Source organism: Enhydra lutris, unplaced genomic scaffold, assembly GCF_002288905.1.
Source record: "Enhydra lutris kenyoni isolate GAN:26980312 unplaced genomic scaffold, ASM228890v2 scaffoldscaffold9, whole genome shotgun sequence".
Taxonomy (NCBI): domain Eukaryota; kingdom Metazoa; phylum Chordata; class Mammalia; order Carnivora; family Mustelidae; genus Enhydra; species Enhydra lutris.
Genome location: NW_019154093.1, coordinates 74,841,765 through 74,913,853, shown reverse-complemented (window position 1 = coordinate 74,913,853; position 72,089 = coordinate 74,841,765). Strand labels below are relative to the sequence as shown.

The window sequence follows — 72,089 nt, the reverse complement described above, 5'->3', positions numbered from 1 at the left end:
GTGAAGAGTGATACTTACAAAGAGACTGAATTGATAGTGAAGGAAGAAAAGAAAAAACAGGTAATAGATTTTTGATGTCCTATGTAGTTACTCCACAGGTTCATGAATGTATTTTCCTAATTTGTTTTTTTAGTCTGTGCATTAATATACATGATAGTTACCAAATTTGCATATGTGTATATATTATATGAAGTCAGTGTTAAAGAGAACCATATATACAAAGGTAAAAATACATCTCCAGTTAAAGATGTTGTATTGTTTCTATTCACCTATTTATTTTTTCATCAAAAAATTATAAGAAAATTCCCATAACTTTTTAAACTAGTTATCTTACTTTGAAGACCCTATGTAAAATAAATAATCCAACATGATCCAGTAAGCACTGGATGTTAAACACAACTAATGAATAATTGAACAGCACATCAAAAACTAATGTACTATATGTTGGTTAATAGAACTTAATAAAAAAATTATAAATAATACAGATGTAGGGAAAATATAAGCATGTAGCTGTTCATTGCAGTATTACCCTTAATACAGACATTTTAAGAACTCTACTTGGTCAATAATGGTGAAAAGAAACATCTGTATAACTTTGCCTATTACTCTACTTAGAAGTATATCATTATACTGTTTAATATCCTCAACTTTAGATCAGAGACCAGTGAACCTTTCCCAATGAAAATCATCCATATGTGCTTACTGTGGAAAAGGAAACGAAAAATTAAGTCAATTATTTTTCTCAAGTACTTTACAAATAGCTGTTATAGTTTGGTGATAAATTGATACATCTAATACTTAAGTAGGAAAATGTGAATTAAGCAATTTCTTCTCTGTGAATATCAGTAGGACACTGCTGTTCATTTTAGTACTGTACAGTGGTAAACAACTTTTTGCTGTAGTTCTCAGTATATTTTGTTGAGTTTAATTTAATAAGTATCTGTTACCTGCAGATCCTGTTAAATTTGAGAGCACACTGTCTATATGGCAATAATTTGTTTTTCTTTTGGAATCTTACTCAACATAACAACAGGGTTTTGATAAGAAAAGAAAAGCAAAAACCGTTAAGAAGATGGATCACACAAAGAAGAGAAAAACTGAGAGCGTGTATAACACAGCTGCAAATGGAGGAACTAACGTCACCAATTCCCAACTCGTCAGCAGTATTTTACCAATTTCAGATGTATCATGTCATAACATTCTCACAAGCCGCAACAAAACCAGAGAAGAAAAGAGAACTGAGGTTGAACATTATACCCCTGAGAACCAGGAAAAAGGCACATTGAATTCAAATGCAGCTTTTGAACAGAGTCATTCCTTTAATAAAAATTACACTGAAGATATTTTCCCCATGACGCCACCAGAGTTAGAAGAAACCATTCGAGATGAAAAAATAAGAAGACTTAAACAGGTACTGAGAGAGAAAGAAGCAGCTCTTGAAGAAATGCGTAAGAAGATGCACCAAAAATAATAAAATATCGCTATACTTAAAGACTGCAGTGAAATAGCTGTGATTTTTTTCATATACTTTTGCATTAAGTTAATTATAGATGCATTCTGAAAGTGTCTTTAAATATGAAACTTGTTTTTTCATCAGTTAATGATTAAATTTTATTTAAGGACTACAAAAAAGTTTGATTCACACATGCCTCTTGTGAATAATCTACATGGGGTATCTGAATCTTCGCCTAGATACTTTTTTTTGGGGAAGGAAAATTTTTCTATTTTTCTGTTGATTAGAATTCCCAAAGTTTGAATATTTGTGCAAGGTTTTTTTTTTTTGTTTTTGTTTTTAATTGTCTACATCTTTAGCTGAACTGCACAGGTGTTACTCCAACAGTAGAGAATTTATTGTATACTGCTGAAATTACACAGTCCAAGGGAGGATATCAGCTCTAAACTTAGCCTTGCCAATGGGCTTATATATGTACTCAGTCTGTATCCATAAAATAATACCATTGTTGTAAATCTATTTTATTTCATGAAAGAAAATGTATTATATCAGTATTATTTAAAAATTCAAACATTTCTCAGAGTGAGGGACACTTGTTTTGTGGCTTTTACAAAGTAGTTTTATATAATTCAAAATGGGTTTTAGAATCCAGGCTATATAATGTAATGTTTGCTTAAAGTGATAAGTTATTATTCCTAGGTAAATGCTTTTTCTTCTTCTCCATCCTCTTCCTCCTCTTCTCCTCCTCCTTTTTTTTGGATTATGTACATATGTAACTATGTGAAAAGTAAATCTGAACAATGGCCACATTTAATACTTTTTAAAAATTGTAAAATATTCTTTTTCTTAATGGAGGCAAACATTTTTCTGTCTGATTATGTTTGATTTGGAGAGTTCAGGAGTTATATGGGGATAGGGATTAATGGGAAGAAAGAAAAGTTTACCCCTCCCCGCAAAAAAAAGATCTCTAGAAGTAAGGTCACAGAAAAGTTATACACACTGAGAAAAATGCAAACTGATCAACTAAATTCTTCTGCCTTTTTTTCTTATACCAGTTTTATTGAGATAATTCATTTACCATAAATTCACCTCTTAAAAGTATACAATTCAGTGGTTTTTATTATAGTCACAAAATTGTGCAATCATTAACATGACCTAATTTTAGGACATTCTCAGCATTCCTCAAAGAACCTCATACCCATTAGCATTCACTCCCCAGACCCTCTACCCCCTCAACTGTAGGCAACCACTAATATAGTTTATGTCTCTAGGGACTTGAGAAAATTCATAAGCATGGTAGGAATTACTCAGGATGTTTTCTTACGTGATTGGCTTCTTTCACTTAGCTTAATGTTTTCAAGGCTCATCAGTGCTGTGGCATGTATTGGTACTTAATTCTTTTAAAATTTGCTGAATAATATTCCATTATATGAATATATCATACTTTGTTTTCCATTCATTGGTTTATGGACATTTGGGTTGTTTACACTTTTGGCTTCTAGGCTATTACATTGCTGTGAATATTTGTGTATAAGTTTTTATGTGGACAAAGGAGTATATACCTAAGACTATAATTGCTGGGTCATACCCTAACTCTGTTTAACGTTTTGCAGAACTGCCAAACTATACATGGGTATTTCTTACCCTCCTCCACCAAAATGGATCTTGTCAAGGATACCAGTGACTTCTGTGTTGCTAGATATAGCAGTTATCTTAATTTATCTATCTGGGGAAATAACAATTTCACGAATCATTGCCTCCTTTGAAGAATTTTAAAATGTTTTATTTTTAAAGATTTTATTTATTTATTTGACAGAGATCGCAAGTAGGCAGAGAGGCAGGCAGAGAGAGAGGAAGGGAAGCAGGCTCCCTGCTGAGCAGAGAGTCCGATGTGGGGCTCGATCCCAGGACCCTGGAATCATGACCTGAGCTAAAGCCAGAGGCTTTAACCCACTGAGCCACCCAGGCACCCCAAGAATTTTAAAGTGTTTTATTAAACAAGCAGTACATGTGCATTGTAAAAAACTTAAAAATACAGCAAGCTGAAGTATTAAAAATTGAAGCTTCATCATCACACTTTAAAATATTAATGTTGGGACTTGGAGACACGTAATTACCTCTTTTATTAGGTTTATTCACAGGTATCTTATGGTTTTTGGTGTAGCTGTAAATGGGATTGATTCCTTAATTTCTCTTTCTTTTGCTTAATTATTGGTGTATAGAATTGTAGCACATTTCTGTATGTTAATCTTGTATCCTGTGACTTCACTGAATTTGTATATCAGTTCTAGTAATTTTCTGGTGAAGTCTTTAGGGTTTTATATTAAAGTATCATGTTATTTGCAAATAGTGAAAGTTTGACTTCTTGACAATTTGGAAGCCTTTCATTTCTTCTTCTTGTCTGATTGCTGTGGCTAGGACTTCCAGTACTGCATTAAATAACAGTGGTTAGAGTGGACATCTCTGTCTTGTTCCTGACCATAGAGGAAAAGCTCAGTTTTTCCCTGTTGAGGATGGTATTAGTTGTGGGTTTTTTGTATATGGCCTTTATTATGTTGAGGTATGTTCTCTCTAAATCTGCTTTATTGAGGGCTTATATTATGTGTGAATGTTGTACTTTATGAAATGCTTTTCTACATCTACTGAAATGATCATACATTTCTATGCTTTCTTTTATTAATGTGGTGTATCACATTGATTTGTGAATATTGAACCATCCTTGCAAACCAGGAATAAATCCCACTTTATCACAGAGAATGATTCTTTTAATGTACTGTTGGATTCTGTTATCTAGTATTTTTATAGAGAATTTTTATATCCATGTTCCTCAAGGATATTGTCCTATACTCTTTGTCATTGTTGTTGTTGTTGTGTATTTATCTGGTTTTGGTTTCAGGGTAATGTTGGCCTCATAGAATGAATTTGGAATTTTTCCTTTCTTATTTTTTGAAATAGTTTGAGAAGAATAGGTAGTACCTCTTCCTTAAATGTTTGGTAGAGATCTCCTTTGAAGCCATCTGGCCCTAGACTTCTGCGTTTTGGGAGATTTTTGATTACTGATTCAGTTTCTTTGCTGGTTATAGGTCTGTTGATGTTTTCTATTCCCATTTCAGTTTTCATAGTTTATATGTTTATTGGAATTTATCCATTTCTTCCAGGTTGGCCAATTTATTGACATATAATTTTTCATAATATTCTCATAATTTCTTGTATTTCTGTCATGTTAGTTATTTCTCTTCCTCACTTGTGATTTTTATTTGGGTCCTTTCTCTTCTTTTTGATAAATCTGGCTAGAGGCTTATCAATTTCACTTATTTTTTTTAATATTTTATTTTATTTATTTGACAGAGAGAGATCACAAGTAGGCAGAGAGGCAGACAGAGAGAGAGAGAGGAGAAAGCAGGCTCCCTGCCAAGCAGAGAGCCCGATGCGGGACTCGATCCCAGGACCCTGGATCATGACCTGAGCCGAAGGCAGAGGCTTATTAACCCACTGAGCCACCCAGGCGCCCCTCACTTATTTTTTTTTTAAAGAACCATCTCCTGGTTTTCACCGATGTGTTCTATTGTTTTTGTTTTTGTGGTATTTTGTTTGTTTTTTCTGTATCATTTATTTCTGCTCTATATTTCTTCTGGCTTTAGACTTCATTTGTTGTTCTTTTTCCAGCTTCTGTAGGTTGGAGATACATAATTAAAGGCTGTTAGTAAATAGATATTTGGAAGTCCTAGGTCTGAATAACATCACTTACGGAGATTGTATAAACAGAGGATAAATTTGTGGGCTATGTCTCAGTACATTTAAAGGTTGGGAAAAGGACAATCACGAATTTTGAGGATTAGAAGAAGTGAATGTTAAATGAATTGTATTTACAAATCCTTGAACAGTGTCTGACACATAGTAAACAATATATCAGTGTTTGTTAAATAAAATAAATTCTACTAAAATCACCCTGATATATTGCATTCATCTTCCATTTCATTTTCTTACCTGTTTTAGCCTACTTTCTCCTTTGATTTTTCTGCTTCTTAATTAAGGTTTTGTTGATCATGAAATCACCAAGCACCTACATTTCTTCTGATATCATATACCATTATGCTGAAATGAAATGCTTGAATCCTTTACTGTAAAATCCCCAAAGTTTGTTTATGCTGATGGTCTCAAAATCTTATTTTCTCATTCTGAAATTCACTCAAATTAGTATTTTATCTTTACCATGCCACTAAAACTTCTTTTAAGGTCTCCAACAACGTTAAATATTTGCTGTATCTAATGTCAATTCTTAGTCTCTATCTTACTTGACCTGTTGGTAGCATTTGACAATTTTTATCAGTCTGTCGGTGAAATGTGTTTTTCACTCGGCATCCAAAGCACCATATTCTTGTTTTCCTACTTCCTTATTGGCTGCTCCTTCTGTCTCTTTGGCTGGTTCCTTACCTTCTCCATGATTTCTTAAATGGCTCAGTGTGTGTATGTCTTTTATTTTACATCTGTACTTGTGTTGACCTCATCTAGTTCTTACACATCAGTGCTTCTGCATACTACTATTCCCTTTGAACTTCAGCACTATATATCCAATCATCTTCTTGACATTACCACTTAGAAATTTGATTGGCATCTCAAGTTTGACATGATTCAGACCCAGCTTGTGATTATCATCCACACCCCAAATTTGCCTCAACCATGATTTTCTCTAAATTAATGACAAATCTATTTCATTCTTTCAAGCAGAAACAAGAAACCATCTTGATCTCTCTTTTGCTCATAACCTATAGCGTGTCTGTTAGGAAAATTTTCTGATTTACATTGCCGTGATACCTGCAGTGTGACCATTGCTCACCACCTCTACTGCGACTACCTTCCTTTAATTCACCTGGATTATTGAAATAACCATCTCCCTGTTTCCAAAAGTATCCTCCTACAACCTGTACTTAGGACGATAGCTGAGTGATTTTGCTGAAGGTATATTACAGTAAGGAGGGGGAAGGGACTAAAAACCCGATAGAAAAATGGGAAAAATACATAAACAGACAACTCACCATAAAAGATTTTAAAACAAACTGAAACATATAAAAAAAAAACTCTCACATTGGACTCAAAAAACTCAAAATTGGACAAATGCAAATTAAAGCCATTCAAACCATTTTTCATTGGTGAGACTGGAAAAATTTTAAGAAAATGGCAACACATTCTGTTGGTAATGCTGTGAGGAAATAGACATGTTCATACATTGCTGATGGGACTACAGATTGTACAATTCTGAAGAGAAATTTGGCAATGTCAAACAAAATTTTCCTATGTATTGTTTCGACCAATGCAGCCAGCAATTCTAAGAATTCACCTTGAAGATATGCCTCCAACAGTATGAAAATACATATGCACAAGTTTTTAATTACAGCATTGTTTTTTTTTTTAATTCCCAAGTATAGGAGGGAGCCCAAATGCCCATTCATAGGAAAGGGTTGAAAAAAATCATAGTATGTCCACACCATGGAGTACTAAGTAGCTGTAAGGAATAAAAAAAGAATATAACTGATACGGAGTGTTTTCTAAGACATGCTGTAAAATGAAAAAAAAGTACCAAAGAATATATATAGCAACCACCTCTCATATAAGAAAAAAAGAGAAGAAAATAATAGACATCTGTTCATTTGTACAAAAGAAATTAAAGATAAACCAAAAACTAAATAAGAGGAAGAGAAAGAAGAGAAGGGGAATGGGTTAACAAGGATGAAGTACAATAACGTGTCTCTGATAATATCTTTTTGTATATAGCTCTTACTCTTAGAATCATAGAAGGGTTTTTGCATACCCTTTACATAACCCCAAATAAACAAATGATTAAAACCAAAAAGAAAATAGGGAACCTAAAAGGGAATGCAAATACTAACAAATGAAAGGGTATTTTGCAAAAGAATAGCATGAACACACTTAAAGGGATGGGAAAGAAAGCTAACCTAAGTGACTTAGGAAGCAGTATCTTCACCAGGCACTGGAAAAGCCAAAGGCTTAAATGCTGTAATCTACTTGATAAAAGTGTTTCACATAGGAGTATGAGTTTGCGATCCTGACACTACCTTTACTTGTATACTAGAACTGAACAAATACGTACATATATATTGTAGATAATGAGAGACCACTTTCTCACTGTTGGAAGATATTACAAGGAAAGGAGGAAGGCTAAAATAAACCCTGTGGTAATGGATTAGAATAAGAGGCATTAGTATAAACTCAGGTTTTTAAATATATATTCAGGCAGATAAATATACATATGGATGTATGTGTGAGTTATACATACATACATACACTCATATACTTCTTAACTTTGTTCATTGGGATGGCCTAGAAGCAGTGACACTCCAGAACCTTGAGCACACCTAACACCAAATCTTGGTTTCTAAACACATTCTTCAACATAAAGAACCAGGACTCCTTGCAGAAGTTGATTCCAGGACAGGCAAGAAAGATACAAAATGAGCCTAGAACATCCTGTGATGTCAGAAGGTAAGGAAATGCCCCCCAGATGATGGGGAAGAATTTGAAAACAGGAGCCAGTTTGAAGGAGTTCCTAATGGCCAAAACTGGAATACCTTGAACAATGGTATTTGACTTTAATCCCTAGAACAAAATATGCCCAGTGAATCTATACCATATATATATAAATCAAATACGTAAACGAGGGCAAAGGAACAACTCTTCCTTACAACTGAATTCCAATTACTAGATGTAGACAGAAAGAGGGAATACAGAATTCATCATTGCAATTGCCCTAATAACTTGCAAACAAGATTCACCAATGGATGCTAGAATGATTAGGCAAAAGTTGGGGAAGAAACAGGATTTGCAGTCTCAAAGTATCTTCCCAAAGATGTTTATTAACTGTAAATGTAGAGATAGTCTTTAGTGGAGAAACCTAGCAGACACCAACCCATGCAAATGATCAAGGTAAGTATCACCAGTAATAAGACATACCAATATCAGAAATCCATTATATGATGCATAAAGTCATGTGTGTGGTAGTCTCTCCAAAAATATAAAACCTTTCTGTTATGAATGTTTGTTTCCCTCTAAAACTCATACTTTGAAGCCCTAACCCCCCATTCTGGCTGTATTTGGAGATAGGGGCTCTAAGGAAGTAATTAAGATTACATGAGATGGTAAAGATAGGGCCCTAATCCAATAGGATTAGAGTCCTTTATAAGAGGAGACTTCAGAGTGCACTCCTCCTCTCTCCACACCCTCATCCAACACAAATGCACTAAGCCAGCATGCTGAAACTGGGGAAAGGTTATGTGACGACTGTAAGAATGATGCCATCTGCAAGCCAGGAAAAGGGCTCTCACCAGAAACTGAATTGAGTGGAACCTTGATCTTGAACTTCTAGAACTCTGAGAAATGATATTTTTGTTGCTTAAGCCACTTAGTCTGTGTTATTTTGCTATGGTAACCCTAGCAGACTAATATACTTTCCAAGCATGAGAAATTATCAGATAAATTCTATTTGTGGGGCATTCTACAAAGTTACTGATTATTATTCTTCCAAAGTGTCAAGATCAAAAGACAAGGAAAAGAGTGAAGAACTGTTGCACATGGAAGAAACTAAGGAGGAAAAAAAAAAAAAACAAAACAACTACATGCAATATGGGACCCAGGTTAGGATTGTGGAACAGAAAGATGATATAAGTGGAAAAAAATATGTGAAATGTAATAAGGCCTGTAGTTTAGCTAATAATAATGCACCAATATTAATTGCCTATTATTGTTGTAGGGTGAGATAAGGGATATAAGGGAACTTTTTGTACTATTTTTGCATATTTTCTGTAAGTCTCAAATTTGGTCAAAACAAAAGTGTAAAAACAAAAGAAAATCTTTTAAAATGTAAATCAGAACATTTCCTCCAGGTTCAAAATCCTCTAGTGGCTTTCTATCTCACTCAGAATAGATGCCACCCAGACACCCCTGCATATCTAAGTTTTGAATGATGTATGATATCAGCAAAAATATATCTCATACTGGAGAGCCCAGAAGATATACTTTTCATCTTTTCTTCTTGAATAAAACTACTTAAACACATACTTTTACAACTGCTCATTGTGTCGTCTTTTAGAAAAATATTCCTACCTTTGGTAGCTTCGTAGTATGTCAGTTTGGCTAGGCTGTACTACATTTCCCAGAATTCGATTTGGTGTGCATTTCCAGTTAGGGTTACAAAGAGATTCTTGTGGGAGAATTGGGGGGCAAAAGTGAAGCAACAGTCATCTTATAGCCCTCACACATTGTCTCTGATCTATAGGCTCATCTTGGCATGAGATAGTGGCCAGGTCCTAAACTACTTTATCTTCCCCTAGATCTTTCTTCAGCTTCTCTTACTCCAGGTGACTGTGTTTAGCTCTGTGAAAAAATCCCTGTCTTTTGGAGGACACGTGTACCATCAAGAGTAGAGACAAAATGACTGACACAGATTTCGGTCTGTTCTGGTGGCCTTCAGCTCGTGTCTGTGTGTTCCAGTTTGTTCTTACTCTCCCTCACACTACATTCATCTTTTCTTCCTGACTTTCTGCCCTGTGGAATTCAAGTTCCAGGATCAATGGGAAGACAGTATCTTCTCACAAAGAGGCAAGAAGATCAGACTCCTGGAATCTTTTTACACACATACCACATTGTAGTAGTTCTGCTTCTTTGAACTCTGACTGATACACTACTCTTGAATTTATAAAGAAATTCACCAATAATTTCTTCTAAGCATTTTAGAATTTTGCTTTCAAAGAACGGTCTTTACCTCATGTTGATTTTTGTGAATAGTGTGAATAAGAAGTGCAATTTCATTTTTTCCATATGTTTAACAAATTGCACCAGCATTTTTAATTGAAAAGTCATAATTTTTTTTGAATGACATTGAATAACAACTTTATATAGCAGGTGTCTATATGTGTGTGGACTTATTTTCCTTGTCTTTTTCTTAGGTTCCATTGGTATATCTATGTCTCAGTAATGTGTTTTGATTACAAAAGCTTTAATATAAATCTTTTTTTAAGATTTTATTTATTTATTTGACAGAGATCACATGTAGGCAGAGAGGCAGGCAGAGAGAGAGAGAGAGAGAGGAGGAAGCAGGCTCTCCACTGAGCAGAGAGCCTGATGCGGGCTCGATCCCAGGACCCTAAGATCATGACCTGAGCTGAAGGCAGAGGCTTTAACCCACTGAGCCACCCAGGTGCCCCAAGCTTTAATATAAATCTTAGCAAGTACTCTATTTTACCCCTCTTTATCAAAAGGATCTTTTAATTCTTGATTTTTTTCAATTTAATATATATTTTAGAATTATCTTACCAAATTCCATAATGCAATATATTGGGCAGGTATTGGGGTTGAATGTAATCAGTAGAATAATCTGAAGATAATTGACATATATACAATGTTGATAGATATAATCTACAAGCATGGTACATTTTTCCTTTATTAGGGTCTTCTGTAATGCCTTCCAATTGAGTTTTAAAATATTTCTAAGAAGGTGTTGCACAACTTTTTGAAGATTTATTACTAAATACTTGATATTTTTTATATATTAAAAATGGTAATTAAAATTTTTAGTGTGAAATATAACACTCTAAAGTGCTCAATGCACTCAATATTATATTTTAAAGATTCAATCATTAGTTCGTTCATTTTCATTGCCATGTGATATTTCATTGTATGTATATACCAAAACTTAACCATTCTTTGGTTGATAGACATAGGGCTTTCCCCAGTGTTTGGCTGTTACAGACAATGCTTCTATAAAACAAATTTTGTATTTTTGTCCTTGTGCATGTAAGTGTGTATTTTGGTAGGACTTATCTAATAATGGAATTACTACATCATAAAAAATGTCATGTTGTTGTAAAGGGGTTGAATTATATGAGTATATATTTATATACCCATCAACAGTTTATAAGAGTTCCCAATATTCCACATTCTGTCCAACACAGGAACTAGTTAGTTCATTTGTTTGTTCATTCAAAGTGATATATCTTTATATCTATATCTAAATCTAGGGGCACCTGGGTGGCTCAGTGAGTTAAAGCCTCTGCCTTCCGCTCAGGTCATGATCCCAGGGTCCTGGTATCGAGCCCTGCATCAGGCTCTCTGCTCAGTGGGAAGCCTGCTTCCTCCTCTCTCTCTGCCTGCTTCTCTTCCTACTTGTGATCTCTGTCAAATAAATAAATATAATCTCTCTCTCTCTCTCTCTCTCTCTCTATATATATATATATAGCTCTATCTTTATCATCTATCTATCTATATATAGTGATACATTTTTTCCTTGATTCCTAATGAGTTTGAGTAATTTATCATATGTTTAGTGGTCATTTGAATTTTCTTTTTTGTGAAGTGCCATTTCCAGTCTTTTGCCTATTTTCTATAGATAGATTTTATTGACTATATAGATTTTCTTTTTTTTTAAGGATTTTATTTATTTATTTGAAAGAGAGAGAGATCACAAGTAGGCAGAGAGGCAGGCAGAGAAAGAGGGGGAAGCAGGCTCCCCGATGAGCAGAGAGCCTGATGCAGGGCTCGATCCCAGGACCCTGGGATCATGACCTGAGCCGAAGGCAGAGGCTTAACCCACTGAGCCACCCAGGTGCCCCGATTATATAGATTTTCTATAGATTGTATTTTTCTTATCATTTATAGGTATTCTTTATATATTCTGAATATGAGATTTTTGTTCACTATATGTGAGGCAAATATTTTCTCTTCCTCTGTGGTTTGTGTATTCAGTATTTGGGGATTTTTTGGATAGGTAGAAAGTAATAAAAATAATCAGTCTTTTCCTTTTGCACTTGCTGAGTCATATTTTTGGAAAGTCCTTATCTCCTCCAAGATCATGAAGAAATTTTTCTATGCTATCTTCTAAAAACTTCATGGTTTTTCCTTTCACAGTTAGGTGTATATTTCACCTTATTATGAAGTGATCTTGATCTTTATTTATTTATTTATTTATTTTCAGATTGATACTCAAATGTCACAACACCATACTAAGACATCCATCCTTTCTCTGTGTTCTCTAGTACCATATCTGTTATATATAAAGTTTCCATATATGCATGAATGTTTCTGTATTTTGTCTCTGTTCCATTGGCCTATTCATCCCTATGCCACTACTGTGTTGTCTCCATTACCCTAACATAACAATGTCTTTTTTTTACTCATTGAGGTATAGTTGACACACAATGTTACAGTAGCTTCAAGTGGGCAGCATAGTGATTCAACTTTATATGTTATGCTATGCTCACCACAAATATAGGTATCATCTGTCATCATACAATGCTATTAATGCCACTGACTATATTCAATATGCTATATCTTTCATCCTCATAACTTTTTTTTAATATTTTATTTATTTATTTGACAGACAGAGATCACAAGTAGGCAGAAAGGCAGGCAGAGTGGGGGGAAGCAGGCTCCCCGCCAAGGAGAGAGCCGACGCAGGGCTTGATCCCAGGACCCTGGGATCATGATCTGAGCCGAAGGCAGAGGCTTTAACCCACTGAGCCACCCAGGTGCCCCACATAACTTATTTATTCCATAACTGGAAGCCTGTAACTCCCAGTCTCCTTCATCCATCTTGACCATCCTCCCTCCTCCCCAGCAAACACGAGGTTGTTCTTTGTATTTATGGACTTTTTTGTTTGTTCTGTTGTTTTTTTTAGACTCCTAGTATAAGTGAAATCTTATGGCATTTTTTTCTCTAACTTATTTCACTTAGTGTATACCTCTAGGTTCATCCATGTTGTTGCAAATGACAATAATCTCATTCTTCTTATGGCTGAATAATATTTCATTACATATGTGTGTGTGTGTTTGTGTGTGTGTATCACGATGTCTTTATTCATTCATCTTTTATGTTTTATTTAAATTCCAGTTAACATACAGTGTAATATTAGTTTCATGGGTGCAATATAGTGATTTAACACTTCCATACAACACCTTATGCTCAGCACAAGTGTACTTGTACTTAATCCCCATCACCTATTTAACCTATCTCCCTGACCACCTCCATTCTGATAACTATCACTTTTTTCTCTATAGTTGAGACTGTTTCTTGTTTTTTTCTCTCTCTCCTTTTTCCTTTTTGCTCATTTGTTTTGTTTCTTAAATTCCACATATGAGTGAAAGCATATGGTATTTGTCTTTCTCCCACTCACTTATCTTGTCTAGCATAATACTCTCTAGCTCTTTCCATGTCATTGCAAACAGAAAGACTTCATTCTATCTTATGGTCCATTATATATATATAGACCACATCTTCTTTATCCATTCATCTATTGATATACACTTGGGTTTCATCCATATCTTGGCTACTGTAAATAATGCTGCAATAAACATAAGGGTGCATATATCTTTTCAAATTAGTTTTAGTTTTCTTTGGGTAAATATGTAACAATAAAATTATTAGTTCATATAGCATTTTTATTTTTAATTTTTTAAGAGGACCTCCATACTATTTCCTGCAGTGGCTGCACCAATTTACACTTCCACCAATGGTGCACCAGTGTTCCTTTTACTCCACATCCTCATCAACATTGTTATTTCTTATCTTTTTGATTCTAGCTATTCTGACAGGTGTAAGGTAATATCTCATTGTGGTTTTGACTTAAAGTTCTCTGATGTTCGGTGATATTGAGCATCTTTTCATGTGTCTGTTGGCATTTGTATGCCTTCTTTTGAAAAATGGCTATTCGGTTCTGCTCATTTTTAATCAGATTATTTGGGGTTTTTTGGTGTTGAATTGTATAAATTATATGTTTTGGATATTAACCCATTACCAGATATATCATTTGCAAATATCTTCTCCATTCAGTAGTTGCCTTTTGTTTTATCAATGGTTTCCTTTGCTGTGAAAAGCCTTTTATTTGGATGAAGTCCTAATACTTTATTTTTGCTTTTGTTTTCCTTACCTGAGGAGGCATATCTAGAAAAATGTTGCTAAGGCCAATGTACAAGAGATTACTGCCTATGTTTTTTTTAAGGAGCTTTATTGTTTCCAATCTCACATTTAGGTCTTTATTTATTTATTTATTTGTTTTGTAAAGTTGACATTCTGTTTTTATTTATTTTTTTAAATTAATTTTATTTTTCAGTGTTCCAAGATTCATTGTTTATGCTTCACACCCAGTGCTCCATGCCATATGTGCCGTCTTTAATTAATAGATTTTTTATTTCAACTTGGTTAGATTTTAGTTCTTTTATTTCTCCAGAAAGGGATTCTCTAGTATCTTCCATGCTTTTTTCAAGCCCAGCTAACACCTTGGTAATCGTCATTCTGAACCCTAGTTCTGACATCTTACTAGTGTCTGTATTGATTAGATCCCTAGCCATCGGTACTGCCTCTTGTTCCCCCCCACCCAGGTGAGTTTTTCCGCCTTATCATTTTATCCAGATAAGAATAGATGAATGAGAACAAAATACTAAAAAGGTAGCAACGACCCCAGAAAAATATACACTAAACACATCAGAAGAGACCCAAAACTGGAGGGAGAATAAAGGAGGGGGAAAAAAAGTAAACAACAACAACAACAAAAACATATATATATATATACATACATTACATTGGTGAATAGAACAGAGCTACACACTTGATTTTGGGTGTATTTTGGTCTGTTAGAAGAGACTGCCTCCCAAAATTTTAAAGAAAGAAAAGCTTACATATATACAAAAATAAGAGTAAACACAATGAAGGGATGGAATATGACATTCTAAAAAAAGAATTGATAAGTTGATTGAAAAAAGAATGAAAAAAAGAGGAAAGAATGTGATTAGGCTGGAGACTAGAACAAAGCTATGTGCTAGATTAGGGTATATTTTGATCTGTTAGAAGAAACTATATCCCAAAATTTTAAAGAAAGAAAAACCCATATGTATACAAAAAAATAAGGTTAAAATAATGAAGGGATAGAATATGACTATAAAAATGAAAATTAAAAAAGATTTTTTTAAAAAGGCATTGATAAAATAGTTTAAAAAGGTTAAAATACAGATATAGTGAAAAGAAGGGCCATATGTACCCCAGTGTTCATAGCAGCAATGGCCACAACCATCAAACTGTGGAAAGAGCCAAGATGCCCTTCGACAGATGAATGGATAAAGAAGATATGGTCCATATATACAATGGAATATTATGCGGCCATCAGAAAGGATGAATACCCAAATTTCGTATCAACATGGATGGGACTGGAGGAGATAGATTATGCTGAGTGAAATAAGTCAAGCAGAGAAAGTCAATCATCATATGGTTTCACTTACTTGTGGAGCATAAGGAATAACATGGAGGACATTAGGAGAAGGAAAGGAAAAGTGAATTGGGGGAAATCAGAGGGGAAGATGAAGCATGAGAGACTGTGGGCTCTGAGAAACAAACTGAGGGTTTTGGAGGGGAGGTGGGTGGGGGAGTGGGTGAGCCTGGTTGTGGGTGTTAAGGAGGGCACATATTGCATGGAGCACTGGGTGTGGTGCATAAACAATGAATCTTGGAACACTGAAATAATAAAATAAAATTAAAATAAATTAAATTAAATTTAAAAATAAAGGTTAAAATAGGAAAAATTTTTTAAATAGAACAAGAAAAAAATAAAATTTAAAAAATTTAACTTTGAAAGTTGAAAGAATCTGGGGGGGGGCGGGAAGCCATGAATTCTGTGTGTTACATTCCCCTAATTCTGGAGTTCTGCAGTTCTCATTGATCGGTAAACGTGGTCTTGGCTGGATGTTCCTGCTAATCTTCTGGGGGAGGGGCCTGTTGCCATGATTCTTAAATGTCTTTGCCAGAGGTGGAATTGCACTGCCCTTGCTAGGGGCCAGGCCAAGTAATCTGCTCGCATTTGCTCTCAGGAGCTTTTGGTCCCTCAGCACTTTCTGTAGAGCTTTGGAGGAGGAGAATGAAGTTGGTGGCCTCCCAATCTCCAGCTGGTAGGAGCCAAGAGCTCGGTCCCCACTCCTCAGTGCAATCTCAGAGAAAAGCAGGCAACTATGCCTGTCTCCCTGGTCTCTGGCCACACTCCATGCTCACCCAGCCTGTGACCAAGCCTTTCTATCTCTGACATTTGGACCCTTTTGGAGTCTCCAAACCCAGCAGATTCCTGCAGCGTGCTCCTCTGCCACTCTTCCCAGAGAAGGAAGGTGAGCCCCCCCAGATCTGCTGCTTGTGCAGTCCCTGCCTGAAGAGTAGTGGTCCACCTGTGCCTCGGATCATGGTCTAAGGTAACCCGCCCTGGGAGCTCACTCCTTGGCTCCATCTCTGCAGCCAGCTTCCCCGCTCTAATACTTGGGAGCTCTGACACCAATGCCCCTGGTCTTTCTGTGACCCTGAGGGTCCTGAGACCACATTGTCCCTGTGAGGGTTCCACCACACCCCCACACTGCCCCCTGCCCCTGTTAGCCTCTGGAGCCACTATGCTCCTCAGTGGAGCAGACTTATAGAAGTTGTGATTCTGTGCTCTGCTGCTTACCAGGGGCCAGCCCCTCCCCCCACAGATTCTCTTCCTGTATATCTATCCCCTCAGATTCACTTCTCCGCACATCCTACCTTCCAGAAAGTGGTCACTTTTCTGTTCATAGAATTGCTGCTCTTCTCTTCAATCTCCTGTTGAGTTTGTAGGTGTTCAGAATGGTTGATAACTATCTAGCTGGGATAGTTATCCCAGTTATCCCTGGGACCCGCTGAAATTTAGGTCTCCCATTCCTCTGCCATCTTTCTCCTCCCTGCTTTATTTGCTTTTGCTGGTTCTCACTCATGTTGCCATGTTTATTGTGTCTATTTCTATCTTTGGCTAATAGTTGGCAATTAACCTTGTAAAATTAAATTTGAGATATCCTTAAGGTCTCAGGTAGAAGTTCCTTCCACTAGAAGTGCTTTATTACTTACTTTTTCCTGGTCCTTGTAGATACCATGACTCAGGAATGACCCCAAAATAACTCTACACATCTTGGACCTAAGCTGTGATTCACTCAGGTGTAAACCTGAATGAGAGCCCAACTGTGGACCCTACTTCTTATGCCCAGTTTTGTTTTTTCTAATTCTTATACTCTACTTTTGCCATAGAAGTTTAAGAAAGTACCTTTCTGTTATAGTTTTATTAGAAGTTTTTAAGTGTGTATTTTATTCTTTGGTGTTTGGTGGGGTTTTTTTTTGTTTTTTTTTTTTAATTGAAAGATTTTTTTATTGCAGCAAAATATATGCATAAGATAAAATTGACCATTTTAACCATTTTAAGTGTATAGTTCAGTAGTATTAATATTGTTGTGCAATTGTTAAACCTCTCATTTCATATAATAAGACAGTAAAACTCAAGAGGCCAACTTGTCCAATGTCACACAGGTGATTGGCCAGAAGAGCTCTACATTGTGCAGTCAGTGCTTTTCCTGCTTTTCCTCTTCATTCATTTTATGGATAAATAAATCGAGCCCAGAAAAGTAAAGTATCCTTGATCACATCAGGAGGAGGAGTAGTCACATCTACAGACCTCATAGTCCAATGTTCTGCTTTATCCACCTCACTACTTCAGAGTGCCAATATCCCTCACTATTTTCCTTTTCCAGTCTTTCCACAGAAATTCCAGGCCTCTGTGCACCAAAATGTGAGTTTCACACAGCCCGTTATCATCTAAAAGTGATTTTCTAAATTGGTGCTTGGCAAGTGTCAAATCCATTGGCTGCAATATGTCTTCACACCAGACTTCAGTATTTGTCAGTTATGGATTAAAGACACTGCTTGCCACCATTTCCTGCCACCACTAAAGTTTTTCATGCATTGTTTTTGGCTGCAAATCAAGTTTAAGGTATTGGGAGAGTAATTTAGATTATTTGTAATACATTATATACATTGGGATTAATTTGATTAAACATATGGTCATTTACATATAACAACTGATAAATTACTGGATGCCACATCTAAAACTAATGATATACTATAAGTTAGCTAATCGAATTTAAGTTTAAAAACTAAAAAAATAAAATGATACTCTCCTCCCCCCCCTCAAAAAAAAAAAGAAACTTCAGGAAATGGGACTTGTCTCATAATATGGTAGGTTTTCCCCAGTATGAGGGCAGAATAGTTACAGGATTCAAGCTGGTCAAAGAAAAGACACATGCCCACCAGGATTCCAAAGCAGGTCCATGATGATGGTCAAACAGGATTCAGTATCTCTGATTATGCTTTGCATTATACCTCTTATTTTGTTATCAGGAATCTATTACACTTTGTCTTAAATAAAATATCTCTATCAGTACCAACACAGATCATACAAATGTGTAAGCTAATATGAGCTAAAGGTTTGAACATGCTTACTTCCTATAGTCCCAGATGCCAATAGGCTTTTAAACAAATGGAAAGAAGTTAAAATTCACATGTAATGAAATCTGGAAATAGACCAAATACCTTTCAAGTGGGGAATGGATAAGCAAACTATGGTACAATACACAATGGTATACAACGAGCTACTTATATAATGCATTAATACAGAACTTCAAAAGTGTTATGCTAAATGAAATAAGTCAGACTGTAAAGGCTGCCTACTGTGTGATTCCATTTATGACATTCAACAAAAGCAAACCTAGAAGGACAGAAATCAGATGTGTGGTTGTAAGTGGACTGAGGAGGATAGAAGGGCCTGACTACAAAGGGGGTGGGGAAATTGTGGGGAAGTTGTGGTGGTTACATGATTGTAAACACTTGTTAAATCTCACAGAACTGCACACCTAAAAGGGTGAATCTTACTGCATGTATGTTATACCTTAATGTTTTAAATGGTTGAAAAATCAATGAATATATCTGCATTCACTTTTTCAGCCTATATTTACTGATCATCCACTATGTGCTGGATACTCTTAGGTGTTTTTTTTTTATGTGAATTGATGAATGTGTCAAGTATTTTGATCTTGGTAACCATTCCACAATGTATATGTATATCAAATCATCATATTTTATACCTCAGATATATACAATTATATTTTTAAACTATTCTCCTATAAAGCTAGGGGAAAAAAGGTGTCAGTAGGAATCTTACCAGTGGCAATTTAGACAATTTCATTGCCTAATTTTTATTAGGAGTATATTTTGAATTTTGTCAGATGTATTTTTTAAATATTGAAATAATTACATATTTTCTCCTTTAATATGACATAAATTACATTCATGGATTTTTAAGTGACATGCATTTATTTAATTCCTGAGATAAAATTATTTGAACACAAAATATCTTTTTTATATGTTGCTGTTATTAATTCTGCCAGTATTTTATTTAGAATTTTTGCATCTATGTTCATGAATAAGATTGTGCTCTAATTTTTCTCTCTTATATTGTTCTTGTCAAGTTTAAGTATCATAGTATTTTATTTTATTTTTTTATTGAAATTCAGTTAGCCAACATAGAGTACATCATTATTTTTGATGTGTTCAATGATTCATTAGTTGTGTATAACATTGCTCCTTAGGCAATCTAATTTTTTTCACAGTACATGTCACTTCATAACATACTACAGAATTTAATTGTACATTGCATTTATTTCTAATGTTTACCCCTTTCCAGGAAAATTTAAACAATTTGAAGGCAGAGATTTTTGTTGCATGCATATATCTCAAGCACCCAAGCTCTTAGCATATCACAGACTTTCAATAATATTTTATGTGGTAATAATTTCACAATATATACATATATCAAATAACTTCTTTGTATACCTCAAACTTATATAATATCATATGTCAATTATATCTCAATAAAACTGGAAAAATATCTTTAAATAAAAGAGTTGAAGACAGAGATAGTGACACAAATTACCTTATGGTCAATTTTCACAAATTGTTCCATGTTCCATGCCCACTTAAAATGTGTATTTATGAATCAGTTTGTTACAGGGATTTGACTTTACACAATCTGGTTAAATAATCTCTGAAAGGATGTTTTCTGCTCATCTGATGTTAGAGCTTGAAGTCTGCAGGGGAGGCATTTGGGAAGGAATGATGGAACTAAAGTGATAGAAAGCAGGAACAAACCTGGAAGTGAGCTGGAACTTACATGGACAGACAGGAATGTATGTCAGTTCTCAGGACTCCAGGCATAATACTGTAGTGTCCTGCAGGAGAAACTAATGCCCTTTGTCCCAAAGCTTAGCATGTACCCGACTCAAGAGTTTGAGAAGCTGAAGGGGGATCCAGTCGAAGGTGAGAGCTATTAGACTGGATTCTGTCCATACCACCAACAAGGTGAGCCAGCAGACCTGTATATCTGTTGACTCTGCTCATAACTTCTAAGTGGAAAAACAGTATGAGTATTTAGGTTGAATATAAGAAAGCGCTGAGGATTATAGGGGATGGGAGGGAAAACTGAATGGGACAAAATCAGAGAGGGAGACAAATCATGAGACTCTTGGCTCCAGGAAACAAACTGAAGGTTGTGTAAAAGGAAGGGGGAGGGGGGCACCTGGGTGGCTCAGTGGTTTAAGGCCTCTGCCTTCAGCTCAGGTCATGATCTCAGCGTCCTGGGATCGAGCCTCGCATCGGGCTCTCTGCTCAGCAGGGAGCCTGCTTCCTCCTCTCTCTCTCTCTCTCTGCCTGCCTCTCTGCCTACTTGTGATCTCTGTCTGTCAAATGAATAAATAAAATCTTTAAAAAAAAAAGGAAGGGGGAGGGATGGGGAAACTGGGTGATGGGCATTAAGGAGGGCATGTGATATGATGAGCACTGGGTGTTAGATGCAACTAATGAATCGCTTAGCACTATATCAAAACTTAATGATGCACCACACCCAGTGCTCCATGCAACATGTGCCCTCCATAACACCCACCACCTGGTTCCCCCAACCTCCCACCCCCCGCCCCTTCAAAACCCTCAGATTGTTTTTCAGAGTCCATGGTCTCTCATGGTTCATCTCCCCCTCCAATTTCCCTCAACTCCCTTCTCCTCTCCATCTTCCCATGTCCTCCATGTTATTTGTTATGCTCCACAAATAAATGAAACCATATGATAATTGACTCTCTCTGCTTGACTTACTTCACTCAGCATAATCTCCTCCAGTCCCATCCATGTTGCTACAAAAGTTGGGTATTCATCCTTTCTGATGGAGGCATAATACTCCATAGTGTATATGGACCACATCTTCCTTATCCATTCGTCTGTTGAAGGGCATCTTGGTTCTTTTCACAGTTTGGCGGCCATGACCATTGCTGCTATGAACATTGGGGTATAGATGGCCCTTCTTTTCACTACATCTGTATCTTTGGGGTAAATACCCAGTAGTGCAATTGCAGGGTCATAGGGAAGCTCTATTTTTAATTTCTTAAGGAATCTCCACACTGTTCTCCAAAGTGGCTGCACCAACTTGCATTCCCACCAACAGTGTAAGAGGGTTCCTCTTTCTCTACATCCTCTCCAACACACGTTGTTTCCGGTCTTGCTAATTTTCACCATTCTAACTGGTGTAAGGTATCTCAATGTGGTTTTAATTTGAATCTCCCTGATGGCTAGTGATGATGAACATTTTTTCATGTGTCTGATAGCCATTTGTATGTCTTCATTGGAGAAGTGTCTGTTCATGTCTTCTGCCCATTTTTGGACATGATTATCTGTTTTGTGTGTGTTGAATTTGAGAAGTTCTTTATAGATCCTGGATATCAACTGAAAAGAAATAAATTAAAAAAAATAAAGTGGAAAAAAAATTAATGATGTACTATATGTTGGCTAATTGAACTTAAATTTTAAAAAATAAAAAAAAACTATAATTGCTGCTTCCCTACCATCTTCCAAACTTCATGCAGAAATGTCTCTTGTGGGGGCTGCCTGGGTGGCTCAGTTGGTTAAGCAGCTGACTTAGGTTCAGTTCATGATCCCGGAGTCCCGGGATTGAGTCCCACATTGGGCTCCCAGCTCCATGGGGAGTCTGCTTCTCCCTTTGACCTTCTCCCCTCTCATTCTCTCTCTCACTCTCTCTCTCTCTCAAATAAATAAATAAAATCTTTAAAATAAAATGTCTCTTGTGGCCCATGCTAACCAGAAACACACAGGACCAGAAATTGTAGGATGTGTAGTTTAGCTTAGACAGTTTTGAACACAATCACAGCAGGATTATACAAATTTAAAGTTTATATTCATGTGTTGCAAGTTTTATCATTATAAAATGTCTTCATTTCTATAAATGCTATTTGCCTTAAGGTGTTTTTAACCAAGTTTGACCACCTTTCTCTTGATTAGTGCTTACCAGTTACAAGATCAAGAATGGAAGACTACTGCCATTCCAGGAGTCCCTGTGTATTCCTTCACATTCACAACTGGCTCCCTTCACACACAGGCATCCACTACCATGACTTTATAAGAGTAATTTCTTTCCTCTTGTTTTTCTCTTAAATCTTGTAATGTGTTAACTTTCATTGATTTTTTAAAAATTTTTTATAAACATATAATGTATTTTTATCCCCAAGGGTACAGGTCTATGAATCGCCAGGTTTACACACTTCACAGCACTCACCATAGCACATACCCTCCCCAATGTCCATAACCCCACCCCCCTCACCCAAGCCCCCTCCCCCCAGCAACCCTCAGTTTGTTTTGTGAGATTAAGAGTCACTTATGGTTTGTCTCCCTCTCAATCCCATCTTGTTTCATTCATTCTTCTTCTACCCCCTTAACCCCCATGTTGCATCTCCACTTCCTCATATCAGGGAGATCATATGATAGTTGTCTTTCTCCGATTGACTTATTTCACTAAGCATGATACCCTCTAGTTCCATCCACGTCGTCGCAAATGGCAAGATTTCATTTCTTTTAATTGCTGCATAGTATTCCATTGTGTATATATACCACATCTTCTTTATCCATTCATCTGTTGATGGACACCTAGGTTCTTTCCATAGTTTGGCTATTGTAGACATTGCTGCTATAAACATTCGGGTGCACATGACCCTTCGGATCACTACGTTTGTATCTTTAGGGTAAATACCCAGTAGTGCAATTGCTGGGTCGTAGGGTAGTTCTATTTTCAACATTTTGAGGAACCTCCAAGCTATTTTCCAAACTGGTTGCACCAGCTTGCATTCCCACCAACAGTGTAGGAGGGTTCCCCTTTCTCCGCATCCTCGCCAGCATCTGTCATTTCCTGACTTGTTAATTTTAGCCATTCTGACTGGTGTGAGGTGATATCTCATTGTGGTTTTGATTTGTATTTCCCTGATGCCGAGTGATGTGGAGCACTTTTTCATGTGTCTGTTGGCCATCTGGATGTCTTCTTTGCAGAAATGTCTGTTCATGTCTTCTGCCCATTTCTTGATTGGATTATTTGTTCTTTGGGTGTTGAGTTTGCTAAGTTCTTTATAGATTTTGGACACTAGCGCTTTATCTGATGTGTCGTTTGCAAATATCTTCTCCCATTCTGTCAGTTGTCTTTTGGTTTCGTTAACTGTTTCCTTTGCTGTGCAAAAGCTTTTGATCTTGATGAAATCCCAATAGTTCATTTTTGTCCTTGCTTCCCTTGCCTTTGGCGATGTTCCTAGGAAGATGTTGCTGCAGCTGAGGTCGAAGAGGTTGCTGCCTGTGTTCTCCTCAAGGATTTTGGTGGATTCCTTTCTCACATTGAGGTCCTTTATCCATTTTGAGTCTATTTTCATGTGTGGTGTAAGGAAATGGTCCAATTTCATTTTTCTGCATGTGGCTGTCCCATTTTCCCAACACCATTTATTGAAGAGGCTGTCTTTTTTCCATTGGACATTCTTTCCTGCTTTGTCAAAGATTAGTTGACCATAGAGTTGAGGGTCTATTTCTGGGCTCTCTATTCTGTTCCATTGATCTATTTGTCTGTTTTTGTGCCAGTACCATGCTGTCTTGATTATGACAGCTTTGTAATAGAGCTTGAAGTCCGGAATTGTGATGCCACCAACTTTGGCTTTCTTTTTCAATATTCCTTTGGCTATTCGAGGTCTTTTCTGGTTCTATATAAATTTTAGGGTTATTTGTTCCATTTCTTTGAAAAAAATGGATGGTATTTTGATAGGAATTGCATTAAATATGTAGATTGCTTTAGGTAGCGTAGACATTTTCACAATATTTGTTCTTCCAATCCAGGAGCATGGAACATTTTTCCATTTCTTTGTGTCTTCCTCAATTTCTTTCATGAGTACTTTATAGTTTTCTGAGTATAAATTCTTAGCCTCTTTGGTTAGGTTTATTCCTAGGTATCTTATAGTTTTGGGTGCAATTGTAAATGGGATTGACTCCTTAATTTCTCTTTCTTCTGTCTTGTTGTTGGTGTAGAGAAATGCAACTGATTTCTGTGCATTGATTTTATATCCTGACACTTTACTGAATTCCTGTATAAGTTCTAGCAGTTAACTTTCATTGATTTTTTTAATCTATTGAAAATTTTAAAATTTTTTCTTTTCTTGTAGTGACTACCCTAGAAATTATGTACACTTCCCCTTTCAAAGTATGGATTTAAAAAATATTTACCTCCCTCCTAGATAAACAATAAATACTGAAACTCCATTTATCCTCTTCTTGACTTGCTGTTGTCTAGTATTTTGTATCTACTTCTTGGTTTTACCCCAACAATGCATTATGATAATTGTTTTTTAGAATCAATGGTTGTTTACACATGCGTATGTATTTAACCATTTTTTTTCCTTCTTGATTTTTCTTGTATTTCTGATTTTTGTCTGAGATCACTTTATTTATACCTGGAATTTATCCTTTAGAATTTTTAGTGAGTGTGTGATGATTACAAATTATCTTGGCTATTTAGTCTTGGTTTTTCTCTAAGAACATTCTTTTTTTTTTTTTAAGGTTCCATTTATTTATTTGACAGAGAGAGAGAGAGAGAGAGAGAGAGCAGGAACACAAGCAGGAGGAGTGGGAGAGGGAAAGCAGGCTTCCCAACGAGCAGGGAGCCCGATGTGGGGCTTGATCCCAGCTGGGATCGATCATGACCTGAACCAAAGGCAGACACCCAACCGACTGAGCCACCCAAGCACCCTTCTAAGAAAATTCTTATTTCAACTTTAGCATTTTGAGGTCCACACTCTTCTAAGGAGAATTACTACTGATATGTCAATGGTTAATCTATCATTCTTCAAAGATAATCTTTCTTTTCCCTCTGACTGCTTTAAGGTTTTTGTCTCTGTTTTTCTTAAGTTTTCCTATGGCTGGAGAGGTGGATTTGTTTTTATTTAACCTTGAGATTGAGTGAACCTTTTGAATCTGTGCATTGGGTGTTTCATCAATTCTCACTCATATTCCCTTCAAATATTTTCTTTGGCCCATTTATTCTCTCCATTCATTCTAGGACTCTGATCAAATGGACTCAAACTGTATTTTCTACACCTCTCATCCCTTCTACATTTCCTATATTTTTACATATTTGTGCTGTGTTCTCAGTATTTTTTTCTGTTCTGTCTTCTAAGTCGCAAATTCTGCCTTTTGTTTGTATTCAATCTTTTACTGAATTAAAGTTTTTAACTTCAGTTTTTGCTTTTTTTCATCTCTAGACGTTATTTGGTTCTTTTTAAAGTTTGTGATTTTTTTCTTTTATGGTTTCTTATTCCTGGTAGAAACTTTAAAGTTTATGATTTACTTTTATATCATGGTAAGCATAGTTGATAGTTGATCTAAAACACATGTCTGAAAAGCCTTGTCTGGAACAGCTATTAGGCTTGTTGTCAATTTCTGTTGCTTAGAGAGTTCCAGGACCTTGTTCAATATTACAGAGAGATTTTGAGCTTGCTTCTCTCAGTTCTCTATAGTATGTTTAGTTGGGATGACTTCAAGCCAGTTTAAGTTCTGAGGGTCAGCTAGACCTTGTTTAGCTGGTGTGCAAAGACATGGGAGTTTTGCTCTGTTATCACAACAACATGAGGAGGTTTCCTTTTGCTTTTACTATTCATTTTCCTTTCCTAATTGGTTCAAAACCACAGCATTCCATTCTGTAGTTATCAGAGTTTAAAGTAACTACAGGGCATCAAGTTCTGGTTTGTTCTGACGGAGGGTGGGGTTCAATATAAAGATCTTCCACATGACTCCTCCCACCTATAATGGTGTGTCCTGACAAAGAATCAAAAGACAAGTATTTGTGATAGTAATTCATACTTTCTTAACATAGATAATGTTGGTGCTCTCATATTCCATTCTGTTTGCCTATTACTAGAACTACAACTTCTATTGCTGTTCTTAAATCTACACCCCCATTCACCCCATTCACCATGTTAAGTCTAGGTGTGATTCTCTTTTTTTTCCTTCATGAAAGTAGTTCATTTGACTTTTTATTTGTGGATTACATCTTTCATCAGTTCTGGAATATTCTCAACAATTATAACTTCAAGTATTGTGTCTACTATGCTTTGTATATCCTCTTTCCAGAACTCCAGTTATACTTATGTTAGACTATAACTCTGTCTTCATCATTTCTTAATCTTGCATTCATGTTTTTCACTCCTTCTATGTGCTACTGTATTACTATCCTAGAGCTGTTGGAATAAAGCACCACAATTTGGTGGCTTCAAACAAAAGAGAATCATTCTCTCATGATTTTGAAGGCTAGAAGTCCAAAATCAACGTGTCTCTGGGTGTTGGTTCCTTCTGGATGCCCTGAGGAAGAATTTGTCCCATGTTATTCTCCTACCTTCTGGTAGTTCTTGGCAATCCTGTGTTTCCTGGCTTTAGACACATTATTCCAATCTCTGCCTCTGTCTTCACATGGCCTTGCCCTATGGATCTTCTCTGTATCTGAGTTAAAAATATCAGGGGCGCCTGGGTGGCTCAGTGGGTTAAAGCCTCTGCCTTTGGCTCAGGTCATGGTCCCAGAGTCCTGGGATTGAGCCCTGCATCGGGCTCTCTGCTCTGCAGGGAGCCTCCTTCCCCCTCTCTCTCTGCCTGCCTCTTTGCCTACTTGTGATCTCTGTCTGTCAAATAAATAAATAAAATCTTTAAAAAAATATATCCCTCTCTTTTCTCTTATGAGAACATAAAACATTGGATTTAGGGCTCACCCTAAATATAGGATGATCTCATCTCAATATCACTAATTTAATCACATCCACAAGGACCCCATTTCTAAATAAAATTCTATTTACTAATACTAGGGATTAGAATTTGGACATAACCTTTTTGGGACTAAGTTCAACCCACTATAGCTACATTCTAATTAATTTATTCATATAAATCTTCTCATTTATTAATTTTGCTTTACTTGTATCAAATTTGCTTTCAAATTGTTCATTTACATTTTTTAATCATTTTTTAAAATTTATTTTCAGCATAACAGTATTCATTGTTTTTGTACCACACCCAGTGCTCCATGCAATCCGTGCCCTCTCTAATACCCACCACCTGGTTCCCCCAACCTCCCAACCCCTCACCTCTTCAAACCCTTCAGATTGTTTTTCAGAGTCCATAGTCTCTCATTGTTCACCTCCCCTTCCAAAAGCAGAGAGAGTCAATTATCATATGGTTTCACTTATTTGTTCATTTAAATTTAAAAAATTTCAACCACTATATTTTCCTCTTTCAAAATGATTACTCTTTCTTTCAGTTATTCTCTGCACATATTTTAAAGCTGTTCTTTATTTTCTTAAATATTAAAAAATGGCTATATATTTGTTTTAAGTAAGTATAATATCTGAAGTTTTATGGGTCCATTGCTATTGTTTGTTGTTTCCCTAGGCTCATAGTTCCTTGTTTTCTCATATTTTTAGTGAATTATAATTGTGAGTAGTTCAATTTATCTAAAAATTTGCTTTTTAAGATTCATGGAGACTAGGTATTATTATTACTATTATTATTATTATTAATTTTTCCAAGTTTTAATTTAAATTCCAGTTAGTTAACATACAGTGTAATATTAGTTTCAGGTGTAGAATTTAATCTTTTTTTAAAAATTTATTTATTTGTCAGAGAGAGAGCACACAGGCAGGCAGAGTGGCAGGCAGAGGCAGAGGGAGAAGCAGGCTCCCCGCCGAGCAAGGATCCCGATGCAGGACTCTATCCCAGGACATCGGGATCATGACCTGAGCTGAAGGCAGCTGCCTAACCAACTGAGCCACCCAGGCATCCCAGGTGTAGGATTTAATGATTCATCACTTACATACAATACCCAGTGCTTATCACAACAGACCTGATATTAACGTGGGCTCATTCAGAAAGTGTGTGCAGAGCCTGGGGTAACTTCTTATTTGGACTACTTTAAACTACATTTTAGTTTGAGATTTTGCAGATGAATCAGACACTTTAAGTTTTCACTTTGAGTCAATGTAATGGCCAGATTATGGATGCAACTTTTTAGGGATGTTGCTTTCCTTTGTTATATTGCCAAGTTGCAGACAGATTTTCATGCAATCTTTTGTGAAAATGAGCGGTATTTCAAGTTTACTCTTATACTAAGGTATAGCACTTTGGTGCCTCTGACTTAAAAGAGGAAAGGTCTCTGCTTAGACTCTCCATCTTAGACCCTGAAATTTGCCATGTACCCTATGTGCCATGAAAACTGAAATCCAAGTTCACCTAGTTTGACAAATGTCCTCAAATTTCTCTTACCCCTCTGGTTCCCATCATCACAAAGTTTCTGGCTCTAGTATTCCTTACTTTCATTCCAACTCAACAGTGCTTATAATAAACTGTTTTAAAGCTTTTATCTAGCACTTTAGTTGTCTATAGTGGAAGTTTAGTCTATCTTATCAGAAACAGAAATCTCCTTTTTCTATTTGAGTCAATTTGGATGGTTCCTATTATTTTAGAAAAAATCTTTATAGCAAGTACAGCTTCTTTTCAAAATGATTGGCCTAGATGTTTTTTATCATGTAGTTTTATGGGTTTTAAAATTTGAGCTGTAGGGGCACCTGGGTGGCTCAGTGGGTTAAAGCCTCTGCCTTCGGCTCAGGTTATGATCCCAGGGTCCTGGGATCGAACCCTGCATCTGGCTCTCTGCTCTGTGGGGAGCCTGCATCCTCCTCTCTCTCTCTGCCTACCTGCGATCTCTCTCTGTCAAATAAATAAATAAAATCTTTAAAAATTTTTTGAGCTGTATTGTGGTTATGGCACAATCTTTATTTTTTCTTTTCTCATTGTTTCCAACTTAGGCCAATAATTAATAGAGACAAATGAATAGCAATTAAAATAAAATGTAATAAGACCCATGAAGTTTCTATGTGTGCATTATGGAGGTATTCACAAAAGACATTTTGTCAAGATTTAAATGGGGAGATGTGTGGAAAGCTCTTAGCACACTATCTCATACTTGTAAAGACTGCAATAGATGCTAAACTTAATACCAGGGAAACCTTCCTTAGGGTAGAGGAATTATCCAGAGTGATAATTGTATGAATGGGAAAAATAAGTCTGTAAAAGTAAAGCTCAGAGCAACTAAATAAACTTCAATAGAATTAAAGTTGGAATAAAACAGCAAGAACTGGAGGGCTAAGGGTGGGACATATCATATAGGTCCTGGTAGACATGATAAGGAATCTGAATTTTATCCCAAGAGAAACATAGTATTGAAGGTTTCCCTAGAACTACCACTAAAATGAACAATTTTCCTTAAATGGAGGTGAAAGATCCCACATAAAACTTCAAGAACAAAACCCAATTCTTCTGTCCTTTTCTCTGCCTTCTCTACATTTGTTCTGTATTTAGATATGTTCTGATTTTATGCCTTATTACATATGGTTATTAGACAATTTAATTTAGCTTATAGAATCCAATTAAGCTTTTCCTGTCCAAAAGACATGTGGCTGGCAACCTCTAAAATGTCCCCCAATGATTTCTGCTCTCTGGTAACCTCCTGACCCTGAGTGTGGGCTGAAATTTTTGACTCACTTCTAAGGAATATAATATGGCAGGATTGATGTGATGGCACTTCTGAGTTAGATTGTAAAAGGATTGTGGCTTGTTTGGGGTGCTGTATTTCATTTTCTCTCTTGGATGTTTTGTAATGGGGGAAATCAACTGTGATGTCATAAGGCAACCCTGTGGAAGGTGGCATGTGGCAAAGAACTGAGGCCTACCAAGAGAAAGATCTTGAAAGTATATCATTTTCCAGTTGACCCTTCAGATGAATGTAGTCCTGGTTGACAGGGCTGATTGATTGATTGGTTGATTGTAGTCATGTGAGAGACTATGAACCAGAATCACTCAGCTAAGCTGCTCCCAGATTCATCACTCACAAAAAATGTAAGAAAATAAGTACATGTTCTCAGTCCCTAAGTTTTGGAATAACTTGTTATGTAACAATGGATAACTAATATATCCAGCTTGTAGGCAGGGCAATCAGTCTGAGTCACAGAAAACATTTGAGATATAGGAAAGAGAATGTAATGATTGAGATCATAAGCTGTTTTATTTATTGAAGAGATAAAATAGTACATTAACAAAACCTTATTTGATAGAAAAATAATACCAGAACTCTTACGAATGTGATTATTAGCTAAACCACTAGAGATACCGGTCCTGCTAAGTTCTTCCATAGTTATGTAACTCAAAGGCTAAGAGACTGGCTGAAGTCAGGATATGAATCACTGGGCAGTTACTTCTGGAGAGACAGAAAGAATCAATAAGGTCCTTTAATAAGGAAGTTGCAAAGTTTCTCTTTGGAGAAAGAGTACTCTGTCATTCCTATAGTGAAAGCCCAGGCCCAGCCAAAAGGAAACAGAGCATTGTGACAATGATCCAAAGAGTCTGGCCCCAGAGCTCCCTTCAGCTTCTCTTTTGTTTGGCTTTGGAGAGTGGACTGGGCATGATTTAGATGCTGGAGCCTTATTTGACAACAAGCAGATGCAAAAATTCAAGTCCCAAACCCATCCTTTGATCTTGAGCCATTAGTGCAGGTTCTCTTGGCTTCTCATGTCCAAAAAATGCTCAGGTATTAGTGTCACCATCTTGAGGGACATAGCTGCCCCATGAGTGGGTAAATCATTGTTCTGGTGCCTGAGATGGGAAATGTCTGGCTAATACCTTCTTTTCTGGTTTTATGATACAGGGACTAAAACAGGGAAAAGATGAGAAGGGGACAAAGACACCAGGCCAAGAGGTGACCATTTAAGGCTTCATGCTAATAACTGATTTTGGGTTTCCAAAGATGAAATAAGCCTCTCCAGCACAAGGCAGTATCATGTCACAGCCCTAGGGCCTGGCTGGTTTTATCAATCTGGCAGTTCAAGGTCAGCGCAAAGGACATCCCCAACACCTGAAAAAAGAGTTGAGAAAATGTGAAGACTTCATAGGAGGAGCCATCTCTCCCATACCCCCAGGATTAGCCCCAGAGAAAAAGAGTGCCCATCACACTGGAACCACCCTTCATGCCATTATTCCCCAATTCCTTCTCTATTCTCTCCTTTTGCTTTAGAATGGTAGTGGGGGTGATGGTGTCAGAACAGTAGAGGATAGAGTGTTGGGACATCTTCGTCTCCTTAAGAAGTCACTTGTATAGATAGTCAAGTACTGCACAAGTCAACACTTTGTGCAATGAGTCATCTCTCCCCGTGCCCTGAGATTCCTTAGTTTCCAAGCAGAGAAAAATTATTTCCCTCTGAGCTTCTTGATTACATCTTAGCTCTTCTGTGACATACCCAAAATACTTGGGTATAAAATTAGTAGAAATGTCACATAATAAAAAAGAACACAAAACTATCCCCAATTCACCCCTGACTTACCATGCTAAGCAGAGAAATTATGATTACGATTTTTATCATCAGCTCCTGCTTCGCATACAAGGCTATTCTATCACAAGCTTTTCCACACCAGCTCAGTGAATGACCAAAGTAGAGGTCTGCCTGATGATTTTTAATTTGGCTATGAAGCACTCATATCTCTTAGTGATAAATTGACCAGATAGATCTTGCAGCATATTTTCTGTATGCCTTAAATCGGTAATGACATCATTTGCTACCTGACTGGGGAAACTCACATTTACTGAGCATGTACTATGTATCTGGTACTGTTCTAAAACTTTACTTGACTTACCTAATTTAATCTTCACAATAGTCCCATGATTAAGTTCTTACCTGAATCACACATACACAGATAGTGATGATTCCAATGTGCAGGAAGTTGGAGTGAAACCACAGTTTTGCTTGTGCATAGCAACCCTAGAAAAAATTGCAAATACAAAGGATACCAGTCCATTATTTGACTTGATAAGGAACCTAATTTCAGAAGATAGTTCATATTTTGCCTTATGCCAAAAGACTTAGGCCATTTTTATTTTCTTTCTGTGTATGAAGAAACAGGCATAAAGCAGAGAATATTAAACTACAGACTTTTCTGGTCTTGTTATCATCATAGTAGCACCTAACACTGAAGTCCTAGATTTCTACATACAGAGTTAAACTGGTTCCTGAGAGGCATTTCAGTAATAGATGTCCTTATGTTCTTTAAACATCCCCTGCTGACTTGGGACAAATAAATGGGGAGATAGCCTATGCAATTCTAGGGTTGGTTGCATTTCAGCTTCTGCTGAAACCTGAATCTATCTTGGCCCTACCAAGCTCCAGGCCAGGGCTAGTTGGTGAGTATCTCCATCTTTCTTCATAGACCTAAAAATTTCTGGAGATTTACAAACAACCCTAAGGTGGATAACACCAGGTAACAGGAATTTAGGAACTTAATCTTGGAATATAATCTTGGCTTCTTCTCTCGCCCTAGTCTGGAGGTGTAACATAACACAATGAAAAAAAAAAAAAAGCGGGTAGGTTGTTTCAATAGTTCTACCAACTCTCTCTCCCCCAACTCCAGACTCTTTTACTAATGATTCATTTTACCAAGAGACTGGATGTTGCCATTTCCAAGGAAGAAAAGCAGAGAAACAGGAAAAGGGGGAGGTTTTCTACCTCAACTTTATAATTTTCATTTTCAACCAAAATACCTACTTCTTGCTCAAGAAAAATGTAGATATAATCCTCTGCCACTATCACATAAACTTTTCCCCTCTAATGTAATAGTTTAGGGTAGCAAGATTTGTGATGGCATCTCTAGTCTAATGAGATTTTTCCTTTCTTTTCTTTTGTCTAGTTGTCTGAACAACTTTTGTCTAATTTGTCTAGTAACCTGGGATTTCTCCCTGGCCTCTATTTTATCCAAGGTTCCTTGTTTCTGGTTGGGAGGACTAAGTCCTGTATGACTAGAGTTTCTAAGTTAATTGAAAGTTTAACCAAAGAGGCTAATAACAGAAAAGTTGCCAAAAAATTACCTGAACTTGTGGATTTGAGGGACAAGATGCTGGTGGGTGACCGCCCCAATCACTTGTGCCATTTACACCACAACATTGCAGCTAAAAGCCAACCCCCCAAAAAACATGATGGTTAGAAAGTTAACAGAAGGAAAACTGTAACTTGGAGAAAAGGTGGGCCCTTCAGATCTGACTGTAGTGGAAAATACAGAATTAGCTTAACTACTATGGCTCCTTAGAACAAAATATTTTCAGATCCATTATACCATTTCATTCACATAAATCTCCTTCAAGTAGAAAGGGCATGTTTAACTCATTCACATTTTACAGATGAAAAATTAAGTACACAGGGGATTCAGTCTGACATGTTTGGGTCTTCCTTAGATCTTAGTAGGGCTTAGACAGTGAGCCTACCTGAGAATGTGAAGGATAAGAGAATGTAGAGAACTTTGTACCAATCAGACAGATTTGTGTTTGTGACTACTAAACATTATTTTGGACCTAGGGGCTGCAGACCTTAGATTCTGGACCTTTCAAGAAAGGTAGTTCCTTTAGCCTCCAGGCACTGAGGTTGGAAAATTAAGTCTGGGCTAAGCTGAGGAGGATTCCATCTGTACTCACAAATGACTGGATGGAATCCCATGTTGCTCTGGTGCTGTTGTTCGTGTGGTATTGCTGGATGCTCTCAGTCAGGCTCGTAGACACATAATTATTCAACTGGGTGGGGCATATTCCAGCAGAGAAGACATTATAAAAAACAGGTGAGCTCAAGGAACAAAAAATTTCTAATAATGGCTGGTGGTTCCATTTGCTCCTCCCTTCCAAATGATCTCCTCAGAGCTAAGGAAGTGAGGAGTGGGAGTTTATATACAGGGAAAAGTGCTGAGACTGAAATAGCACTGCAGGAAGAAGTTCATAGTAGCCTCTTATCTTTCCAGAACTCTGGTTTTTCAGAGGAAGACAATCAAAGCATGGGCTCTCTTAGGCATGGAGACAGACATTTTCTACTGCCAGATACATAGAGGGAAGGAAGTAAGTGGAGGATAAACTTGTTTTTACTTTTCTTCCTATTCATCCTTCAAAGCATGATTCAATTGCAATCTTTCATGAAATTCCGCCCCCGCATTTACAGTTAATTTCTTTCTTCCATCCTTCCACTTTGCCTCTATCTCTATTACAGGACTTCTTCTCCCCCATCAGAAATACAACAATTTGTTCTTTATAGCTTACCTTCTGATCATACACGAAGAGCAGGATGGCCATGGTCACCTCAGCAAGGAGGATAATCAGCAGCAGGAAAAAGAACTGAGGCAAAGTAAAGACATGCTCATAGCACTGATCCTAGTTTTTCCCTCAATCCCACTGCACCCTGGGAGGATCCAGACGTGTCTCCACACGTGTACAGAAGTTCCTATTTCTGCTTGCTCAGGCCTTCATAAGGCCTTTTATTTTGTGAGGGATATGTGTCATTCTTGTGCAACTAGACTCCAAGTCTTTAGAGGGCAGATCAGCTGTCTTCTAACTTTATTCTCCTCTTCGCATGTGCCTATAAAGCTCCATGCACATAATGAGTATGCAATATTATTTGTTGAATCAGTGAAGCAATTTTGGCATCAGATTTTTGAAACAGTTGAGCAAAAGAGCAGTAAACTAAACTATATGTCTTTAGTTTGGGGCCTGGTCCCTTTTGCAAGATCAGGGCTAGTTTAGGGTTGGGATCAGGTGATGGTGGAAGTTGAGAGGAGCCCTGTACAGATGTGGAGAAGAGGTATTCTAATCACAGTCCTAATACTTGGTTATCTCTAGCTATAGATGCTTACTCCCTCTATGCTAATCACACACAGCAGAAAACACATTGTCACTTATCCTTCTTCACCTTTTTATCCCAACATTAATTTTGACTACTTAAACCTGTTTAATCTTTTCCCTATGTCTATCAGCTCCCATCTTTTGCCATTAATCTGGGAACTGAGAACAGGAACTTTTTATTCTATGCCTTGGTTCCAATTTAAGAGTTGACCCATAAGGGAAAGAAAATTAACCAAATAACCTAAGGAAGAACCAAGGTGACTGGGAACTCTTACTAAGGATGGAGTAGTACTGTTCAAGCACTGTTCTGGGTCCACTTAGAGATACAAGGAGCTCTTCTTTCATAGAGCTTACAGGTAAAACCTAAGCCTATATGTGCTCTTCAGGCGTCTTAACTGACAGTGAACAACAGAAAAGCTCTAGCATCTCTCATGTTAGATCACAATGGCTACCACCTAGGGCCTCACTTAAGTTGGATCATCACACCATCATGTATCCTGTGCAGATCTGAGATAGAGAAGGGTCTTCTGTCATTTTAGGAGGGCCACAGTACTCAGAAGAATCTAGAGACTAAATTTTCCATTAGTTAGTGACTCTGATTAAGATCCTAAAAATACATACTGATGTGAAAGCATTTAGGCAGATGGATAACACTTGATTTCAACCAGACATGAAGAAATAAAATGTCATAAAGGGAAATTATGACAAGCATAATTATTAACACTGTACAATGAATCCCAAGGAAGATAGCGATGTCCTCTTCCACATATCCCTGGGACCCCAGTCAGAAACAAAATACTATTGCTCTAGACAGATTTGGCCAGCTTAAAGTACCAATCCTATGTTCCTATGATTTCCCTGTGCCCATAGGTTAGCTACCAAGGAACATCTTGCCTGGGACTTAAGGTATCATGTCTCTCTACTTAGGGTACCACATCTGCTGCAAGATACTCACTGACATAAGCAGGCACTTGTTCTCCTTGATGGAGCCCATGCAGCCCAGGAAGGCAACCACCATGATAATGGAGCCCACGATGACAAACGCATTGCCCAGTGTGAGGGAGGGGAACAGGCTGAAATTGTTGTGGATCAGGAGATAGATCCCAAAGCCCAAAATGCAGCAGCCACAGAACTGAAAGAAAGAATCCCACAACATTCTTGAATATCTGCTCACGTTTTCACTTGAGATTAGGGTGGGGGGGTGGGGTAACCACGTGATGGGTATTAAGGAGGGCACATGTTGTTATGAGCACTGGGTCTTCTATGGAACTAATGACTTGTTGAACATTACATCAAAAACTTATGATGTACTATATGTTGGCTAATGAACATAATAAAAAATTTTTTTTAACTTTCCCACCAAAGAATCAAAAAAAAAAATCATGTCTTTCCATTGGCTCTATCAAGACTCTCATGAACAACCTCTTTACCCAGCTTTCCCCTGCACCTAGAAAAGAAGTGATCCTACTTTCCTCCTGTGATGTCATCTTACCCATATCAGATACCAGAGAAAGCTCACTGTGAGTAATATAGTATCTTCATGCTTCAGCTCTCCTACTCCTTGTTCCCACAACATCTTATACATGGTCTACCCTTTGGAAACCACAACAATGTAAAGGGGATGCCTGGTTGAGAACTTTATCTTGCTAGGCAGAAAACCAGAGAAGCCAAACTTTTAAGAATCTTCTCATAGACACATGAGTGCAAACTGATCCTATATTTGAAACTCAATTGCTAAATTTGGTGTGGTGAAACCTTCTCAGAAAATGTGACGTCCCTTTCAATCAGTTATTCTTCCAAGGGATTAAGGGAGGGAGGGGAGCAGGAAAGTTATTTATTCACAGAATAGAGACTCTCAGGTTTCTCACCCATAGATGTCAGCAGTGAGCAGTAATAGCCTAAAGTCCCCAGAGATAGGAAGAGCATGCCAAAAGATCTGCACTGGATAAAGATGTGGTACATATACACAATGGAATATTATTCAGCTGTCAGAAAGGATGAATACCCACCATTTGCATTGACATGGATGGAACTGGAGAGGATTATGTTAAGCGAAAAAAGTCAAGCAAAGACAATTATCATATGGTTTCACTCGTATGTGGAACATAAGGAATAGCATGGAAGACCATAGGGGAAGGGAAGGAAAACTGAAGTGGTGGGGGGAATCAGAGAGGGAGATGAACCCTGAGACTATGGACTCTGGGAAACAACCTGAAGTTTTCAGGGGCAGAGGTATGGGAGATGGGGAAGCTGGGTGATGGGTATTAAGGAGAGCATGGGTTCTGATGAGCACTGGGTGTTATATGCAACTATTGAATCATTGAACATTACACCAAAAACTAATTATGTACTATATGGTGGCTAACTGAACATAATTAAAAAAAGATAACTGCACTGGTACTTTTCAATTTTACAGGCTTATACAATGGCAAGATGGGAAGAGGGGAAATTATTACTCCCTTGTTTTAAGCTGGGTATGCCATTCAGACATGCATGGGTTGCTCTCCATACCAGGATCTTCAGTAGAGGAGAGAGAAATAGAATGGAGCTGGGAGGAGATGAGCTCCTCGTGCTCAGAAGAGGCACACTTACCCAAAAGAGCAGGTTGAAGAAAAACAGAACGTACTTCAGCAATTTCAAGCCACTCATGCCCATGCTGGGATATTCTTACCCTAAAAAGTGAAAGGAAAAAAAGGGGAAATAAGTTACCTGGCTCTGTAAGGTGGCACTGGTGAGCAGACAGCATAAATGTTCAGAGTTCAAGATCTCCAGCATGACCTTGGGTTTGAGCTGTGAGTATCCTCTGGGAAGTTTCCCCAAACTCCCTGTTTTCCCCATCTCTGAACTAAGGTACCAATTGGTTTATCTTGGACAATCACTTTTGCTCCAATTCGCAAGCCAAGAATACTTATCACTGAATTAAGCACTGTAGAGGAAAGCAATAGAGTTGCTTTTGGAGGAGTGAGTCACAGTAATACAAACTAGGCCAATGCTCAGAGAAGAGTGCTTGGGCATTTACTCAAGAAAGCAGGCTAAGGGGACGCCTGGGTGGCTCAGTTGGTTAAGCAGCTGCCTTCGGCTCAGGTCATGATCCCAGCGTCCTGGGATCGAGTCCCACATCGGGCTCCTTGCTCATCAGGGAGCCTGCTTCTCCCTCTGCCTCTGCCTGCCATTCTGTCTGCCTGTGCTTGCTCTCTCTCCCTCTCTCTCTCTCTGACAAATAAATAAAATTAAAAAAATTAAAAAAAAAGAAAGCAGGCTAGGGGCCAGGAATTAATCAGCTGTGGAGGTCAGTGACTTGATCAACCAGTTCCTTAAATGCCCTGAGATGTATATATATACTACATTTGGTTTATAAAACTCTCCACACGAAAGTGGGGGAACATACATATGTATGATTCATTCTTCTACTGAAGAAACATTTATGATGTTTTTTATTCTAGATACTATGGGAGATATAACTGTAACTAAGCAGTAGCTATCTTCCAGGAGATGTCAATCCTATAGTAGAGATAAAACTAGCTATCAAATATCCAATGGAGAAATGAAGAGATAGCAATGAGAGCTTGATTTTAAAAATATATATATGATTTCATTTTCTCAGCAAGGTATTAATGTGCAAACCCTCACCCTCAATTCTAGAGATCTGAATACACAATTTTGAATTTTCTCTCAGACACAATTTGGCTTTATAGAGTAACTCATATTTTAAAACCACACATAAGCCTGCTATATAAAGCAGAATGCTATTTTATTGTTTTTTTTTTTTCTCATTAGAACTAAGCCTTTTCTAGTATGTAGATTGCTTACACAATCTATTGCCTGTACTCTCTTAATAGTATCAGGCTATCCAGAAATCAGTTGGTCTTGAGGGATAGGTCATCGAGGCTATTAATAAGCCTAATGAACTATTTGTATTCCACAATAAAATAATCTCTGTTGAAAAGACCAGATATATATATTTATGTCATATTATTTTCCTTTTCTTTTATTTTGTCCTTCTCTTTCCCTTTCCCCTTCTTGTCTTGACCCTCAGTATTATTCTTAATTCTTCATCAATATTTTAGCCAAGTTAAAGTAAAATTGATTATATTATAAGTGTGTTTGAATATACTTGGGAAGTTAATATGATGACTTACTACATAGGCTTTGAGGTCAAACTTGAATTCAACTCTCACATATGCCACTAAAGAGCTCCATGAGATTCGGAAATTTACTTAACATTTCTAGTCACAATTTATTCCTATGTAAAATGAGGGGTAATACTTACACCTCCTAGGGTGGATGTGAAAATGAAATGATCTTACAACAGAGACTGATATACCACTGTACTCAGTAAATGAACCCATGATTATTTTGTCTTAAAGGAACTCTCTGGGAAGGGAGAAATGGAAGTATACTATAAAGTTCCATTATGTGGTGTGGTAATGTTACTTGAAGATAGACTGTGATGAATTTAAGATGTACAGTATAAACCATAAGGCGGCCTCTAAAATAGCAAAATGGGGAATTAATAAGTCACCAAAGGATAAATGAAACTTAAAAAAAAATAGGCCAGTAAAGGAGATAAAAAATTTTTTTAAATACTGGATTAGTTGAAAGAAGCCTGAAAAAAAAAAGAGGAAAATGAAACTGCTACGGTCTGAATGTTTGTGTCCCCACAACATTTACAGGTTGAAGTCCTAATGCCCATGATGGTGTAGGGACATAAGGTTTTGGGACGCAGTTAGGTCATGAGGGTGGAACTCTCCTAAATGGGATTAGAGATCTTATAAAAGAGACCCCAGAATGCTTCCTAGCTCCTTCCATCCTGTGAGGACGCAACAAAAAGTATGCAACCCAAAAGAGTGGCCTCACCTGACCACATTAGCACCGTGATCTTAGACTTCCAGCCTCCAGAACTGTGGGAAATATATTTCTGTTGTTTATAAATTATCCAGTCTGTAGTATATTATGCAGCAACCTGCACAGACTAAGACAAAAACAAAGAACAGATGGGGAAAACAGAAAACAAATAGAAAGATGGGACAAAGAGAAAAAAATATGCTCAACTCTAACCATATTAATAGCAAGTAAATGAAATGGTCTAAGTACTCTAAGTATGCCCCAAGATAGCCAATTGGGTTAAAGAATATTCAGTAATGAATTATCAGAAAAAGAAAAAAATAATCCCATTTAAAAATAGCATGAAAAAGAATAAAATGATTAGAAGTAAGTTTAACAAAAGCGGTAAAAGATCTAGACACTGAAAACCAGACATTGATGAAAGAAATGTAAGAAGACACAAATAAATGGAAAGATATTCCATGCTTCTGGATTGAAAGAATATTGTTAAAGTGTCTGTACTACCCAAAGTGATCCACAGATTAAATGCAATATATGTAAACATTTCAGTGGCATTTTTCACAGATACAGAATAAACTATCCTAAAATTTATGTAGGATCATAGAAGACCCTGAATAGCCAAAGGTATCTTGAGGAAGAAAAACAAAACTAGAAACATTACACTTCCTGATTTCAAATTATATTACATAGCTGTACTAATCAAAATAATATGACATTAGCATAAGAACAAACACATAAACCAATAGAACAGAATAGGATGCCCAGAAATAAATCCATGCATATATGGTTAATTTATTTATAGCAAAGGAGCCAAGAATATATGATGGGGAAAAGACAGTTTCTTCAATAAATGGTGTTAGGAAAAGTGGTCAAGCACAAGCAAATGAATAAAATAAAACCACTATCTTACACCAGTTACAAAAATAAAATCAAAATGGATTATAGACTTGATACAAAAATAGTGATTTGAAGGGGGCACATGTACCCCCATGTTTATAGCAGCAATATCCACAGTAGCCAAAATACAGAAAGATCCTAAATGTCCATTAACAGATGAATGGATAAAGAAAATATGGGAGAGATATACAATGGAACATTACTCAGCCATCAAAAAGAATGAAATCTTACTATTTGCAACGATGTGGATGGAACCAGAGAATATTATGCTAAGCGATATAAGTCAGTTGGAGAAAGACAAATACCATATGATTGATTTCACCTATATATGGAATTTAAGAAACAAAACAGATGAGTATAGGTGAAGGGAAAAAAAATAAAATAGGATAAAAACAGAGAGGAGGCAAACCATGAAAGATGCTGAACTCTAGAAAACAAACTGAGGGTTGCTGGAGGGGAAGTGAGTGGGGGGATAGGATAATTCGGGGATGAGCATTAAGGAGGGCACTTGATGTAATGAGCTCTAGGTGTTATATGCAACTGAAGAATAACTAAATTCTATACCTGAAATTAATGCACTGTATGTTACTTAATTGAATTTAAATAAAAAATTAAAAAATGGATTATAGACTTGAATGTAAGACTTAACCACAAAACTCCTGGAAGAAAACATAAAGTGTAAGCACCTTGACATTGGCCTTGGCAAGAATTTCTTGGATATAACACCAAAAACAAATGAAACAAATGCAAAGATAAATAGGTGGGTCTGCACAGCAAAGGAAACCATCAACAAAATGAACAGGCAACCTATTTAGTGGGAGAAAATATTTGCAACATATATCTGATAAGAGATTAATATCCACAATATATAAAGAATTCATGCAATTCAATAACAAGAAGCGAAAACAAATATATGATTTACAAATGGGCAGGGGAAGTAAATAGACATTTTTCCAAAAAAAGTCATACAAGTGGCCAGCAGGTATAAAAAAGATGCTTAACATTACTAATCATCAAGATGGAAAATGCAAGTCAAAACTGCAATGAGATATCACCTCATACCTGTTAGGAAGGTTATCAGCAAAAAGATACAACAAGTGGTGAGAGGATATGGAGAAAGACAGCCCTCATGCACCATTGGTGGGACTGTAAATTGGTTACAGGCACTATGGAAAACAGTATGGAGGTTTCTCAAAAAATTAAAAATAGAATTATTCTACAACTCAGCAATTCCACTTCTGGACCTATATCCAAAGGAAAGGAAATTATGGTCTCAAAGAGATATCTGCACCCCCATGTTTATTGTAATATTATTTACACTAGCCAAGACATGGAAACAACATATGCCCATTGACATTTCAATTTTTTAAAAATGTGGTATAGGGTGCCTGGGTGGCTCAGTTGGTTAGGCATCTGCCCTCAGCTCTGGTTGTGTTACTGGGATCCAGGGACTGAGTCCCGCATTGGGCTCCTCACTCAGCGGGCAACTTGCTTCTCCCTCTGCCTGCTGCTCCCCCTGCTGCACTCTCTCTCTCTCTGACAAATAAATAAAATCTTTTAAAAATGTAGTATAAATATACAAAAGAGTATTATTAAGCCATGAGAAACAAGGAAATCCTACCATTTGTGACAACATAGATGGACCTTGAGGGAATTCCCTCAAAATTCAGAAGACAAATAATCCCATTTGAAAATGGACAAAAGGATAAAAAGGACAAAAGATCTGAACAGATAGTTCACCAAAGAAGATACACAGATGGAAAATATGTACATGAAAAATAACTCTACTTCATTAATCATTAGGGAAATGTAAATTAAAACCAAAATGAGATACTGCTGTCTCCCTCCTAGAGTGGCTAAAATTAGAAGAAAAAAAAGAAGACAAAAAAATGGCCATACCAGGGGTTGATGAGGATGTGTTTAGTGAGAGTGTAAAATGGTATATCCACTTTGAAAAACATTTGCCAGTTTTGTGAAAAGTCAAACATATACTTACATGATTCAGCCATTCCACTCCAAGGTATTTATCAAGAGAACAAAAAGCATATGACCATACAAAGACTTGTACAGGAATGTTCATTGCAGTTTTATTTGTAATAGCCAAAAGCTGGAAACAGCCAAAAGGGCCATCAACAGATAAATGGAAAAACAGACGGTGATATACCTATCAAATGATATACTACTCAGGAATAAAAAGAAGTGAACTGCTGATATACAACACAGCATAGATGAATTTCAAAATAAGTATGGTGGATGAACAAAGCTAGACAAAGAAAAGAGTACATACTGTATGATTCCAGGTATATAAAATTTTAGAGATGAAATGAAAACTAATATATAGCAACAGAAAGCAAATCAATGATTGGGGATTGAGGCAGAGGAAAGCAGTGGTGGAGGCAGGGGTTAGGTTACAACAGACCATGACTTATCTTTTGGAAGTGATGAATGTTTGTTATCTTGATGTAGTGATGGTTTTATGTATGTATGTGTACATCAAAAAGTCCTTCCTAATTTGCCCCTGTCCATCTCTCCAAATTCATGGCAATATACTCTGGCTTATATTTTATTTTTTAAATTTTTTTAATTTATAAAAGCACTTTAGATATGCATGACATGTAAAAATGCTGTACATACTAACATATACAACTCAATGAGTTTGGGATAAGTGTACACTCATGAAACCGTCACCACTATCCAAACCATAGACATACCTATTATTTCTTGAAGTTTCCTTCCATCCCATTATTATTATGTTTATATTTTGTGGTAGTAATACTTAATATAAGATCTACTCCCTTAGCAAATTTTGAATGTACAATACTGTATTGTTAGCTATAGTCACTATATTGTAGAGTATATTTCCAGAACTTATTTATTTTGGGTAACTAAAACTTTGTGCCCTTTGACCATCACCTCCCTATTCACCTCTCTCCCAAACTGGTAGCAACCACCATTTGACCCTATGCTTTCATGAGTTTGACTATCTTATATTCCACATGTAAGTGACACCATACAGTATTTATCTTCCTCTGTTGTGCTTATTTCACTTAGCATAATGTCTTCCAGGTCCATCTATGATGTCACAAGTGTCAAGAATTCCTTCTTTTTTAAGGTTAAATATTATTCTATTGTGAGTATGTACCACATTTCCTTATGCATTCATACATTAATGAACATTTAGATTGGCTTTGTATCTTGGCTATTGTGAATAATGCTGCAAAATGAGAATGCAGGTGTCTCTTTGGGATCCTGATTTCAGTTCACTTGAGTATATATCCAGAAGTGGGATTGCTGGTTCATATGGTAGCTCTATTTTGAACTTCTTGTGGTTCCATAAGAGCTCTACCTATTTACATTTCTACCAACAGTGCACCAGGCTTCATTTTCTCCACATTCTTGCCAACACTTTTTTAAAAAAATTATTCATTTGTTTACTTATGGTGGTAGAAGAGCAATTACTATTTTTGTTTGTTTCAAGGTTTTTTTAGTGTTATGTTAGAAACCATACAGTACATCATTAGTTTTTGATGTAGTGTTCCATGACTCATTGTTTGCATATAACACCCAGTGCTGCATGCAATACATGTCCTCCTTAATACCCATCACCGGGCTAACGCATTTCCTCCTCTCTAAAACCCTCACTTTGTTTTCCAGAGTCCATAGTCTCTCATGATTCATCTCTCCCTCTGATTCACCCCTTCATTTTTCCTTTGCTTCTCCTAATGTACTCCATGTTATTCCTTATGTTCCACGAATAAATGAAACCATATGATAATTGACTTTCTTTGCTTGACTTATTTCACTTAGCATAATATCCTCTAGCTCCGTCCATGTTGATGCAAAAGTTGGGTATTCATCCTTTCTGATGGGTGAATAATATTCCATCGTATATATGGACCACATCTTCTTTATCCATTTGTCTGTTGAAGGGCATCTCGGGCTTCTCCACAGTTCAGCTATTATGGACATTTCTCCTATGAACATTGGGGTGCATGTGGCCCTTCTTTTCATTACATCTGTATCTTTGGGGTAAATACTCTGTAGTGCAATTACTGGGTCATAAGGTAGCTCTATGTTTAACTTTTTGAGGAACTTCCCCGCTGTTTTCCAAAGTGGCTGCACCAACTTGCATTCCCACCAAGAGTGTAAGAGTGTTTGCCTTTCTCCACATCCTCTCTGACATTTATTGTTTCCTGCCTTGTTAATTTTTGCCATTCTAACTGGTGTAAGGTGGTATCTCAATGTGGTTTTGATTTGAATTTCCCTAATGGCTAATGATGTTGAAAATATTTTTCACGTGTCTGTTAGCCATTTGTATGTCTTCTTTGGAGAACTGTCTGTTCATGTCTTCTGCCCATTTCTTGGCTGGCTCATTTGTTTTTTGGGTGTTAAATTTGAGAAGTTCTTTATAGATCTTGGATACCAGCCCTTTATCTGTAGTGTCATTTGCAAAAATCTTCTCCCATTCTGTGGGTAGCCTCTTAGTTTTGTTGACTGTTTCCTTTGCTGTGCAGAAGTTTTTCATCTTGACAAAGTCCCAAAAGTTCATTTTCACTTTTGTTTCCTTTGCCTTTGGAGACGTGTCTTGAAAGAAGCTGCTGTGGCCAGTGTCGAAGAGGTTACTGTTTATGTTCTCCTCTAGGATTTTGATGGATTCCTGTCTCACATTGAGGTCTTTCATCCATTTTGAGTTTATCTTTAGGTATGGTGTAAGAGAATGATCAAGTTTCATTCTGTATACAGCTCTCCAATTTTCCCAGACCATTTATTGAAGAGACTGTCTTTTTTTCATTGGATATTTTTTCTGATTTTTTTGAAGATTAGTTGACCATAGAGTTGAGGATCCATATCTGGGCTATCTATTCTGTTTCATTGATCAATGTGTCTGTTTTTGTGCCCATACCATGCTGTCTTGGTGATCACAGTTTTGTAATATAACTTGAAACCAGGCAACATGATGCCCCCAGCTTTGTTTTTGTTTTTGTTTTTTTTTTCCCAACATTTCCTTGGTGATTCAGGGTCTTTTCTGGTTCCATACAAATTTTAGGATTGTTTGTTCCAGCACTTTGAAAAATGCCATTGGTATTTTGATTGGGATAGCACTGAAAGTGTAGATTGTTCTGGGCAGCATAGACATTTTAACAATGTTTATTCTTCTGATCCATGAGCATGGAATTGTTTTCCATCTTTTTGTGTCTTCAATTTTCTTTCATGAGTGTTCTGTAGTTTCTAGAATATAGGTCCTTCACCCCTTTGGTTAGGTTTATTCCAACCTTATGGTTTTTGGTGCTATTGTAAATGGAATCGAGTCCCTAATTTATCTTTCTACAGTTACATTGTTAGTGGATAGGAAAGCAACTGATTTCTGTACATTGATTTTGTATCCTGTCACATTACTGAATTGCTGTATGAGTTCTGGTAATTTAGGGTTGGAGTCCTTTGGGTTTTCCACATAAAGTATCATGTCATCTGAGAAAAGAGAGAGTTTGACATGCCACAACAGAATGACTAGGAGGAGGAATTCCCAACAAAGAAAAGAACCAGAGACAATGGCCTCTCCCACAGATGCAAAGGATATAAGCAAGATGTCAGAAATAGACTACAGGGTATCAGTTATGAAGACAATAGCTAGGCTGGAGAAAACCATTAATAACCACATAGATTCTCTAAGGACAGAAATGAGAGCTCATCAGGCCGAACTTAAAAATGCTGCAAATGAGATGCAGTCAAAACTGGATACTCTAACAGCTAGGGCAAGTGAAGCAGAAGAAAAATTAGTGATCTAGTAGACAAACTGATAGAGAGGAAGGAGCAAAAGGAGGCCTGGAACAGACACCTTAAAATCCATGAAAACAGAATTAGAGAAATAAATGACGCCATGAAACATTCCAGTGTCAGAATTATTGGGATCCCTGAGGGCATGGGGGGGGACTAGAAGATATATTTGAGCAAACCCTAACTGAGAACTTCCCTTATCTGGGGAATGAAACAAGCATTTATGTCCTAGAGGCAGAGAGGACACCTCCCAAGATCAAGAAGAGCAGACTGACCCCAGGCATGTAATAATAAAGTTCACAGGTCTTAGAACCAAGGAAACCACCTTAAGGGCAGTTAGAGGGGAGAGATTCCTTACATACAGAGGGAGGAACATCAGAATAATGTCAGACCTGTCCACAGAGACCTGGCAAGCCAGAAAGGGCTGGCAAGACATATTCAGAGTAAGAAGAACACGCAGCCAGGAACACTTTATCAGGCAAGGCTGTCATTCAGAATAGGCAGAGAGATAAAGAGCTTCCAGGGCCAGCAGAAACTAAAAGAATATGTGACCAGTAAGCCGGCCCTGCAAGAAATATTAAGGGGGTTCTATAGAAGGAGAAAGACCCCAAGAGAGATATAGAACAGAAATTTACAGAGACAATCTACAAAAACAAGGACTTCACAGGCAACATGATGACAATAAAATCATATCTTTCAATAATCACTCTCAACACGAACAGCCTAAATGCTCCCATGAAATGGCACAGGGTTGCAGATTGGATAAAAAGATAGGACCCATCCATGTGCTGTCTTAAAGAGACTAATTTTGAACCTAAAGATACATCCAGACTGTAACTGAAGGGATGGAGAACAATTTTTCATACCAACGGACCTCAAAAGAAAGCTGGGGTAGCAATTGTCATATCAGACAAATTAGATTTTAAGCTAGGGACTGTAGTTAGATAAGAAGGACACTATATCATTCTTAAAGGGTCTATCCAACAAGAGGATCTCACAACTGTAAATATCTATGCCCCCAACATGGGAGCAGCCAACTACATAAGCCAACTGTTAACCAAATAAAGAGACATATTGATAATAATATGTTAATAGTAGGACACCTCAGCACTCCTCTCAGCAACAGACAGATCATCTAAGCAGAAAATCAACAAGAGCTTTGAATGGCACAGTTGACCAGATGGACCTCATAGATACATACAGAACATTCTACCCTAAAGCAACAGGATACTCATTCTTCTCGAGTGCACATGGAACTTCCTCCAGAATAGACCACATACTGGATCACAAATCAGGTCTCAACCTATAGCAAAAGACTGAGATTATTCCCTGTGTATTCTCAAACCACAATGCTTTGAAACTGGAATTCGATCATAAGAAAAAATTTGGGGGGCGCCTGGGTGGCTCAGTGGGTTGAACCTCGCCTTTGGCTCAGGTCATGATCTCAGGGTCCTGGGATCAAGCCCTGCATTGGACTCTCTGCTCAGCAGGGAGCCTGCTTCCACCTCTCTCTCTCTGCCTGCCTCTCTGCCTAATTGTAATGTCTGTCAAATAAATGGGTAAAATCTTAAAAAAAAATTTGAAAGAAATTCACACACTTGGAAGCTAAAGATCATCCTGCTTAAGAATGTTTGGGTCAGGGGTGCCTGGGTGGTTCAGTCAGTCGGACAGCTGCCTTTGGTTCGGGTCATGATCAGGGTTCTGGGATCGAGCCCCACATCAGGCTCCCTGCTCAGTGGAGAGCCCGCTTCTCCCTCTCCCTTTGCCTGCTGCTCTGCCTACTTGTACTCTCTATCTCTGTGTCAAATAAATAAAAATCACTTAAAAAATCTTCTAAAAAAGAATGTTTGGGTCAACCAGGAAATCAAAGAAGAACTTAAACAATTCATGGACACCACAGAGAATGAAAACATATTGGTCCAAAACCTATGGGATACTGCAAAGGTGGTCCTAAGAGGAAAATACATAGCCATCCAAGATTCAGTAAAAAAAAAAAAAATAGAAAAATTCTGAATTCACCAACTAACTTTACACCTTAAAGAACTGGAGAAAAAAAACAACAAATTAAGCCTAACCCACACACAAGAAGGGAAATAATTAAGATTAGACCAGAGATCAGTGAATTAGAAACCAGAAACACAGTAGAACAGATCAAGGAAACAAGAAGCTTGTTCTTTGAAAGAATTAGTAAGATTGATAAACCTCTGGCCAGACTTATCCAAAAGAAAAGAGAAAGGACCCAAATTAATAAAATTATGAATGAAAGGAGAAAGGTCATGACTAACACCAAGGAAATAGAAGCAGTTATCAGAAATTGTTATCAACAACTATATGTTAATAAATTAAGCAACCTGGAAGAAATGGATGCCTTTCTATAAACCTATAAACTACCAAGACTGAAACAAGAAGAAATTGACAAACTGAATATAGACCAATAACCAGTAATGACATTGATGTAGAGTTCAGTTATTCATCAGTTGCATATAACACCCAGTGCTCATCACATCACATGCCCTCCTTAGTGTCCTTCATCCCAAAGATTTCATTCTTTTTGATGGCTGAATAATATTCCATTGTACCTATATACCACACCTTCTTTATCCATTCATCAGTTGAGGGACACTTGGGTTCTTTCCATAATTTGGCTATTGCTGATAGTGCTGCTATCTTAAAACCTAGCAATCAACATTGACTATTTCAGTGCCTCCTTTTTCACCTGTGCTCACGGGGTTCTTTGCTGAAATTTGCTGTTTTCTCTCCCTCTGAACCCTTAATTTGGTTAGCCACTATCCATCCTGACATTCAACCCCAGTGTCACTCTTCCAGGAACCTCTCTGATTATATTTGTTTCTCTGCACCCAAACCCATTCCCCACAAGGTGTGCCCATAATACCTGCACATCCTGGTTACTGCCCTAGGCTCTTTGTTTTATAATTATCTCTTCCCTCTCTAGAATGTGAACTCCTTGAGAGTAGGAGCTAGTTTATTCATTTTTTTAATCCTTGAGATCTAACACAGTCCCCTGATTACACTAAAAAGAGTAAGACTGTTCAATAAGCCTTTGTCAATTAACTCTGAATAATCTGGTATGGTGGAATGAACATGACACTACAGCATCAGAAGCCTTGGGCTTGAAAATTATTCTACCAATAGACCAATCTTTTGGATGTGGGCAGATGACTTACATAGAAGCTTGGGCCAGAGGTCTCCTAGGGTCACCACAGCCCCAACATCCTGGGATCCCGAGATCACCTCTTCAGGTCCCTGTAATCAAATGGTCCACAGAGAACCAACAAATGAAGCGCCCACAGACCTGTGGGTATCCCTACTGAATTTTCCCCTCTCAGATAGGAAGAAGAACCTCTTCTTTCTCCTTCCTTTATTTTCCATTTGCTCAGACTCCCACTGGTTGAAAGAGAAACCTACCCATTTGGTGAAAATTGTCACTACTTTTACCACGTGCATGGCCCTAGTTTTCTTATTAACCCAGACAGAATGACACTCCATTTCCCCTTCCTTTCTTCACTGTGACTGTGTCAGCTGTTGGGCTCTTGCCCCTTCCAACCCAACTGTCTGGAAGAACTGACACCTCTTTGCAGTCAAAATCTGCTCCATGACTCATGGCTCTGTGAAGAAAGTCCCTGACGTCAGCTTCCAGGAAACCCCTGTGACCAAACTCCAGTTAACTGTGGCCAGGGATGAAGTTCACTTTTCAGTTCCCTCCAAGCATATCTTTGGATAGTAAACTGTCTTGTGGATTTCTAGCTCAATTGCTCCTTCTTTTTTTTTTTTTTTTGGCCCATCCTTGCAGGGCCATCATATCTAGTCCTGAATTAATTCAAATTTAGAAGTAGCTAAGGTTGGGAAAGAAACTTCAGGAAGCTATCAATTCAATCCAGTCTTATGCGATCCAATCTTGGAGCCACAGCAAGACAGCTTTGGTGTTATGCAGACTATTATATTTATGAGATGTTAATACATGTTCCCCGAATGAAAACAAGCAAACAAAACCATAAGGAATCACTATATTGTGCACCTGAAACTAAAATTATGCTGTATGGTAACTAACCAAAAAAAATTTTTTTAAAGATTTTATTTATTTATTTGACAGACAGAAATCACAAGTAGGCAGAGAGGCAGGCAGAGAGAGAGAAGAGGAAGCAGGCTTCCCGCCGAGCAGAGATCCCGATGCGGGGCTTGATCCCAGGACCCTGGGATCATGACCTGAGCTGAAGGCAGAGGCTTTAACCCACTGAGCCACCCAGGCGCCCCAACTAACCAAAATTTAACTAAAAACTTTAAAAAAAGGAATAAAAGGAATCCATGGTAAAATAAATTTGAAAATAAATAGGATTAAATAAAAATAAAAGAAAAAGCAATAAGCAGTTCTTTTAATGAATGACTTTGGAGAAACTCATTATATGCTAATGTACATTGTTACTACAAACCTATTCTTCTTCTGAAGATTACTTATAACTGCTCAGAGAACATAGTGTTCCACAGAACAGAGTTTGATAAACACTAGTTGCAGAATCAGACAGATCTAATTTTGAATTCTGGCAGTGCTACATGCCAGAAATGTGGCCTTGGGCAACTAGTATAATCTCTCTACTTTCACAATTTCCTCATCTTTTTAAAAATGGTGATATCCACATACAGCTCACATGTGGTTCAAGGGTTTAAAAGAGAGAACATCTTCTAGATGGCTTAGCATGAGAGTGCCTGGTTCAGTGAGCACTGACTAAAAGATCAAGTTTAGAGATTCCTTACCATAAGGGTAACCCTGGGCTTTCTGCTAGATTTTCAGAAATAAAATACGGCAGGGGCCAGAAGGCCTTTAATAACTTTTTGCTTATTTCATTTTTTGGTAAATACCTAAAAAAAAAAATTTGTGCCCCCTCTGTAAAAAAAAATTCAAACAATAAAGAAAGTACAAAGTCAAAAGCATAAAATCTTCTGAAATCTCATGTCCAGAGAGAACCACCATTGACATTTTTGGTGAACACCTTTCCAGACATTTCTCCCTATATATATATATCTATTTGTCAGCTTACACAGAAAAACAAGGTACTCAATAAGGTGACTTTTGGCTTCCTATCCTCTTCTACCCAGTGCCTGTGAAGCTTTTTGGTTCATCAGTGAAGAACAGTGGAAACTTGATTAACAAAAGATTTTTCTAAATAGGGAAGAAAATCTGTTCTCTATGAGGGTCCCCCAAATAAGGACAAAATAAATTTAAATAGATGATAGAGTTCACTGAACCCTGCAAAATGCTGAATGTTTCACAAAATGTGTTTTATTTATAATCCTCTTATCAACCCTGTAACTTAGGTGTCGACAGCCCCACTTTGCAAACAGGAAATCCAAGGCTCAGTCAACCCACTTAATGGCACAAGTTCACCCAGCTAATGAACAGCAAACACAGGGCATAAGGCAAGGTCTCTCAGCCTCCCATACCACCTTCCTTCCACTGCCCCAGGCCCCATTTTGTGCCTCTCACTTCCCAACCCAACTCACGCCCTGCAGCTTGATGAGCCTCAGGAAGACTCCTTCCAACTTTCAGAGTGAACCTCTGTGAGCAGCGGCTGAGAGGAATGGAGGTTATGCAAGTATGTCTCTCTGAGGGAGTAATAAGCAATCACAGGGGGAAAGGTGATACTAAAATAAAACCAAACCAAACTAACATTTATGCATTGTTTTCCTCTCATCCCGCCCTCATTTTGTCAAAGGAATATGTTTGTCATCTTAATCCTCCCCAAAATTGTGATCTGGTGAAAGCTTTCCTTTTCAATGTTGTTATCAGGGAGACAAATGGGTGATTTGTGTAGGAAAGAAAGAAGAAAGAAGCAAAGAGGAGAGAAAAAATGAGGAAAGACAAATCCAGATGCTCTCGGAAGCTCATTTCCAAGAGGTTCTCTTTTCTTACCCCCCAAATATGTAGAATTTTGCTGTGGAGGATCCCTGTCCTGGAGACCCATCTATGGTGCTTTTAGGCTAGTATGTCAAGTGTGAGCAAGGTTCTCTGTGGGCTAATAAAATCCACTTCTGGGGCACCTGGGTGGCTCAGTGGATTAAAGCCTCTGCCTTCCACTTGGGTCATGGTCCCAGGGTCCTGGGATCGAGCCCTGCATCGGGCTCTCTGCTTAGCAGGGAGCCTGCTTCCTCTTCTCTCTCTGCCTATGTCTCTGCCTACTTGTGATCTCTGTCAAATAAATAAATAAAATCTTAAGGAAAAAAAGCCACTTCTGTGGTATTCCCATCAAAAGTCTGAATAACCTGAATCTAGTCATGAAGAAACATGAGACAAGCCAAATAAAGAGACATTCTAGAAAATAGCTTGTCTATAAATTTCAAGAATATCAACGTCATGAAACACAAGGAAAGACAAAGGAACTATTCCCAGTAGAAGGAGACTAAAGAAACAGGACAGTTAAAAGTAAGGTATGATCAGAGATTTCCAGTCACTATAAGGATACCAATGGGCAACTGATGGAATCTGAATAAAATCTATAGATTGGTAACAGTATTGTATCAGTGTCAATATCCTGATTGTCATTATTATAAAGTAGTGTGTAAGAGAATGTTTTTGTTCATAGAAAATACACAGTAGGGACTCCTGGGTGGCTCAGTCAGTTAAGGGTCTGCCTCCAGCTAAGGTCATGCTCTCAGGGTCCTGGGATTGAACCCTGAAGCTGGCTCCTTGCTCAGCGGGGAGTCTGCTTCTCCCTCTCTCTCTGTCCCTCCCCGACCTTGTGTGCTTGCACGCGCGCTCTCTCTCTCTCTCCCTCTCTCTCACTTTGTCTCTCTCTCTCTCTCTCTGTCTCTCGCTCTGCATACTATCAAATAAATAAATAAAATCTTAAAAAAAAGAAAATACACAACAAAGCACTCTGTGGGAAAGGATATCATGCCAGCAATTACTCCCAAATGAGAAAGCCAATGAAGGATAAATAAAATGTGATAGAATATTAATACTTGGGAAATCTAGGTGAAGGGGAGTATTCAGAAATTCTTGGTACTAGTTTTGTAAGTTTTCTATAAGTCTGAATTGAGAGAGAATGTTGAATATGAGTAAATGATCTAAGGACTCCTGATCTTTAAGTCATTACGTGATAATTTCCTGATAGCATAAATACTGAGATTCCACAAGAGTTGTTTTTAGAAGAACAAACCATAGGATAATCCTTTAAGGCCTCTATTTGTTCCTAATAGGGAGTGAGTATCAAGCCACAAGTTCAAACTGAAAAGATGTGAGGTATCAAAATAATTTCTCACTCCCATTCGTCAGTCTAGTTCTCCTGAAATATAAAACATCAAACAAAATGTGACAAATTAAACATATTTCAAATATTCCATTTGCTAGCATATTGACTTCAGGTCAATTGGATTTATGATTAGGTTGTATTTTTTATGCTTGCTTACGTTAAAATGCACTGGAAATCTATTCAAACAAAGAACACAATCTAATGATGCTTATTTAATAGGAGATTTATAAGAAAAGAAAGTATAGTGTGTAATGGGGAGGAAAGAACATTCCATGGAGAATCTGGAATTATTATTTAACTTGTTTTAAGACTTTAAGACAAGTTTCACCTTACCTGAAAAATAAGCAGTTTGGAATGTTATGCAGATAGCTAATGTTTACTGAGTTGAACACTTCATTTGAACCTAATATAATCCCGAATTCCATTTAAGTAACAGCATTCTAACACTTGGAAAATAGGGCTCTTATTTTAAGTGGTTATAGAAATGTAGCCTCGTGGCACTTTTCCTTAACAACAGTTCTTGGCCATTGCTGTGATGTACTGATGTTCCTGCTTGGGAAGGACCGGTCCCATGTGCTGGTGACCTGGGAAATGAAGAGGGGACTTGCCTCTGTGTCGCAACCCAGAGATCCATGGCCTCCACTCTGGGAGTGCTCACCCAATGGCTTTGGAAATGGCTTCCTTCTTCTCAAAGCCTGTGTCCAGACAGCCTTCCCACACTCACCCTCCAGCTACAATCCTTGCCTCTGGCCCAGCCTTCACCCCTGCAGGCCTGCTTTGTGTAGCGGTCTTGTTTCTCTGTTCCTTTACTTGGGTGCTCTGAACCTGCGGCAGCAGCTGGGCCCCAGAACTTTCTGAGGGCATGCACCCAGTTTGCAGGCCTGGGGTGGCCTGCACACACTGGGTTCTAGCTTGGTACAGGAAGTACGGGGTGGGGGTTGCTAATGTAGGAACACAAACCAAACCACTGTGACTAAATCAGCACAGCGTTTTCCAGAACAGAAGCTGAGGGACCGGGGCCAGAACCTCGTGAAGAGCTCCAAACTTCACCCTAACTTGGGGGAAATTGAGATTAAGGAGTAAGAAAGCTGCCCCTTCACTCTCATTTCAAGCCACATCCCATCAATTCTGATGTCTCAGGCATAGCCAAGGCCAGGCCCAGACCTCGGACCTCCCTGGTTGTTTGGTCTTGCCTCTCACTTCCAGGTGCTAGGTTCTAAAACCAAGTGGAAGAGAGAGATATCCACTTCCTGTGCTCCTGCTCATCTGGGGTGGGGACAGGTCACACTCTGAGTGTGCATGTGCTGTGCCCCATCTGGAATGCTGTTACCCCCAGTCTCCATAGCAAACTCATATTTCTTTGAAAACGAACCCAAGCAGTCACTTCCTCTCCAAGGCACACTCCTACACTCCTCCCACATTTTGTGCACACTCTTTGTCCACTATCAAAAAGATCGCCTTGTGTTATATTGGTGTGTTGAGTCTGTACTCCACACCAGAATCTACAAAGTCTTCAAGATTGCTAAGCACGTCAGTTATCTCTGGGTTCTGGGACTTAGCACAATGCCTAGCTGTTTGTAAGCTGTGGGGTGGACAGGAAAAGGGGAACAGGCTTCATATCTGGAGTCTGAACCCCTCTGGGTGGTCAGAGATCAACCTGAGGACACCAGAAACCAAAGACCAATGGATTTGACCTTGTCTGTCTGTGCTGGTTGATTACCAAAGATGAAGTGGCTTCAGCAACAGTAGCTGCAAAGAAATGGGCTTTGAATCATTTCCCGTGGGTATAAAGGCGCCCAATCCTTTCATTTAAAAGTTAAGTACTCTTTTTTTTTTTTTAAGATTTTCATTTATTTATTTGACAGAGATCACAGGTAGGCAGAGAGGCAGGTGGAGAGAGAGGAGGAAGCAGGCTCCCTGCTAAGCAGAGAACCTGATGCGGGGCTCGATCCCAGGACCCTGGGATCATGACCTGAGCCGAAGGCAGAGGCTTTAACCCACTGAGCCACCCAGGCACCCCTAAAAGCTAAGTACTCATAATTGGCTCACACAGAAAACAACACAGGAAATCAAGCTTCAGTTCAGTCTCTGCTCCCAACCAACCGCAATTTCAAAACAGTGCAGATTCCGGTGGAGATTGAGAAAGCAAAACTTCTTTGTTTAAACAGCAACTAAGACTCCTTTTGCTCAAGTCTTTTCCAAAGCATTGATATATTTTATCTTCCATAGGAGTTCCTGAAGGGCAGGACTATTTTAGGGAGACAAATCTCGACCTTGCTATTTTTGTCTCCCCGCCAGAATCTTCCAAAGCAGAGTGCTTGGCCCCAGGAGTCACTTAATGCATGATCATTTAAAAAACTCGTTAAAAAGTCTGGTTGGTAGAGCATGCGACTCTTGATCTCGGTGTTGTGAGTTAAGGATTACTTTAAAACCCAATCTTAAGGGGCATCTGAGTGGCTCTGTTGGTCAAATGTTTGACTCTTGGTTTCAGCTCATGTCTTGATCTCGGGGTTGTGGAATAGAGGCCTGCATCTTGTTCCATGCTCAGTGCCTGCTTAAGATTCTCTTCCTCTGCTCCTCCACCGCACCCCCAACTTGCATACACATTCTCTCTCTCTCTCTCAAATAAATAAATAAAATCTTTTGAAAAGAGAGAGGAGAAGATAAGGAAATTGCAAGATGGAAGAACCATGTAAGCATACTTGGTATCAGAAAAGACAGAGATTTAGGAAGTCCCATTCTTTAAAGATTGTTTTGGGACTTTTTGCCAACCAGAATTTATGGTTTTATATATCCAATATTTGTGACTGCGTTAAATGGAGAACATTTCAAGAGCCATTGGAAAAATTCATTATCATTGCTGCCGTTAAGTGTTACTAAATGTAACCTATGTGACACTTTTCTTATTTAAATCTTAAGACCCATCTAGCAGTTCATTTTTTAGCATTCATACTTCATAATGAATATAATTGTTTTCACAAGAACATTTGCTTCATTCCACCTTGAAATACCTTACCCTGTGTGTTTTGAAGTTGTATTTTTTCTGAGTGGGAAATCTTAGAAATTGTGAATAGCTTCTGAAGTGTGGTCTTGAAATAATGCTCTAATTTTTAGGTTCTTTTGTTTCTTCTAAATATGTTTCTTTATGGAGTGGTTCGTGAAATTTGTACTGTACAAGAAGATTTAACAAAAAAAATCTTGAAAAAATAAAATAGAAAATCTGATCTTTATTTTTAAATTCATGGCTCAATGGCCTCTGAGGTGCTTTGGGAATCTAGAGCCCTTGGAGGTGTTGCCATCCCTCATTGTTAGGTCGGTTAGTAATGGTCCTTGAGGGCTTTTCTCTCCCCCAAGGGCATAATCAGTTGAGATTCCTGCAGGTCTTAGAAGGAGAAAGCTCTGATTTAGTGTTTCCTATGGTCTCCTGACCTCTAGGAATGACGAGGATGGTCACAGAAAGCCAGAACCAAAGCTTGACTTTGACCTTCTGAGTCCATTAGACCCCAGTCAGTAGTTATAGGGCACGAATTAGAAATCACTACAATATCAAATTTTGTTGGTTGGTGCCTGTCACATTATATTTATCAATATTTATGGTTTGTATACCAAGGACAAGTTTATTCGGCAGAACCCTGAGAACCACAATGTTCTTCCTGCTGTTTGAAAACAATCAATCTAAGCATCTCTTCTGGGTGTTCAGCTTTTATCTCTTGATACACAGGCAGTGGGAATGCCCTGCGTTCCTGACTCTGAGCTATTTAGTGGCTCTGAAGAATCACATTAAGAGGCATGAAATTGGTTGGATGAAGAACTGCCATCTCCCAGCTGCTTTTCTAAATGGCTCTGGCCGTTGGTTCTCTCCTCACTCTAAAATCACAAGATTATCTTCTAAGAGACCTGAGCATGTATGAAATCTCCCCAGTGTCATGTCCCGCAGAAGGCTCCAGGCATCAGAAATGACTACACACAGAAATTCAGTTCTGAAGCAATTTAAGCCCAAGAATGTCCTGGCCCAAAGAGGTTTCAGATAATGGGAACTCAGTTAAATGAAAAGTCTCTATGGCCTGCTTGTCTTTTGAGGGGTGCCAAAATCTTAATCTTTTTACTTTCCTGCACTAAATATTTGTGAAATAGAAGTTCCAGGAGATTTTGGACTTACTGAAGAGGTGTACAGACAATCCTAAGACAGCCCATCCCACATAATACAGTTCAGGTCTTGTCAAGCCAAATCAAAATGTTACCCAACTTACCTTTTGCAGGCACTCACTCTTCCTCAGTCTTTTAGGCAGGAGCGGTGATTATCCTTGAGGCGGTCACAACGAGGCTGGTAACACGGATGTCCGGGGCTATTTGTATAAAAGGAGAAGTGAAGGGAAAATAAATGTGCTCACACTGTGACAACAGGAAGCCCAGTTGATGAGAAGGAGGAAGTGAGGCTCAGCCTGTTCTTTTTAGCCTTAGAGATGTAATCCTTCCCCCTGTGGCTTTTTAGACACCTACTCTCATGACCCACCCAAATATGTAAACTTGTTTCTATGAAACACTGGAAAAGTCAAAGACCAAGCTGGTCAAGGCGCTCATCGGTGAGCCCTGGCGGGTTCTGGGATGATTTTGGTATTAATTTCTGTCTAGAAAAAGTCAGTGCTTCTCAATCAAGATAGCAACTCAATCCACACTCAATGTGTGGATTGTTCAAGAGTAAGTATGCCTGGGTCACCTGGGTGGCTCCGTCAGTTAAGCATCTGCCTTTGGCTCAGGTCATGATCCCAAGGTCCTGGGATTGAGCCCCACGCCGGGCTCCCTGCTCAGCAGGGGGGTCTGCTTCTCCCTCTCCCTCTTCCCTGCTTATGCTCTGTCTCTCTCTCAAATAAATAAATGAAGTATTTTTTTTTTTAGAAGAAGTATGCCTGGCCCTCCGTTTGGCAAATGGAAACTGGAGTAGAACCCAAGAATAATTATTTTTGGAAGTTTACTAGGACTGAGACAGGAATGTCTCTTAAGCCTCTCGGCCTTCTCCCCACCCTCCCTCCAGCTGCCTTCCAGAAGATCTCTAGTTTCCTGTTGGATTGGGATGCCATTTTCAGACACCTGTGTCTCAGAAGCTGGACTTGCCTTGCATAAGGACATTGCCAAGGGTAAACCCCAAGGCACAATCCAAGGGACACTGGTAGAAATGATTTGGTTAGTAAAGGAAACCCCAGATTTAGAACCCAAACTTCTGAGTTTCGATCCCAGCTTTACGTCTGTTAGCTCTGTGGACCTGAGCAAATCTCAACCTCTCAACTTCAGTTTATTAATGGCAACATCTAATAATAATCCCGCTAGATAGTTACCGTTATTTCCCCATTTATAGATGAGAAAACAGAGGCTCAAAGAAGTTATTTATTTAGCACAAGATTATACAGCTAAGAAATAGACGTTGGCGGGGGGGCGGCCTGGGTGGCTAAGTGAGCTGTGTGACCCACTCTTGATTTTGGCTCGGGTCATGACCTCAGAGTCATGGGATTGAGCCCCACATTGGGCTCCATGCTCAATGCAGAGTCTGCTTCTCCCTCTCCCTCTGCACCTGCCCCCCACCCTGGCTTGTGCACTCTCTTTCTCCCCCGCTCTCTCTTTAAAAATAAATAAATAAAACCTTTAAGAAAAAGTTATAGCAGTTGGGACTCAAATTCATAGTCTACAGAGAATGCTATTTTAGAAACCCTATGACCAGTAGATTTTGAAAATCTTATTTCCAGTTTTCTCTCTGCCATGTCTATGCAGATTTTCTTAGAATGAAACCGTTAAGGGCTAAGTGATAACCCCAACATATCCCGAGTCAGCAGTGAAATGCAGAACCTACCACTGAGCCACAGTTTGTTTTTTTTTTTTAAATCTGATAAAGGAAGACATAGACATTCTCCCCAGTGACTGACTTAGAAACACGTGTCTGGGAAGGCAAGCTCTCTCTTGTCTTCCTTTACCCTGACACATCCAGATTCTGCAATCACCTCTGACCAGGGCTGGCTTGTGGAGAATGCTGAATTCAAGGGGAAATGGATCCTGACTGCAGAACATTGTCAGTCCTTAATGTTCTCTAAGTGCACAGATTCCTCCAAACTTATGAGATCATGGAACAGCAAGTGTGTGTGTGTTTGTGTGTGTGTGTGTGTGTGTGTGTGTGTGTGTGTGTGTACAGTTTTTCTCAGGGAACAGTTTTTCAGCATCACTGCACTGTAGGAAATGCTGTCATCAATTCTCCTCTCTTCATCTGGTATTAGTCTGAGGAGTCGGTGCCCCTCCCTCAGGGCTGCTGTCACCATGACGGGTCCCTGCAGTCGGGGGTCTAAGAAAAGATTTCTTGCCAGGCTCCCATTCTCTGTGGCTTCCATTTCTATCTCTTTGTGCCCAAGAGTCACAGATCTACGTGTGTGATCCAAGTTCTCATTGAGCTCCACGTATGTGCCTGAAATCCCCTACACGACATTCAGCTTGGGAAGCCAGGCATTCTCCTGCTGAAACCTCCTCCTCTCCTGTATTCACCATCTCAGGGAAAGGCTCCACTCATTGCCCTGTTGCCCAAGTCAGGCTTCCTCTTGGGCTAGCCTCTTTCCCACATCGTGGCATATGACTGTCCACCAAGTCCTAGAATTTGTATCTTTCCCTCACTATTTCTCCAGTCAGGCAACTTCTGTCCAACTCCAGAGCCATACACTAATCCTTATCTCTCACCTGGTTCACTGCATCCCAGGCTCCTGCAAGATCAGCCTGGGTGTTTTCTCACTCAACCCTGACAAGGAAATCTTTTTAAAAATGATAATTGAATCACGTCGTTCCCCAGCTTACAGTTCCTCCCTGGTTTCCCCTTAGGTTTTCGATTTGGTTTTGTTTTTGTTAAGTAAGCTCTACACCCAATGCCTAAGAAGTGTTCCCCTTGGGCCAAAGACTTGCAATTTCCACATGGAAGTTATGACTGTCTTGTTAGAGTTCTATCTTCTTTGAACTCAAGTGGGGATGGATACATGAGAACCCACCGAGACCGTATGACACTATAGCACAGATGAAATGAGCCCGAGCTCAGAGAGAGCAGAGTGACAGGTCTGTTTGCAAACACCGTTACTCTCTGTGTTGTCTGAAGCAGCTATGAATTCCCCTCCTGACCCCTCCATCCCGCCTTGATTGTACATCTACCTTCCCTCCCATCCATCAGCAAAGGACTGCACTACCCTAGGACAAGAATCAGGAGCTCATAGCTCATTAAGTAGCATCCCCTTTGCTTCTCCTCAGAGTGACAAGAGGCTCCTTTTGCAGGCTAATTCACTACTAAGACTCAAAGTACAAATATGTCCAAGTGTGGCCATGCTAACTTGGGGTATCCTGTGCCCCACAAGGACAGGTATCCTCGATAAGCCTGGGAATGTCACTGGCAAATATCGCTTTGAGACCCGACTTACAGATGACAAGTCAGTTATAAAGATTTTGAGGCTTAAAAAATACAGTGCAGGTGGGGCACCTGGGTGGCTCAGTCAGTTAACTATCTGCCTTCAGCTTGGGTCGTGATCCCGGGGTCCTGGGATCGAGTCCTGTATCAGGCTCCTTGCTAAGCTGGGAGTTTGCTTCTACCTCTTCCTCTGCACCTCCTCTCTCTCATGTGCTTTCTCTCTCTCTCTCTCTCTCAAATAAATGGATAAAATCTTAAAAAAAAATACTGTGCAGGTAACTGTGACACAAAATCATCTGTAGAAGCTAGTCACCCCAGAAGCTGTGGCTTTCTGTAAATACTCTCTCCTTATTCTCCTCTCCGTCAGGGCATACCAACTGTCCTTGGCCTTACAGGACATAAATTAATCCAACTGTGAACTCCCCAATTTTGTGTATCTTTCCACCAGGGAAAGTAAGGGAAGCTAAATTGAAAAGGTCTATCTTAAAAAAAAATGTTGTGTGTGTGTTATGTATGTGTAAGTATACATATTTAGCAGCAAAACTCTCTTCATTCAAATAAAGCTTAAAATGGAACAGCCATAACTAAGATAGAAGAAAGCAGAACTGCTCAGAGAATGCAGGGGTGGGGCTCATCCTATCTCCCCTTTCGTGGCTTCTTGGCTTCTTGGTCCAACCCTATGGATAGAAAAGCCCTGATCCAGGGGGCCAGGCTCCTGGTTCCCTTGCCAGTGTTGGGGTTTGTTTTTAGTTGTAGGCCCAGGGCTGTGGCCCCTCCAGTCCTGCAGGCCTCACTAGCTTGTAGAAAGTCTCATTGCCATGGCTCAGTGGAAATAAGAAGCCAGTTCCACCCCACAGCTCCTCTTCCCCATTTGGGAGACTGGGAGTTGTGGCTTCCTGAAGAACAGATAATGGGGAAATGTTTTTCTCAGCTGACAGCAATTGCACTGCCACAAATACCCTGAGGCTTCCTTACCAGATTGGAGGCTGTGAACTTGGAGTGGGTACCATGTGGGGCTTGGGGCGGGTGCAGGATGTTACCAGCTCTGTGCCCCATGATACACTACACTCTCTCCTAGCCAAGAATAGCAAAATGGGTTCCCCTTTCTGCACATCCAGAATGCAAGCTGGTGCAGCCACTTTAGAAAACAGTGTGGAGATTCCTCAAAAAATTAAAAATAGAGCTACCCTATGACCCTGTGATCTCACTATTGGGTATTTACTCCAAAGATACAGATGTAGTGAAAAGAAGGGCCATATGCACCCCAATGTTCGTAGCAGCAATGGCCACAATCGCCAAACTGTGGAAAGAGCTGAGATGCCCTTCAACACATGAATGGATAAAGAAGATGTGGTTCATATATACAATGGAATATTATTCAGCCATCAGAAAGGATGAATACCCAACTTTTGTATCAACATGGATGGGACTGGAGGAGATTATGCTGAGTGAAATAAGTCAAGCAGAGAGAGTCAATTATCATATGGTTTCACTTGTGGAACATAAGGAATAACATGGAGGACATTAGGAAAGGAAAGGAAAAGTGAATTGAGGGAAATCAAGGGGAGAGATGAAGCATGAGAGACTGTGGACTCTGAGAAACAAACTGAGGGTTTTAGAGGGGAGAGGGTGGGGGGATGGGTGAGCCTGGTGGTGGGTATTAAGGAGGGCATGTATTGCATGGAACACTGGGTATGGTGCATAAACAATGAATCTTGGAACACTGCATCAAAGACTAATGATGTATTTTATGGTGACTAACTTAGCACAACTAAAATAAAAAAGAATAGCAAAATGGTAATCTTGCAGGCAATTCTAGCATACCCAGGGGGAGCTCCTTCTCATCTCTGGGCAAGGAGAACAGCCAGAGATGACAGGTGGTGTCATATACGGGAGAGAGGCCTGGACACAGAAACAGAAGTGCTGGATTCTAGTCTTTATTCTATAATTACCCAGGGAAAGTCCACTTAATCCTCTAAGGGCTCACTTCCCTGTCTGTGAAAGAAAATAGACCAGGCAATCCACACATTCTCTTTGGGCCTTAAACATTCTGAACATTTATTACTTTAGAATATCAAAAACGAATTCCTAAAATATAGTTATTTAGTTAGCATCTGGTGCGGAAGGTGGCGCCTTCTAGTTCTTATCTAGCATTCGTGTTCTTATTTAGCAGCAGTATGAAAAAAGTACGGCATTTCCGCCCTTACCGGAGAAAGGCTAGGATCAGTGAGTTCAGGTAATTTGCCCAAAGCACACTGCTAGAAAGTGGCAGAGCCCAAATGTAAAAACTTGCCCATGACACCAAAGCCTGCTCACCCGTTCAGCTATCCAGCTTCCCCCAGAGCTAATCTGATGTTCTAAAACTTGCTCCCCTTGTGGATAATTGAAAGCTCACAATGTTTACTTTCACCAGGAATATCGCAAGGTTCTCTCTCAATACTTTCCAGGTTTATAGAAAAGGAGCAAGAAGAGGACAATCCTCCATAAAGCAAAGCCTGAGAGTGTTTTCAGACACCCAGCACAGACTCCTATGTGCTGTTTCCCCGACAGGGTTTGGAGTAACCTCCATGAATGGTGCACATAATCTCTTAAGTAAAACAAACAAACAAACAAAAAACCACAACAACAACCCCCAAAATGCTTCAAGAGAAAGGTTTAGACAAGACCTATTTGTATCCTTAGCATTGGGGAGCATAATCCGAGGAGCCAGAGGCAGGCAGCATCTCAGTGTGTATTTCTGATGTTAGCTTTTCCACTCTGAAGTCAACTCAGCATTTCAGAGTTGCATAGAGCAAAAAACAAATACGTGCCCACTACACCCTATGTTCTAAGTACTAAGAGTGCTTGCCAGCGGGAAGGGGAATGAGTGTAGGCAAGAGCATGGCAGAGGGCCTGGCAGAAGGAAGTGGCATTGGGAGACAAAGCCCCAGCTCCTGGCTGAGCCTGCCCCTAGGACAGCACGGGAGATGGATGGAGCCCTGCAGATATCGTTGTGGGTTGTGGGTCCTTTGCCTAGCCGCATCTTCCCAAAGCTTCACTTCCCACCGGGAAGCTCTAGAGTGCGAGGGCTTAGAAAATCCTCTGTCTACACAAAATCTACTTCAGAGAAGGAAACCAAAGCTCCAAGAGCTCCAAATTCTTTTTTTTTTTCTCCAAATTCTTGATGGATAACTGATATCTTGTGACTAGAGCTATTATTATTTTTACATTTATTTTTGGAGTAGTTTAAGGTTCTTGGCAAAATGGAGTGAAAAATACAGAGAACTCATATATATCCCCTGGCTGCTGTGAGAATTAGTAGAAAACCTTGTTTAGAATGGCGTCAGGAGGCCAGCAGGGGGAGCTCTCACACCCTACCACTACTTGTCAATTGCGGCCCCAACAGGAAGAGTTGGATACTTGGGCTTGGATACTTTTTTACTATACAGGCAGAGGGGAAAAAAAAAAAAAAAAAGGCTCTTCCTTTGCCTGGCACCAGCCCACCCAATGAGAGACTGCCACAACTCAGCCAATGAAAAGTCACTACACTTCTAACTCCCAGTTTAACCCAATGGATTTTTTTGTTTAGGAGAGCCTTCCCAAGTTCCCACTCTCCTCTATAAAAAAGCCTTCCTCTCTTTCGTTCTTTGGACTTGCGTATGGTTTGCTGTATCTTACTTGTTGGGGTTTGCAATTCTGGGCTAGTTTCAAACCCATTTTTGTTGGCGAGATAACTGACAGTTTTATATTTAAGGTTAACATTACTTGGTGATCTGAAGCAGGATCCAGGAGACCCCCAACTCTGAGGCTGGTGAGCGAGCAGGTGCTTGTACCCACAGATCCAGCTGAGCTCCCTGCTTTCTTGCCCACCCGTGAGTTCGAGGGTAAGTTTTCTCCTAGATTTCAGCTTCGTCTTCTTGTGTTTGAGCTCTTCAGGCGTGTCACAAGCATGCTATGAAGGTGCCCACACGAGTTGTGTCTTTCCAGAGTCAGCTTTATTCAGTCATGACACAAGGTTAACATAACTGTAACAGGGTCTTATCAGTCTTGGGGCTTTGCAGGTCTCTTCCGGTTCTGGTGATTATCAACTTTGAGTTCTTCCAGGCTGTCTTGGCTTTGCTGATTATCAGGTCTGGATGCCGTCAGGAGGTGCTGGTTTTGGTGCTAAGTGGTCTTGCTGCAACATCCCTGGCTGCTTATGTCACTGCTTAACATGAGTCACTGCTTGACAGGGGTGACTCCATCTTGCTTTCTACATTGCACCTGGTGATTCCACATGACTAATCTATCAGGGTCTTCAGGAATCAAATATATCTTCAACCAGGTCAGCACATGGTTTTATTCGGCTAACTTGGGTGAAGGCAAATCTAAGTCATCCAATCATGGTTCTAATCAAAATCAAATCAATCTCAAATCATATGAAATGTCAACTGACATCATAAAATGAAAGTGACACTGAATAAAACAAGTTAGATTGAATTAAATGAAGGTAAATCACTTTAAAGTAAAGCAAAATTAATTATTAAATCAAATACCAATCAAATCAGATTATAAAGTCAAATCAGAATACTCAAACCCAAAGTCACATTTAATAAGAAGTCAAGTAAAAAGAAAAGCTAATCTAAATATGAATTTAATTACCTTAATTACCATAAATTAGATAATCAAGAAAGCAGTCAAATCAAATGAAAATCGTATCATTAAGTACAGGTAGGTAGAAGCCCAAAAATACATATGGAATCTTCAACATAGGGTCTTGGTGCATAGGTAAAAGAATGGCAAGGGTGTGGTTAACTTTAGTAATTTTTGTAATTTTCCCTTCTTAAGCCTGAATGTACATAACATTCTAATAGCATGTTTAATAAGATATGGAATAGGGGTGCCTGGGTGGCTCAGTGGGGTAAGTCTCTGTCTTTGGCTCAGGTCATGATCTCAGGGTCCTGGGATCGAGCCCTGCATCAGGCTGCCTCTGCCTACCTCTCTGCCTACTTGTGATCTCTCTCTCTCTCTGTAAAATAAAAAAATAAAATCTTTTAAAAAAGATACGGAATATAAATAATAGCTAAAAACAATACAAGGATTTCTTTAATGGATTCCCAAATGTGAGTAGAGAAATAATTTCATTCCATCTTTAAGTATTTTAAAGGGTTGTAGTCAGACCATAAGCCAGAACAAATCACATGTTTAAAAGGTTTTGTTAGCAATTCTAGAAACATCTAGGAACAATTCTTAGGTAGATTTTGTGTATCTGTTTACTGCAGCTAGGTTGTTATTAATGAGTGCCAAGGCCACAGGAGCAGCCCGTGCAGCTGGTTCAGAGTGGGTTAGCTTGTGGGTCAAGGTTTCATGGGCTGCTTTGAGCCCTTCTAAGCTTTCATCTAAAAGTTTTTCAATAATGTCAGTTTTTACCCAAGGCAGTTCTGTTATTTAAGTATGATAGGATGTTGAAAAATCTTTACATGAATATTCTAAGATAAAAGTACCCATCTTGGTAACATTATGAAGTATCACATAAATAGCATACAATATATTGATGTACTCACTGTCCATGGTAATGGGCATCCTTCATCCTAGTGTGATTAAAACACATGACCTCTGAGAAGTTCTTTACATAAATCATCCAGTTAAAATGTCCCATTTCTAAGAATAAATTTTCCATGGATGTTCTTATTGAAGGATAAAGATTAGCATTGATTTCTAATTCATGGCAGGCATAATGTCATTAGACCATTGAAATATCATCTCTTTGGGTAGCAAATATCCATCAATCCATAAGAGTGTGTGGGTTGCTAAAAGAGCTGTGTTGCCACATAGTTGTCATATGTGTATGTGTCATATGCTAGTAGACTTTGACCCTTCCTAAGTCTGAACAATGAAAGTTTACATTGTCCATTGTCCATGTCCATTGACATTTACATTGTCAATACCCAATGGGCGGGGCGGGGGGGGGGGGTGTCTCACTGTAAGAGAGACTGTCCAGTCCAAAGAATACATTTTGCCTGTTACAATGTTTCTGATATCATTCCGTGCTCTCAGTAGGTTATTGAGTTTGTAGTGGCAATTTTTATTGAGTTATTTAGTTTGTAGCAGCAATTTTTAAATTGTTCCCGTATGTAGAAATTTTTTTTAAGATTTTATTTATTTATTTGACACAGAGAGAGAGAGAGAGAGCACAACAAGGGGGAGCAGCAGGCAGAGGGAGAAGGAGAAGCAGGCTCTCCGCAGAGCAAGGAGCCCGATTCAGAGCTCAATCCCAGGACCCTGTGATCATGACCTGAGCTGAAGGCACACGCTTAACCTACTGAGCCACCCAGGCATCCCCCTTATGTAGAAATTTCTAAGATTGAGTAAATTCTGTTGGAAAGCTTGGTCCATGTCACAGTTCAAGTCCAGTTGGTAGGCACAGTAACCATGCACAGTTGAGACTATAGGATGTAGTTCTCTGCATGCTGGGGAGATTTTGGAACCTAAATTGCCTACTGGATTAAGTAGGGGGTTCACATGTTTTGTTTTGTTTTTTTTTTAGTGTAAATGAAATGTAAATTAACTCCTGTTAATGGCCTGTATTTCCATTTCTTGAATTCCAGAAATCATCTAGAGATGATGCCTCTTCCTACCAGGATTGTACGGGTGCTCTAAATTTAATCTTGTCAATGGGTAGTACATCGGGCAATTCCTGGGTGGCTGTTCCCAGCTCTGTTGCATAAATCTTACATTCAGGTTCTATATGAAACAAATTGAATTGTTCCTTTTGGAAGGTGATTTGAACTCTCTGTGGCATAGGTTTGTATCCAGTTCTCATAGGGTTAAGTAATACAGGTTCAAACATACTTGGTTTGAGAATTTTTGGTGTTGAGTTGGTAATGCCTTGTGTCCATTATGGTTTCCAATGGAGGGTTCTTACACAATGTGTAGTATTCCCATATCCCCTCTCAATAATACATGGGCCTGAACTATTGGGTGATACATCCCATTGGTCAAAGGTAATTACTTTCGCTGCATAAATTGGTATTGATGAATCAGTTCTGGTTATAGTCTCATAGATAGGGTGCTGTGCCGACCGTGTGAGTTCTACCCATTGTGAATCTGATGACTGGATCCATGAAAAGACATATTTTTGCATACCTGGATCAATCTGTGTCAGTAGGTCTGCATTAAAACCAATTCCTAATGTTTCCCACCATGCTCATGGTCTTCTTTGTATAACTGAGGTTTTGTTCACCAAAGGATAGTAAAAATATATTGAATCTAATTGTTCTAATGTACATGCCAGTATGATCCCTTCCTTTGTTATGTTATATGGGTTGGCTTTAGATTTGGATATTAAGTAACATTATAGTGTTGGCAATTGAGTTGTGTCTAGTTGCTAGGTAGGTGTGAAAGGATCTAAGGTGGTGGGACTCAGGTGCAAGGCTATGAAAACATCATCTAGAGAATGATCACAGGAAGAGACTGTATTACCCCATTTACCTCTCATGTGCTGAAACTCATTTGGGTATGGTTATATAGGTGTCATAGGCTGTTTTGGGAACTGTTTGGCCTTAACTACAGGGTGATCAGATTTCCAACAATTAGTTATATCAACCAGTAGTTTGTAAGTTGTGATGTTAGCTTGCAGTAGGGGCCTCATAACAGGTAATCCCTAAAGCCATAAACATTATCTCTAGAAATATTCCACTGTGTAATATTGCATTCAACTTTTGATAAGCCTGGATCATATCCAAAAGTGTTATCCCTGGAAGAGATGTCAATTCCATGAAGGTGTGAAACAATAATGATATATTCCGTGAGGATGTCTTCAAGGATTGAGGTGTTGTGTGGCATGCGCGTATAACCTTTGTGTCATCATTCCATTGTGTACTGTATCCTGGGCTATTGAAGTACAACTTAAATTCAGCTATCTCATTAAGCGGGAGTTGTCTGGTCATGGTATTGTTCAAGAGTTTTGATTCTGTTCCATTATGATTTGTTATGCAAAAGTTTCAAAGACTGACTTTGAGGTTATCTTTCCTGCTCTAGGGCAATTTATCCTTCAGGGTAATGTCCATGTCCTGTAAACCAATGTTTTAAAGGGTGAATTGTTCCAAATGGTTAGTTTAGGTGCTGGTTTTCTGAATATTCTGCATAAGAGTGTCCCATCGTGTGTGCTGCTATAAGGTTCAGTTGAAAGCGTTCATGAATAGGTTTTAAAAAGCACTGGTCTTGTAGCATTGTCCCTGTGTAAATGTGTGGTAAAATTACCTTTAAAGCCCCTTAGGCAGGCCAGTGTCCATTTATGGCATAATGGTTTCATCTAATAATGTGTGTTTTTTGGTTCATGTAAATCAGGTCTGGCTTGATGTGTGACGTTGTTATCTGGCTGTGTAAGCAGCGTTGGTCCTATTTTTAATTTCGAATCTCAGTCTGTAGGTGCAAATGTTCCATTTCCTCTTCTCTAAAATTCTTCAGACGTTAAGTAGGTTGATGAAATCTTGGGGTACCAAGTGCCATGTGTGGTGTTGTTGCATTGTGTATCATTTTTAAAAGATTTTATTTATTTATTTGACAGAGAAAGACACAGCGAGAGAGGGAACACAAGCAGGGGGAGTGGGAGAGGGAGAAGCAGGCTCCCCACCAAGCAGGGATCCCAATACAGGTCTCCATCCCAGGACCCTTGGCTCATGACCTGAGCCGAAGGCAGATGCTTAACGACTGAACCACCCTGACACCCTGCATTGCTAAAACAAAAATTGCCAAAAAATGGTAAGTCTGGAAAACTTGTTAAATAATAGTCATAATATGTAATGTTGTGGGTATGTTGTTATGATCCTTTGGGTATCTGGTTGGCAATGGAACCTTGTCTAGGGGTGGGTTAAAGTATGGAAAATGATATAATTGGGGCTTACTACTAATAGTACTTTCAAGATATTCATATTTTGTCATATTCATTAATACTAGTAGTATTTTCAGGATATTTGTATTCATCATATATATCTTATTGTTCTAAACCTGGTTGGTCCCCAAATTCATTCTTCGTGTTGACAAGGGATTTGTGCAGGTATATTATAATGTTAATGCATGTGATATCTTGGACATCCTGCAGTGTGAATGGCTCTGTGTTGGGTACATATGCTTTTGTGGTGAGATTATGTAGGATGGTACTAATTAATGTTTTTATTTTTTAAATTTTTTTCTGATTTCTGAAAATTTTCTTTTCTTTTCAAGGATAGGTTATATATTCTCAAAATTGTTTTTTAGAAGAGGGTATGTCTATCCCTTTTTGCTTCCAGTAAGAATTTTCTTTTTTTAAGCTTTATTTGAATTCCCATTAGTATAAATTCCCGTTAGTAACATAGTATAATATTAGCTTTAGGTGTACAATGTAGTGACTCAACACTTATATAAAATACCCAGTGCTCATCACAAGTGCACCCCTTAATACCTATCACCTATTTAACCCAGCCTTCCACCCACCTCCCTTCTGGTATCCATCGGTTTGTTAAGAGTTTATTTCTTGGTTTGCCCCCTTCCTCTTTTTTTCCCCTTTGCTCATTTGTTTTGTTCTTAAATTCCACATATGAGTGAAATCGTATGGTATTTGTCTTTCTCTGACTGGCTTATTTTGCTTAGCATAATATTCTTTTGCTCCCTCCATGTACTTGCAAAAAGCAAGGTTTCATTCTTTTTTATGACTGAGTAGTATTCCAGTGTGTGTGTGTGTGTGTGTGTGTGTGTATGTGTGTGTGTGTGTATAGTCGTGTGTGTATATAATATGTAATATATAAATATAATGTATAAATTATATATTATATATGGTATGTATAATATATAACATATAAATTATATAATACATGTATAAGCTATGTGTGTATATATATATAATACACATTATATACACACACCGCTTCTTCTTTATCCATTCATCAATTGATGGACACTTGGGTGGTTTCCATAATTGGCTATTGTAGATAATGCTGCTTATAAACATCAGGGTGCATGTATCCCTTCAAATGAGTATTTTTGTATTCTTTGAGTAAATACTTAGTAGAGCAATTGCTGGGTCATAGGGTAGCTCTACCTTTAACTTTTTTGAGGAACTTCCATCCTACATCAGTTTGCATCCCCATCAATAGTGCAAAAGAGTTCCCCTTTCCCCACATCCTCATCAACTCCTCTTGCTTCTTATGTTGTTGATTTTAGCCATTCTGACAGGTGTGAGGTGATGTCTTTTTGCAGTTTTGATTTGTATTTCCCTGAAGATGAGTGATGTTGAGCATTTTTCATGTGTCTGTTGGTTGTATGTCTTTTTTTTTAAAGATTTTATTTCTGTGTTTGATAAAGAGCACAAGAAGGGGGAACTGCGGGCAGAGGGAGAGGGAGAAGCAGCCTCCTCGCGAAGCAGAGAGCCCAATGCAGGGTTTGATGCCAGAACCCTGGGATCATGACCTGAGCTGAAGGCAGATACTTAACCACCTGAGCCACCCAGGTGCCTCGCCCATATGCCT

The 72,089-nt window shown here is 38.6% G+C and overlaps 2 protein-coding genes across 6 annotated transcripts in view; one reads left to right on the top strand and one right to left on the bottom strand.

The window, feature by feature from the left end:
* The window catches only part of LOC111143610 (ligand dependent nuclear receptor interacting factor 1), a 16,239-nt gene extending 14,740 nt beyond the window's left edge, over positions 1-1,499 (top strand). For all 3 annotated transcript variants that reach the window (XM_022497442.1, XM_022497444.1, XM_022497443.1), the window contains 2 exons: positions 1-60; positions 1,034-1,499. The exon at positions 1-60 is cut by the window's left edge and continues 213 nt beyond it. In XM_022497442.1, the coding sequence (XP_022353150.1) occupies positions 1-60; positions 1,034-1,471 (498 nt within the window). In that variant the 3' untranslated portion in view covers positions 1,472-1,499. The remainder of the gene's footprint in view (positions 61-1,033) is intronic.
* Positions 1,500-30,767: 29,268 nt separating this feature from the next.
* LOC111142996 (CD53 molecule) lies at positions 30,768-58,665 on the bottom strand. 3 transcript variants are annotated; one of them, XM_022496377.1, is made up of 8 exons: positions 58,457-58,665; positions 38,017-38,096; positions 36,380-36,556; positions 34,846-34,920; positions 34,237-34,332; positions 33,637-33,717; positions 32,453-32,536; positions 30,768-31,635 (listed from the first exon to the last, which is right to left on the bottom strand). In XM_022496377.1, the coding sequence occupies exons 2-8, from the start codon at positions 38,077-38,079 to the stop codon at positions 31,564-31,566; spliced, it is 648 nt and encodes a 215-aa protein (XP_022352085.1). In that variant the 5' UTR covers positions 38,080-38,096; positions 58,457-58,665; the 3' UTR covers positions 30,768-31,563. The 3 variants fall into 3 exon arrangements, with proteins under 3 accessions (XP_022352085.1, XP_022352087.1, XP_022352086.1); XM_022496379.1 differs by lacking the exon at positions 58,457-58,665 and adding an exon at positions 50,127-50,176; XM_022496378.1 differs by lacking the exon at positions 58,457-58,665 and adding an exon at positions 40,282-40,361.
* Positions 58,666-72,089: the final 13,424 nt, after the last annotated feature.

Excerpts from the sequence above, each read along its gene's own strand:
- LOC111142996 (XM_022496377.1), bottom strand. The coding sequence starts at position 38,079 with ATGGGCATGAGTGGCTTGAAATTGCTGAAGTACGTTCTGTTTTTCTTC. Across the intron at positions 33,718-34,236 it reads GGGATTCCATCCAGTCATTT|CTGCAATGTTGTGGTGTAAA; the intron begins GTGAGTACAGAT and ends GTTGGCTTTTAG. Across the intron at positions 31,636-32,452 it reads TCTGTGTATGTGTGATTCAG|GTGTTGGGGATGTCCTTTGC; the intron begins GTAAGAACTTAA and ends CTCTTTTTTCAG.